Raw genomic sequence first — 72,089 nt, forward strand, 5'->3', positions numbered from 1 at the left:
GGCCAGAGATCGAACCTTTGTCCTCATGGGTACTAGTCAGATTCGTTTCTGCTGAACCACAAAGGGAACTCCCTTATCATTATTATTTTTTTTTTTTTTTTTTTGTCTTTTTGCTATTTCTTGGGCCGCTCCAGTGGCATATGGAGGTTCCCAGGCTAGGGGTCGAATCGGAGCTGTAGCCACCGGCCTACGCCAGAGCCACAGCAACTCGGGATCCGAGCCGCGTCTGCAACCTACACCACAGCTCATGGCAACGCCGGATCGTTAACCCACTGAGCAAGGGCAGGGACCGAACCCGCAACCTCATGGTTCCTAGTCAGATTCGTTAACCACTGCGCCACGACGGGAACTCCCTATTATTATTTTTTTAATGGCGATAACTGAAACCTATGGAAGTTCCCAGGCCAAAGATATTGACTCTCAGTTGCAGCTGCCACCTATGCTGCAGCTATGGCAGTGCCAGATCCTTTAACCCACTTCGCCAGGCCAGGGATAAAACCTGCGCCTCGGCAGTGACATGAGCCACTGCAATTGGATTCTTAACCCATGCACCACAGCAGGAACTCTTGTTTTCTATCACAAAATATTTGAAACATACAGAAAATTATGGAAAATATAAACAAATTCCTATGTACCTAATATTAACTTATTTTCTTCAGAACGTTTAGTTTTTAAGAAATGTAATGTTACAGGTATAGTATAAGCTTTACTCTCTTACCTTTTCTTTCCTACTTGTACTCAAAAAAATCAGTATGTTGAAGGAACTATAAATCATCCCTATGCATGTCTTTATTATCTTTACTATATGCATGCCTCCAAAAATGATTTTGTCTTAAAATTAAAAATTACAATACCGAACTGTTTTGAGAGTCTCTTACAACTTGCTTTTTAAATCTTGTGATTTTTTTTAACGTAACCATATTTTTATATGTGGATTCACTGATTTCATTACTTCATTGATTTCAACTGCTGATTAATACAGCATTAAATCACTAAACCACAGTTTTTCTACCTCTTACTGAAAGACATGTAGGTTCTTTGCAATTTATCTGCTATTTCTAACAGTAACTCATGAACTTCCTTATAAAGGGGATTTCCTTGTGTATTTGTGGGAGAGTCTGATTTCTAGGGCAGCCCTTCTCAAACTTTGACCTCAGGACTCCTTTATATGCTTAATATGTATTGAGGACCCTAAGAACTTTTTTTTTCTTTATGGCCGCACCTGCAGCATATGGAAGTTCCCAGGCCAGGGACTGAATCCAAGCCACAGCTGCAACCTGTGCCACAGCTGCAGCAATACTCGATCCTTTCACCCACTGCACTGGGCTGGGGATCAAACCCGCGCCTCCACAGCAACCTGAGCCACTGCAGTCAGATTCTCAACCCACTGCACCACGGCAGGAACTCCAGGAGCTTTTGTTTAAGGGGGTAATTTCACAGCTACCAGTTTAGAAATTAAAACTGAGAATTAAAAAACATGTGTCCTCATTAATTACTTTTAAAAATAAACATATAAGTAACATTTTTATGCAGATGTTTTTCAAAATAAATATAGTAAGATGAATAGCATTGGTTTGAGTGGGTTTTTCTGGTCACACCCATGGCACACAGAATTTTCCAAGCCAGGGATCAAACACTTGCCACAGCAGCAACTGGAGCCAGGACAATGAAAACACTGGATCCTGAATCCACTGAGCCAACAGAGAACTCCAGCTTTCACTTCTCACAAATCTAACATCTATTGTATTATATGGTTTTAGTTTTGGTTGAAGTCTATAAAGAAAATTGCTTTTTAGGGCCACACCTGCAGCATATGGAGGTTCCCGGGCTAGGGGTCCAGTTGGAGCTACAGCTGCTAACCCTACGCCACAGCCACAGCAATACAGGATCCAGCCTGGGTCTGTGACCTACACCACAGCTCACGGTAACTCCAGATCCTTAACCCACTGAGTGAGGCCAGAGATCGAACCCACAACCTCATGGTTCCTAGTCGGATTTGTTTCCGCTGCACCACGATGGGAACTCCCGTCCCTCTTATACTTTGAATAGATATCTTACTCGTGATTTTTGTAACATCACACATTGATCATTTGGAAAATACTCGTTCACCAAGTCCTGCATGCAGATCTTCCAGATGTTGGCATACTTCATCATACACGAGCAAAAATTTGTTTTATTAACATCGCCTCTGATCTTTTCAAAAAAATCTTTAGGTGTGAGAAGCTGCCATGCTTATGGTGGCAGAAATAAGTTCCCTAAAATTTGAAGGTTCAAATTTTATCCTTGGCAACAAATATTATCAGTTGTTTTCCTTATTTCACTTCATTTTTGAGAAAATATCTGCCAAACAGCCAAACCTGAATAACCATAGTTTATAAGTTGTTCTCTCAAGGAAAAATACTGTTCCATGAAAAAACTGGCTAGCTCATCTTTCAATGCAAGAAAGTCGCACATAGGCTTTTTCCTCCAGACAGTAGTACTAGGGTACTCAGCAGATGGCTTTATGTGCAATTCCCATGTCATTACACAGAGTTTTAAAAAGACAAGGACTCTGGAGTCAAAATTTTTAAAAATTAAAAATTTTACTGTTCCAGGTAGAACATTCTTTAGTAATATTGTTTTCCCCCTACACAACGCATGGCAATGCAGAATGCAGTGATGGCTGGTACCATCTGGGGCACTGGTTCATGCTAAGGTACCAGCGATCGTCTCCACTGTGGCTTTTTACACCGTCTGCACAAATGTTAACACAGCAAAAGAGACAAATAAGATCTTAATGTTATTCCTAAAATAGTTTTGACTTTGCAGGTGCTGTGGAAGCAGCTCAAAGATCCCTGGAGGTATGGGATTACACTTTGAGAACTGCTGCTCTCGGGTATCTAAACAGAAGCCGAACTGCTAGGTGGTTAAATGTGCACATCCCACTTTTACTTGTCATTCCCAGATCACTCTTCAAGGTGGGTTTATTAACTTTACTCCCACCAGCAATACGGGCTATCCCATACCCTCAAATCCTGCTCATTGCTTGATTTAATCCAATTTATATTTTGCCAATCCAATGGGTATGAAGTAGTGTCTCATTTTTACATTAACCACATCATAGCATTTCAAAGATATTTAGAATGTTCTTTCAAAGCAGTTTTTTAATCACTTATAGTTAGATGGTATTTACTGCACTAATAATTGAGGTAATAGACAAGGATATAAATATAAAATATAAAATCTCTTTCAAAATACGTGTAAGAGGGTTTTCCCTGGCTTTCATGTGGGCAAAATATTTTCCACTTTGCTTCAATTTCCTTTTGCAATTTTCCAAATGAGAGAGCTTCTGGGGAATGCTGGTCTAGAGTTTTTAATCATTTATTTCCTGTAAACATTGCCAGGCCACATGTGATTTGGTTTCAGAATTGCGGTTGATTACACTGCAGATTTGAGCCTACAGATCTCAGGGATGTGGTGCTCCTACGTTAGTTCCTTTCACCCTATGTGTCTAAGTTGTTGAAAAGCTCCCATGGATCTGTAGACGGTGATAACTAGCTGTGCTGACTTAGTGAGAAGGAGTAGATCAATCTCCAACATGACACCTCTCAGGGAACTTTCCAGGATAAGTTTGACAGTGTGTGATTTTTGCCTTACATGTTGACTTCACAGGCAACGCCCATGTAAGAAGCAAGGCCATTCTAAATAAGCAGTCCTATGTGGGAGTCTGAATTAACAGTCATCAAATTTCTCATTTATTTCAGCAACATTTATCGCTTTGGGTTCTCAGCATCTGTTCATCTAGACTAGAGGCTGGTAAACGTCTCTGTAAAAACCCAGATGGTAAATATTTCAGGCTGTGTGAGCCACAGCGTATCTGTTGCAACTGCCCCACTCTGTGGAGTAGGGCAAAAGCAGCCATAGAGGACAGGTAACCCTATGGTGTGGTCGTGTTTCAATAAAACTTTATTTACAAAAACAGGATAAGGCTATAGTTGGCTGACTCCTGGTCTAGATTGCCTCTTCATCTGTTTCTCTGGGCAAAGCCTTTGCTCGTCCTTTAATGTATATGCTTCCAGTATGATGGTTTGTAGTTTACAATTCATATAAGTGCACATGTGTGTTGTTGAATCTTTAATGAAAAAAAAGTAAATACAAGAAGTTGGAAATGAAACTAATGTGGATAATCAATAAGATTATTATTACTATGTTATTAAATCACAAATACTCTGAGAGAGCATTAAAAAAAAAACATGCTGGAGTTTCCTTCGTGGCTCAGTGGTTAACAAATCTGACTAGGAACCATGATGTTGCAGGTTGGACCCCTGGCCTTGCTCAGTGGGTTAAGGATCCAGCTGGACCCCTGGCCTTGCTCAGTGGGTTAAGGATCCAGCGTTGCTGTGAGCTGTAGGTTGCAGATGCAACTCGGATCTGGTGTTGCTGTGGCTCTAGCGTAGGCTGGCGGCTACAGCTCTGATTAGACCCCTAGTCTGGGAACCTCCACATGCCACAGGTGCAGCCCTAAAACAAAACAAAACAAACAAACAAAAAAACCACACCTGCCAATTAGATCACCATGAAAATGACATTTGCATGGCAGCTGTGCTTTTGAGGCCCTCCACTGCTCTCCAGATAAAGTGAACTCAAATTGAGCCTGGAAGTCTCCCTGGAGAAGGAGCTGATTCCAGGTCTGGGACAAGGAAAATGCAAGAGGAGCCTGAGGGAGTTTCTGTTCTGGCTCAGCGGGTTAAGAACCCAATAGAGTGTGTAAGGATCTGGCATTGCCGAAAGTTGCAGCGTAGGATACAGATGCAGCTTGGATATTGCATTGCTGTGGCTGTGGCATGGGCTGGCAGCTATAGCTCCAATTTGACCCCTAGCCAGGAAACTTCTATATGCCACAGATGAAGCTGAGAAAGAAAAGAAAGAAAGAGAGAGAGAGAGAGAGAGAGAGAGAGAGAGAAAGGAAGGAAGGAAGAAAGAAAAAGAGGCACCTAAACATTTGGTTATGGTCAGCTCAAAGAATAACAGAGACACAGAAATGGACTCGAAGGAATCCTTGGCGCCAAATCTGGGACAATTTAAGGATTTAAATAAATAATAATGATAATGAATTATAACGCACTGAACAAATTATAACTCATTGAATAACATAAGAACCCTCAAATCCACACTGATTTAAATAAACAGATAAATGCATAAATGATGGAGAAGAGAAAATTCTTCCTACTAATACAATGCCTAGTAATAAATATAGAAGGGAGGATGAGGTAGAAAATCACCAACAGATGCTAAAACTAGTGGGTGAAAGTTTGATCAGGAGCACAGTATTTTCATGGCCTCAAAGTATCTTCCCACAAATTACTTATTTATTCCAGAGGAAATTGTAGTAACTCTACGATGGAGAAACTTGGCAGAAATCACCTTACCAAATGATGAAAGATAATATCACTAATACTGGGGGCAAATGAACAGCAGGTGACTCCCGCTGTGACACACTGAAAAGAACACAACATCACTTCTGTGAAATTCCTGTCCGAAAGCATTAGTTGAATCTAATCATGGAAAAGCATCAGACAAACCCAAATTGAGGAACATATTACAAAATAACTAGGCTGCTTTCTTAAAAAACACTGTGAAAGTCAACCAGAGAAGCAAGGAAAAGAGAGGCCATCAGGAAGTATGGGTGGGAACTTGTGGCCATGGGCTAAGGGTGCTGTGCACAGGCAGAATTTTTCTTCTCTAGGGAAATTTCAGCTCTGTTTTTATGACTTTTCAACTGACCGAATCAGGCCCATCCAAATTTTCAAGGCTAATCTCTCTTAAATTCAACTGATTACAGCATTGAATCACATCCACAAAATATGGTCACGGCAATGCCTAGATTAATGTTTGATTGAATAACTGGGAACTCTAGCCTAGCCAAGTTGATACATCAGAAAAAAAATATCATTGGAATTCTCTTGGGGCACAGCGGGTTAAGGATCCGGTATTGTCACTGCAATGGCCTTGGTTGCTGCTGTGGCGTGGGTTCAGTTCTTGGCCTAGGAACTTCCATGTGCTGCAGGCAAGGCCAAAAAAAAAAACGAGAGACAGAAAGAAAAGAAAAAAAAATCGCAAATACTAAACCCCAAGGCTGCCCATGGAGCTGGAAGTTATTTGTTTCAAACCAGGTGGCCATGGGCCTCTCTCTGTGCACAGAAGTAGCGAAGATTATCCCAAGCTTGGTAACTTAAGCTCAGACGGGCTACACAGACAACTTCGCTTATAGATAAATGCATAGTGAGTTGGCTCTCAAGAAACCTTGGAGGCCATAGGGTCCTTGAAGAGGGCAGGTGCCCCACCCACTAGGACAAGCTTCTGGGTATCCCTGAGGCGCTGCTTTGAATTTACCAGTGCTTTCCAAACTGTGGGTTACAACCCACATGTGGACAACAAAAATCAATTCAGGAGGCGATTGAGTCACACTTTTTTTTTTTTTTTCTTTTTTTTCATTTTGGCTGTGCCAGTGGCATGTATAAGTTCCCAGGCCAGGGATCAAAGCCAAGCCACAGCAGCAACCCAGGCCACTTCAGTGACAACGTCAGATCCTTAACCTGCTGCACCACAAGAGAACTCCATACCTTTTTTTTTCTTTTAATAAAAGAGAATGAAATAGAAAATGGCAGAGTGCATCACACACAATAAAGATGTGTTTCAGGAGTGTGTGTGTGTGTGTGTGTGTGTGTCTTTCCTCATAACTCTCGGCAGATTTCCTTTAACTCAGAGGTGTTAACACCCTATGTCAAAAAGTGAGGCACGGGAGGGGAGGTGGAGGGTAGGAAGGAATCTGAAATTTGAGAGGAAAGCATTGAAGAAGGGAAGGTGCAGAGGGCTGGAGGGGGCGTGGTTCTGCTGGAGTCTTGTCTTGTCTCCTGTACTCTAGGTACCCACTCTGATGAGAGGGGAAAGGAGGGAAGATGAAGCAGGCACAGTGCTTGCTTTTATCTTGTTGGTTTGCAGATCTCCAAGCAAAGTCAGAAGAAAGTAGCCTCTATTTGCCTCATGTGCAGACAAACAAACTGAGGCACAGGAAAGGCAGGTCACGTGGGAACTCTAGTGGTCAAGTGCATTCCAAGGAAAAATGAGGAGTTCCTCTCGTGACTCAGTGGTAATGAACCCAACTAGTATCCCTGAGGACGTAGGTTTGATCCCTGGTCTCACTCAGTGGGTTAAGGATCCGGTGTTGCCATGAGCTGTGGTGTAGGTCGTAGACACAGATCCAGGGTTGCTGTGGCTGTGGTGTAGGCCAGCAGCTATAGCTCCAATTAGACCCCTAGCCTGGGAACTTTCATATGCCATGGGAGCAACCCTAAAAAAAAAAAAAAAAAAAAAAAAGCCAAGGAAGAATGAGCCCAAGACAGGCTGTTGGAGGCATCTCCTCTCTCACCATCCCCTGGTCCACCTCATTGCTCTCCATCGGAGCGCCTCTGCCTCCTGGACAGAGACGTCGCCACCCTCATGACTTCCCCAGCCATGGCCCAGCCCCAGAGCCTCCAGCACATGAGTTTACTCTGAACAAGGGGCCTGCTGAAAGGGTGCATCTTCCCAGAGGAAAAGCAGTCATGTCCTTGATGGCTTCTTTTTTTCTGACCTTTCCCATCATGGGGCCATTCAAAGTTCAGTTTTGGGGTATTTGACCAGCCCACAAGCAACCTCTCTTTTTCCTAAGAATTACCCACCCTATCTGTGGTGGGCTCCAGGCAGCCATGGCTCTGCACTCCTGGACACGTGGTTGACCAGAGCTACTTACTGGACCCAAGAGAACTCACCAGGTTCTTATCTCCACCAGCAGGAGGGGAGCCCACATTGTGAGTCTGCAGACAGCTCAACTCAGAGCACACAAACTTGGGCTCTTGGGGACCAATGCAATGCGGCACCAGAGGAAAGGAGAGGCAAGAAGCAGCTCCTGGTCCGGGTTCCAGACCAGCTAATCTCAGGCTGCAGTCGTGTCCTGGGGGCCCACAAGATGCCCACTATCTTGTAATCAACTCCTCATTCATTATTTTTTGTTTGTTTAAACTAGCACTAGTTACTTGTAAGAATCTTTTCAGCTATATAAGGGATGAAACGCTGACACAGGCTACACATTGGATGAGGCTTGAGAACATTATTCTAAGTGAAAGACCCGACATAAAAGCCACGTATTGTGTGGTTCCTTTCATATGAAATATCCAGAACAGGCAAATCCATGGAATCAGAAAGTAGATCCGTGGCTGCCAGGGGCTGGGGGAAAGGGAGAATGGGGAGTGATTACTTAAAGGATATGAGATGCCCTTCCGGGGTGGTGAAAACATTTGGTAACTGGATTGAGGTGGTGGTTGCACAACACTGTGAATGCACAACACGCCACTGGATCATACGTTTTGAAATTATCAATTGTGAGACTTCCTATCATGGCTCAGCGGTTAATGAACCCGACTGGTATCCATGAGGACACAGGTTCAATCCCTGGCCTTGCTCAGTGGGTTAAGAATCCCTCATTGCTGTGGTTGTGCCATAGGCCAGCAGCTGTGGCTTCGATTCGACCCCTAGTCTGGGAACTTCCATGTGCTGCAGGTGCGGCTCTAAAAAGACATAAAATAAAATTAAAATAAAATAAAATAGTCAATTGTACGTTACATGAATGTCATCTCAATTTAAAATAAAGAAAGAGAAGTTCCCATCGGGGTGCAGCAAAAACAAATCTGACTAACAACCATGAGGTTGCGGGTTTGATCCCTAGCCTCGCTCAGTGGGTTAAGGATCCGGCATTGCCATGAGCTGTGGTATAGGTAGCAGTCGTGGCTTGGATCTGGCATTGCTGTGGCTGTGGCATAGACCAGGGGCAACAGCTCTGATTAGACCCCTAGCCTGGAAACTTCCATATGCCGTGGGTGTGGCCCTAAAAATAGACAAAATAAATAAATAAAAAGAAAAGAAAAGAAAGAAAGAATCCTGATACTTGGAGAGAGGGGGTTTCTGTCCTTCCCACGTGCCCTATAGCTTCCCCATCTGACAGGCAAAGACTCCATCCTTGAAGAGACTGACCCTACTCCAGCCAAAACGAGCCAAGAGAAGGTCCTGTCTGCAGAGAAAGAACAAGACCTTACCTCTCTCTCACAGCTCCTGCCACCTGGGTGCCAGCCAGGGCCCTCCCCTAGAGGCAGGTGTACAGCCCTAGAGTGGCTGACAGGCTGCATGGTCCTGAGCTCAGTGAGGGTCCCAACGTTCCTCTGATCCCCTTCCCAGCTCAGGCCCACAGGTGGCCAGTGGTCCCAGCTCCTCTAATCAGGGTCTTTGGCTTTGAGTCCGTGGCTAACATGGTGATTCTAACTGCCGTGTACTACAAATTAATTCATTCCTTTAGGCCTTGCTGTTCTGTAACTGGCTGTCACAGTGATCGCCCCGGGAGCTAATTGAGAGTTGCGATCCGTGGCAGTATTTCCATTAGCAGCATAATGACAGCAGCCATCTCGAACACACAAATACACATGGAAGCAAAAAACACAGGTGCACACACACACACGCACACACACACCCCTGCACATACAGAGCTGATTAGCCCCAGTTTGTTAGCACAGAGACCACTGAGAGATTATGCTGCCAGGGCTGCCTCTATCAGCAGATCTTCTGGGTAAGGATGGAGCCCCCTGCGAACACGGCATACTGGGGGTGGGCCCAAAGCCACTGCCAAGAACACAAGGGCCCTGCTCCATGGCACCTACCGCTGCCACTGGGCCTGGGGCCAAGGTGCCCCCTTGGGCCATGGGACCTGAGCTCCTCCATTGGCTTCCTTTGACCAAGAAGAGGACTGGTGGGGACCATGGCAGAGACTCAGTATGTGTGCACAGGCATGTGGCTGGGGTGGATGAGGGATGGAAGTTCAACTGAATATTCCAACCAAAGTCACCAGCTGCCTCTTCATGGCAGGGAGCGCAGATGCTTGAATTCATGGATTCTTTTCAAAAGCCATTGTTTGGCTGTGGGCCAGGCACCGCCCTGGGCACTCCAGAGTTGTCTGAGCCTGGATCCCCATCCACTCCCCAAGCAGAGCCTGAAATAGGATGTGAACAAGGGGGTTGTTGGGTCACCATCCCAGGAAGCCCCACTGGGGGTGGGGAGTAATGAAACTGGGAAGGGAAGGGAGGGGATTCAGGAGTGACAATGAGCAAGTCACCATTGGGTGACTGGAACCAGAGAGTGCACAGAGTTCAGCACGTGCAGTGAGTACCTGTAGGAGGGGTGCATGCAGCAGGAGTTGGCGGGGGGGGGGGGGCTGCAGGGAGGGGGTGAGTACAGAGGGGAGGTGGGCCACACCAGCAGTCTTTCTCCTCAGTGGTGCACAAGGAAGACTCAGTCCTTTTCTCAAAGAAGCTTATTTCAGATGAATAGATCAAGGAGTCAAGTTCAGGTGTTAGAACTCAGTGGCTCAAAGCTGGGCTCTGTCCAGTGGAACAGGGTAGAGGATGCTGTGGCTGTGAGGTCCTTCTCCTGCAGGAGTTCCTCAAGGCTCCATCCAGGGCCATTATTTTTTATTTTTATTTTTTTTTTTAGGGCTGCACTCACGGCATATTGAAGCTCCCAGGCTGGGGGTCTAATCAGACCTGCAGCTGCCGGCCTACACCACAGCCACAGCAACGCCAGATCCAAGCTGCATCTGCAACCTATACTTCAACTCACAGCAATACCGGATCCTTAACCCACCAGGCAGGCCAGGGATCAAACCTGCATCCTCATGGTCACTAGTCAGGTTCCTTACCCCTGAGCCACAATAGGAACTCTAGGGCCTCTATTTCTCACTCCTATATCAACTCCTTCAGCAAATCCCCTGCATCATAGCTTCAGCTGTCTCTGCAGGCAAGTGACTCCCACTCAGATTAACTCTAGCCTGGCCTTTCCTCAAGGCCCAGTGCTGTGTGTCCAGCTCCCTAGCTGACATCCTCACTTGGAAGTTGTGAGGCCAGAGACACTAAACTAGATCAAAATCAAACTCATCATCTCCCCTCCTCCACAGACACCTGGTGGCTAAACACATCTCAGAGTGTGGCAATCATTCAATTTCTCAAGGTGGAAGCCTAGGATCCAGTCTGGGCACCTCCCTTTCCCCCATGATTGATGGCCAATCAACACCAAGTTCTATGGACTTTACCTCCCATTGCCACATATTCCATCTCCACTGCTACCACCCTAATCTAAGCCATTCTCCAAGTGAATATCAGATAGGCACTCAGAAACTCTCTGCTGAGAGAGGCATGACCGAGACAGGCTTGCACTCCTGTGAAGGCTCTGGAGACTATCTACTCTTCCAGGGTGCTAGAATGACACTCCAAGGGCATGCCATCCACTTCTTAATCTTCACGGCTTTAAAGATAAATGAAAGAAATATATTCCAACTAGATAAATTATAAAACCCAGACAAGGAGTCTGGTAGATCCATTGTAAATGAATTGCAATTAATATCCTTTCTTTATAGGTAATAGAAATTATGACTCAAACTCATTACCTAAGGAAAAGAAGAGGCGGTGGTGGTGGATGTAATGGCCCAGATAACTAAAAAGGCCAGTAATAGAGCTTCAGGCATAGCTTGATCTAGGGGCTATTGATACTATCAGAACCTAATTTCTCTCTGTTCATCCCTTGACTCCACTTTTCCTGTATTAGTTCCATTCTTGGAGAAGTTCTGACCTCACGAGGGCAAAATGGTTGCCAGAGATCCAGTCCATAGCCTTGCAGGTTCAAAACCAGTTGAAAGAATTCTCTCTTCCTGTACAAGTTCTGGGAATCACTCTAATTATAGTAATTTGGAACATGTGCCCATCCTGAACCAATCTTTTGGACCAGGGGTATTAAATATGCTGATTAACCAGGGTCTGAAGCTCTGAACAGGGCCCTGGATAGCTTGAGAGTAAAGGAGATTGGGTCCCCAAGGGTGAATCTGAGTACTATTTACTCAAAGAAGGAGAATGGAAGCCAAGGACAGTGGCCACAAACAACAAATCCTCATTATTATTACATACCCAGAACAAAAGGAGGCTTCACCAAGGTCCAGCAGGACCCTTGGATGGAAGTTCGTGGAGGTCAATTACCTGTAAATGGGTGCAGCAGCCATTTGAACAGAGCTCTGGCCCTGCCTTGCTTGTTCCAGAGTCCAACATACAGGTTCAAAGCCATATCCTACACTCATGTAATGCAGGGGTTGGGATGGGAGAGGAAGAGATCTGGGTCCATCCACTTTCCCCATGATTTTGTTTATGGATCATATCACCCCTCACTTGATGTACCATGTTGAACAATGTCTCCCCAAATTCATGCCCTCCTGGAGCCCTGGAAGGTGATCCTTTTTGGAAATAGGGTCTTTCCAGATACAATGAGTTAAAAGGAGGTCATACTGGATTAGGGACTATTCTATATCCAATATGACTGGTATCCTTAGGAGAAGAGGAGAGGGACACACAGACACACAGAAAAGAAAGCCATATGACAGCAGAGGCAGACCAGAGTGATGCTGCTACCAGCCAAGGAACACCCAGGGTTGCCAACAGCCACCAGAAGCAAGGAAGAAGTGAGGAAAGATTCTCCCCTAGAGCCTTTGGAAAGAGTGTGACCCTGATGACCCCTTGATTTCAGACTTCTAGCCTCCCAAACTGTGAGAGAGTACATTTCCATTGTTCTAAGCCCCCTGGTTTATGGCATTTTGTCATAGTAACCTTTGGAATCTAACACACATGGGCTGACCTTGTTCCATATAACCCCATTCCTTAAGATCCACCTCTCAAGAAACAGACAAAAACCAGCAGGACACAAAGCATTTGTGTGCATAGCAAACATTAAAGTTCAGAGGATTTTTATTTGGTCACATCAGAAACCCGTGACCTTAAGACACTGGGATGTCCTCTTCCCCAGTGTCTTTTCTCCACCTTCTCCCAGAAACTCAACTTCCTCAATTTATTATGCAGAAGAACCTAGGCTCTGCATTGTCCTCTGCTCTGGGCTCACCTGACTCTCCAAAGCTCACTGCCCTGATCTGCAAAGACCATTTACCATAGGACTTGTCTTCAGCAATAGAAAACATGGCAGGTCTTTGGACCTGTCTGTCCTTTCCCTTTCTTCCTCACATACATGTCAGTGAGAGAAGATATCAGTAGAGAAATGTATTTCTGTATTCATTTGAATTATCCTTTCCTTCTTGGGAAGCAGAGACAGTACTCTTTTTTGGATTTAAGTAACATGTTTCAATCACCAAGCCTGTTAGGTCTTCATCTTCTGCCTGTTGTGTACAGGCCACAACTGACCTTTAGTTAGCTTTGGTGACTCTTTATCCAGGTGGACCTACCACCTTGACTCAAATTCCTGCACGGTTCCCAACTGCCAAAGAAAGATGGGCCATCTTCCCAGCTCCTTCTGGAGGTTCTCCCTCTCCCATTCCTGGGAGTTTTGATGGTCAGAGCGGATCAACACGTTGAGGCACCTCAGAATCCACTGAGGAAACAGAAGCCCAAAGAGGAGAGGGACCTGCCTGGGTTACCCAGCAGGTGGTGAGGCAGCTGAGACTGGAACTAGCTCTCTTGCCTCTTCCAGCCCTTCTGTAGTGGCTGAGGTGGGCGGTGAGGCAGACCCTGCTTACTGGACACAACGTGCTGCCCAGCTGTTAAAAAGCAATTTTGTCATTTCTTTGCTAAGGCTTTCTCCAAATTCCCATTTAACCTTGGTCTCAGATTATCTGCCTAGGGCACACACATCTCCAAAGTAGCATATTGGCAGCAATTGACAGTAAAATAATAAAATAATAATAATTACCAGAAGATATCCTATGTGGTACATATACACAATGGAATACTATTTAGCCATAAAAAATGAAATAATGCCATTTGCAGCAACATGGTTAGACCTAGAGATTATCACATTAAGCGAAGTAAGTCAGACAGAGAAAGACAAATATCATATGATACCACTTATATGTGGATCTAAAAAAAATGATACAAATGAACTTATTTACAAAACAGACTCACATAGAGAACAAACTTATGGTTACCAAAGTAAGAACAGGAGAAATAAATTAGGAGTTTGTGATTAACAGACACCCGCTACTATATATAAAACAGAAAAACAACAAGGACCTACCATATAGCACAGGGAGCTGTATTCAATATGTTGAAATAACCTATAATAATAATGGGAAAGAATCTGAAAAAGAATATATATGTATATATAGGCATAGGTATAACTGAATCACTTTGCTGTGCACTTGAAACTAACACTGTAAATTAACTATACTCAATTAAAAAAATAAAGTGTGCCCTAAAAAAAAAAAGTTAACTTTTACCAGGAAAAAAAAAAAAAAAAAAGATATCTTACACATTTAGGCTTGTAGAGAGCTTTTCCATATATATCAACCAGGGACAATTTTGTCTCCAGAGGACATGTGGCAATGTCTGGAAACATTTTCAGTTTCACAATAGGGAGTTGCTACCAGCATCTAGTGGGTAGAAGCCTAAGGTGCTGCTAACCATGCTACAAAGCACAAGACAATACCCACAACAAAGTAAGATACACACCTGCCTTCAGGGAGCGTGTCTCTAGTCTGGGAATCGCATTGGTGCTGCTGACAAGAGTATAAACACACCGACAGCTGAACAAGGCTTTTTGGTCTTCAGGGCTCCTTCAATAACCAATGCAGCAGGTGCCCCACCCCTGGGGAGGATGCCGAGGGCCAGGCAGAAGTCACCAATGTCCTCACTGGACCCCACGGGTCAGGTCCCCCTCTAGAGGGACACACCTTCTATCCAATCAACAGAGGATTTCCACACATAAAGCCTCCCTGAAAATGAATTCACACTCCAAAATTATAAAGCACATGAGGAAATAATCCACTACAACTGAAGGTCGGCAGACATAAGAGATGATAAGATCAGACCCTCAAGAAATTCGGATAAAAAGACTATAGGCACAACTCTGGGAATATACTAATACCACCAACACTGAATTGTACTCTTTTTTTATTTGCTTTTTTTTAGGGCCTCACCTGTGGCGTATGGAGGCTCCCAGGCTAAGGGGTTGAATCAGAGCCGCAGCTACCAGCCTACGCCACAGCAATGCAGGATTCGAGCCACATCTGTGACCTACACCACAGATTACGGCAACCCCGGATCCTTAACCCACTGAGCAAGGCCAGGGATCGAACCCACAACCTCATGGATGCTAGTCAAATTCGTTAACCACTGAGTCACAATGGGAACTCCCTGAATTGTTCTCTTTAAAAGGGTGAATTTTGTGGCATGTGAATTATATCTCAATGAAGCTGTTATTAAAGAAAAAGACCACAGGATAGAGATCATAAAATACATATGTTTATAAAATGATTAAAGTTACATTATCTTTTGGGGGGATAGTTTAAGAATTAGAGAATTATAGCTGGCATAAAATAGTAAGTAATATTAATTACAGTTACTCAACAATTGCTATTTATCCTCATTTCCACATTTTTAAGCTCCTTATCATTTATCAAAATGTACCTGTGCTGTGTCCCATTCTATCAGAGCCTTAATACCATATTCCCTCAATTCTAAGATGCCATCCATTGCAACACACACCATCAATTCAATAAAAGTTTTTTAAAATAAAACTATCAAATATACTTATCTACTGTAAGTTGCATTCTGATTTTGGAAATATTACAAAGTGGAAGACATTTAAATTTATGTTTCCTGATAAAATTATTTGTGGTAGGGTGATAATGGATGCTACTGAGTAGCTGACTTCATGTTTTATGACTCTAAATCTTAGATTATCTGAAGGCTGGAAGCTAGAGACTGGCAATGTTAGAAGTTGGAGCATGACACTGTATCACAGCTGAGCATGTTTGCCCCCAAAGCAGTGGAGCCCACAAGTCTGAAGCAGAAAGGGAGGGACAACACACACACTCCACAAGGGAGATTTTTTCCACAGCACTGTCTGGTCCAGTGCAGCATCTTCCTATCAAGGACCATATAATGCTCTGTGTTGAGTGTCATCAGCCTTCCTGGGCTTCTTATCCTTCCCGGACCCATTCCCTAACTGTAAAATGGAAATGAACCACATTTTTCCAGTGGAACACCAGTTAAGGCTTATTTGGTTCAAAGTGTGGCAGGATGGAGTTCTCTTTCTTCTTCACCCCCTCTGTTTCTTCCCACGAGAGGGGAACAACTTGTCAGGAGAGAGCACTGTGGCTAAGGGCAGTGCCCATCATGAAGACGTCAAGGATCCACTAGTGGCCAGAACTTGGAGGGTGGGACCTGTAGGGAGGGCAGAGGGAGTTAAACGCAAGGGGCAGGGAGACAACAGGAGAAGGGATTGGCAGGTGTCCATCCACAGCCGATGTGGACCGCCCTGAAAGACCATCTAACGGTGGGTGACTGAACAGTGGGATTTACCGACGCAGGGCATAGAGCACTGTCATAGAAGCGAGTGTGAAGTTCAACCCCGTTCACCCAAGATGATGAAGCAGGAAAGCCTAGGCTTTCGGGGCAAGGGTCTTAGTATACGCCAACGTCTCTCAAACTTCAGCAAGCACATAAATCATCTGAGGAACATGTTAAAATGCAGATTCTAATTCAGCAGATCAGCTGCGGTGTCTGAAATTCTGCATTTCTAACAAGCTCGCGGGAGACGCTGATGCCGCTGGGGATCCAGGAACCACGCTTTAGTAACAATGACATAGGAGATACTGGACCAATATCCACTCACTCACTCATTCATTAAGCAGCCAAGTATTTATTGAGCACTTACTATATACCAGACAATGTCTTAAGTGCCAGGGATACCAAGTAGGAAAAGAAAAAAAAAAAGAACATAGAGCTTAGATTCTAAATATATAATTGAATCAATTAGTGGTGGAAGTTTATGGTTTCATGCAAAACAGTAATGAAGATGCAACAAAACAAAGTTTCTCCCGTCACGATTCCTCTTGCAAACTCAGGCTCTACTATGTGTTCATTAAAGAAGAGGGTGGAGGAAGGGATGGGAGAGGAGGAGAAAACCTGGGCCACTCACCAGCAGTGCGATCTTGACTTCTCTGTTCCTTAACCTCTGGCCTGCAGGTTCTTTTAAAGGAAGAGCCTATTCTAACTTTATGTGATTATTGCGAGAATTAAATTAGGAAATGGACCCCAATCACCTGGTCCGAATGCCTGGCAGATAGTAGGCACTTGATGTACAGTGGCGGCTATCGTTGTATTATTACCGACCAAAGGGTACCAGTGCAGCTGCCTGGGCCTGCGTCCCTCCCCCCAACCCCCCACCTGGACTTCTCCATCCCCCATCACCCTTGCCTCTGGAGCCACAAGGCTACCCTGATGAGCTGTGCAGCTTACTGTGAAATGCGCTGCATTTTCTCCCCAGCTGCCTCCTGATTGCAGTATTTACTTTTAATCTCCTGTGCCTCAATGCCCGATAAAAACTTTGTCACATTAGATGGTGACAGATGGGGGAGAGTAGGGGGGGAGCCCTGCGAGGGAGCAACCAGGCCGCTCGACAATCCTTCACCAGGCCAATTACGTCCTTCGGTGCTTCCCGGCGTGGGCACCCATGTCAGCACAGAGGGAAATGGAAAAGCATAAATAAAGACAAAACCAGGCTCGGCGAGGCTTTAATCTGCAGAATAACATTTCTCATTTGTGTGAAATATCACTAGATTCTCTCCCTATGCTCCAGAGGCACACATGAGTGCACTCACACAAACCAGGAGGGACACAGGGGTTCGAAGCACCCCCCCACCCCTGCAGCAGTAAGTTAACTGCATGCAGCGCCTCCTCTGAGCCCGGTTAACCCACCCGGGTCCTAACTGGGCTGTCAGGGACAATCTGATTGCTAAGTTTGCAGCGTGTAAAGTGGAAGAAGGGAAACAGGAACTGACAGAAAGGGGACCATAAGTGGTTAAGAAATTTTTCAGGTGAGTGTGCAGGGGAGAAGGGCCTGGCCATCAGAACAATAGTGGAACAATTATCTCCTAATAATCTATGTGATGGGTGCTTCATGCTTTCCAAACCTCTTTCTTTCAGGTAAACTTCCTGATGCTCAACAACTCTGTGAAGCAGACAGAAAAAAAAAGAAAAATCTGTGAAGCAATTACAAATCCTCACATATGTGGAGTGCTTTGCCAAATATGTCTGTCATCGCTCTCTTCACGGGGGTGTATCAGGGACGCGTTTGTGTACCAGAGCTGCTGTGACAAAGTACCACAAGCGAGGTGGCTTAAAACAAAGGAAACGTCTTCTCTCTCGGTTCAGGAGGCCAGACGGCTACAAGCAAGATGTTGGCAGGGCCCAGCTCCGTCTGAAGGCCCTTGGGAGGATCCTTCCTCGCTTCTCCCAGCTTCTGGAAGCCCCAGACCGTCCTTGGCTTGGCCTGGCATAACTCCCATTTCTGCCACCCTCTTCGCATGACTTGCTCTCCGTGTCTGTGTCCAAACTTCCATCTTTTTTTTTATTATGTATGTATGTATGTATGCATGTATTTTGTATTTTCTAGGGCCGCACCTGAGGCATATGGAGGTTCCCAGGCTAGGGGTCTAATCAGAGCTGTAGCCGCCGGGTGCGCCAGAGCCACAGCAACGGGGGATCCGAGCCGCATTTGCGACCTACACCACAGCTCATGGCAAGACTGGATCCTTAACCCACTGAGCAAGGCCAGGGATCAAACCTGCAACCTCAGGGTTCCTAGTCGGATTCGTTAGCCACTGAGCCATGACAGGAACTCCCAAGCTTCCGTCTTTTATAAGCACACCAGCCCACCTTTATGGCCTCATCTTAACTGATTACATCACAAAAGAAAGATCACATGCACAGGTGCAGGGTTTAGGACTCAAATGCATCTCTTTAGGGAACACAATTCGACCGGTAAGAGATGTACAGTGATGGGAACGCATGTGTTTTGAAATCAGAGAGGCTTGTGATTACCCTCAGCCCTAGGGACAGCTGCTGTGTGAAGGGTGACTCCTTGAAGCTACGCTCTTCCACCCAATGCAGCAGGATCCTCTAAAGTCCCTCCAAACCATACCCGGAAGGCTCTGAGGAGATGCTCGTGCGCATGCTCTGGAGCCCCACCTGCCTACGCCTCTCGCACACTTTTGCCGCTTACATCTGCAGCATCCGATGGCAAGGGGAGGGGCCTGAGCGAGAGGGAAGGAGTTGACAGAGTTCTGAGACAAAGGCAGAGGCTGTGCCTGAGAGACACATGATGGGAGTTGCAAAGGCAGGGGCTGAGGGCCTTTTGAGGATAGACATGAGTCTCTAGGGCCTGAAATGACCCACTGAACCAGGACCTGGTGAGCTGCTGCAGCCGAAGCCTGCACTTGAAGCAGACTGGGATGACAGTCAGATACCAGGAAATCAAATACAATTCTAGCCACTCCTGGCTATAGATGTCACCAAACCCTAGCTGGACAGAATTAGTGGTTAACCCTGAACCTCCTGGCTTCAGACTCAACTGCAGCAGACGGACACTGACTGGAGGAGAAGGAAAGGGGGGCGCTGAAGCTTAGCCACTGAAAGGGCAGGAGTGGGCAGCAAGGAATAGGGAGTTACAGACTGCCTGGTGGACAGAGTACTAAGAGAGAAAGCCCGGGAAGCAGAAATCTAGCACCTTAAGGGGAGAAGTGGCGGGGAAAGTCACATGAGGGTGCAGGTGGAGTTATCCCCAAACTGTACAAGTCTTTGAGAGGGTGACAGTCCTCACAGGGCATCGTGACAAGAGGAATATCTCATACAATATAATTATTCTTTAAAATTGAGGTGATATATACATAACATAAAGCTAACTGTTTGAACATACACACTTCAATTGCAATTGCAATTTGTGCATTTCCAGTGCTGGGTGACCACCCCCTCTCTCCATCCAAATCTTTTCATTATCCACAAAGGACACGACGCACCCATTAATAAGTTGCTCACTGGAGTTCCCGTGGTGGTTCAGTGGTTAGCGAACCCGACTAGCATCCATGAGGACACGTGTTCGATCTCTGGCCTCGATCAGTGGGTTAGGGTTAGGCATTGCTGTGAGCTTCGGTGTAGGTTGCAGACACGGCTCAGATCCTGCATTGCTGTGGCTGTGGCTGTGGCGTAGGCCAGCAGGTACAGTTCTGATTGGACCCTTAGCCTGGGAACACCCATATGCTGTGTCTGCAGCCCTAAAAAGACAAAAAGACCAAAAAGAAAAAGAAAAAAGAAGTTGCTCACCATTGCTCCCCCTCCTTCCCCCGCAGCGACCGATCTGCTTTCTCTCTCCATAGATTTGCCTATTCTGAGTATTTCATATAAATGGAACTTTATAGGAGTTCCCCTTGTGGCACAGCGGAAATGAATCCGACTAGGAACCATGAGGTCGTGGGTTCGATCCCTGGCCTCACTCAGTGGCTTAAGGATCTGGCATTGCCATGAGCTGTGGTGTAGGTCCCAGGTGAGACTGGGATCTTTCGTTACTGTGGCTCTGACGTAGGCCAGCAGCTACTGCTCCGATTCGACCCCTAGCCTGGAAACCTTCACATGCCGCTCGTGCGGCCCTAGAAAAGACAAAAAGACAAAATAAATAAATAAATAAATAAATAAATGGAACTTTACAATGGGTGACCTTTGTGTCAGGCTTGTTTCATTTAGCATCTTAAGGTCTATCCTTACCTACACATGACATGTATTAGTACTTCATTCCTTTTAATGGCTAAATCATATTCCATTGTGTGGATATACCACATTTTGTTTATCCATCATTCATTGATGGGCAATTGAGTTGTTTTCATCTCTTAGTTACCGCGCATGCAATGTAATTTTGATAGGAAGTTTGCTAAAGTAGCTGTCGATTCCAGCCAAGTGGGCATTGAGAGAGCAGTTAATATGGTATTTATGCTTGTATTCCAAGTGGGCATTTACCATGGTTATTGCATGGAATAAAATGGAATAAGAGACTTCTAGAGAAGTCTCCCTTCCTCTCTCCTTCTCTCTTCCTCATCCCCAAAGGTAGGGAAGGAAGCAATGAGAAAGACCTCTCTCTCAATCATTCTTACCCTCTTCTCCTCTTTCCTTCTGTTTCTCCTCCCTCTCTATTCTCAGCCATTTATTTACTCAACAAATATTTCTTTTTTTTTTCTTTTTGCTTTTCAGGGCCATACCCGCGGCATATGGAGGTTCCCAGGCTAGGGTTCGAATTGGAGCTTCAGCTGCCAGCCTACACCACAGCCACAGCAACACAGGATCTGAGCCACATCTGCAACCTACACTACAGCTCATGGGAACACCAGGTCCTTAACACATTGAGTGAGGCCAGGGATCAAACCCGTAACCTCATGGTTCCTAGTCAGATTCGTTTCCACTGCACCACAAGAGGAACTCCACTCAACAAATATTTCTGAGGACCCTCTGTGTGGGTGTCCTAGGCAGCATTGCTAACTCTCAGCTCCAGGACCCAGGAGATCATGACATAGCCCCAAATCACAGATGCCACTCAAGCCTCTGGTGGCAACTTCCCATTTGTCCTTCAGAGCAGAGATAGAATGGCTGGCACCTGGACTGAGCTTCTATCCAAAGGGCAGAGAGGACCCAGACCAAAAGGCAAAAAAACCTAGGAAACTTCCAAAGGCCCAACCGCTAACACCCAAATATCCTCAGTGAGGACAGAGTGCTTGTCCCCTGGACATGCTTCCAAGAGCACTTGGGCTCTGATCATCCATGCGAGCAATGAGGCCTTCACTTGTTCTGAGCTGAAGGGCTGGGGCAGGGAGAGCACAGAGGTTCCCTGGACTGGGCCCCTCTTTGTTCTCCATAACTTGGGTGTCTGCATGAGAAGCTGAGAGACAGATATGGACAGAGACAGAGACAGAGAAAAGGCTTGACTATGGCAAGTTGACAAGATCTCCAATGAAAGTATAAACCAGAAAAAGGGTGTCTCCATAATATTGGTTTTAGTTAACTGTATATATTTATCTTTAACAAAACTCCCCATGATTTATTCTTACATAGATTAAAATCTTCTGAAACAGTCCTTCCAGCAGCTTCATAAGAGTCTTCATTAAAAGTCACCTTCAAGATTGATGTTTGAGCCCATATGTGTGGGGTCCAGATTGAGATTCCAAATAAACTACACCCAGGCAGTGTTTCTCCAAAATTGAGCAGGGGAACATGCAATACATGGTGTACTTGTGTAAATTTTGGATGCCTGGTTCTCCCATGAGAAGAGTGCCTATTTCTTTCTTTTTTCTTTTCTTTTTTCTTTTTTTTTTTTTGTCTTTTTGTCTCTTTATGGCCACACCCATGGCATATGGAGTTTCCCAGGCTAGGGGTCCAATCGGCACTGTAGCCGCCAACCTACACCATAGCTAGCCACAACAACACCAGATCTGAGCCACGTCTGAGATCTACACCACAGCTTATGGCAATGCCAGAGCCTTAACCCACTGAGCGAGGCCAAGGATCGAACCCGTGTCCTCATGGATGCTAGTCAGTTTTGTTAACTGCTGAGCCATGACGGGAACTCCTTTTGTTTAATTATTATTATTTTCTCTATTGGCTGCACTCATGGCATATGGAAGTTCCTGGGCCAGGGACTGAATCAGAGCCATAACTGACCCACACCACAGCTATGGAAATGCCAGGGCCAGGGATCGAACCTGCACCTCCACAGTGATTGGAACCACTACGGTCAGATTCTTGAACCGCTGCAGTCAGATTCTTAACCCACTGCGCCACGGCAGGAACCCCAAGGACCATTCCTTGATGTGCAGTCCCCTTCCTCCTCCTGTGAAGCCAGCAGTGGTGGATCGAGTCCTTCTCCCATCACATCGCTCTGACCTCCTGTTCTGCCTCCCTCGTCCACATTTAAGGATCCTTGTGATTATATTGGGCCTTCCTGATACTCCAGGACAATCCTCCTATTTTAAGATCGGTTAGCAACTCCATTCCATCTACCACCTTCCTTCCCTTTTGCCATGTAATGCAACACAGTCCCAGGTTCATGCGATCAGGACATGGACATCTTTGGGGGCCATTTTTCTGCTCTCCATAGGACCTCCTTGTCCCTTCCCAGCCAGAGACAGTGGTCCTATAACTGACTGAATCATTATCTCAAACAATTGACAATATTGAATCATTATCGTTGGTCTTCTCCAGCAGGGCAGAGACTCGGGCACAACTGTAACACTCTTCAGATCCCCCTACGAGCACATCACATGTTGATTGTTTGCTTTGAAACCAGAAGGCAGGTTATACAGTAATTCGCTCTTTGTCTATTGGCAGCAATTACACTATAGTCAGGAGGAGGTCTAGAATGACTGTGGACTCAAACTTTTTCACAAAAAATTCTATTAAGTGTCTGTGTGCCTATAGAGTCATTACAGAGCACTTGAAATTATAGTGTTGACGGCCTTAGAAAAGTCCCTGCTATCTTCCAGAGACGGGAGACAGGATGGACCAGCAGGTGGACAGTGGGGACAGAGTCCTCTCCCCCTGAACTCTCATGGCTCCATGAAAGTAGGAGTGTCCTGGGCCTTAGCAGTACCCAAGGTGGTGATATATCATAAGAATGGCTCTGCAATGCTACTTCCTGGGTGACAGGCATGGAGCTGGGGCTTTACACACTGCAGAGCCAAGTTCCTCAGGGCCTTCCCAGGTGGGGAGGAACAAGCCGAAAACATGTTTCAAGGACAGAGGGGCTGAAGCCTCCAGGGATGGGACTAAGAAAGGCATCCAGACCTCAGCCTGCCAGAACCATCCCAAGCCAACCTGTGTCCTTGGCAAAGGCATGGAGTGAGAACCAGCACAGAGTGAGGGCAATGCAACAAAGAAACTTATTTTGTAAGGCATCCCGTTTGGAGCTAAGGCTGGCTGGTGGAGTGAGGCTGGCTGGTGGGCTGAAACCAGGTTACAGAGGGTCTTGTCTTCCAAGTTAAAGTGTGTACTCTGTCCATCGGGAATCATGGAAAAGGTGGGTAGGGACATGGTTGTGCCCTTTAGACAGATCTTTTGGTCGACTGTATAGACCCAGGGTCAGCAAACGTATTCAGTAGAGGACCAGATAATAAATATTTTAGGCTTTGCAGACCATCTGCTCTCTGTCACAGCTCCTCAACTCTACTGTTGTAGTGCCAAAACAAGCCAAGACAGCATATAACCAAATTACAGTGGCTCTGTTCCAATAAAACTTTAATTACAAAAGCAGCCTGTGGGCCGGATTTTCCCATGGGCTATAATTTGTCAACCCCTGCTCTAGATGATGGATTTGAAGAGTATGTGTAATCTATGTTCCTGTAATTCAGGATTCACACCCACTGCTTTTTCATTCATTGGCATATTTAAATCGATCATTGGACTGGCTCAAATTAACGCTTACTGATAGCAATATATCATATGGTTATAACTTTTCATAGTTTACAGAGCTCTCTCACATAAACTATTTCACATGATCCTTACATAAGATGAGGATGTAATGACTCAGAGAGGTTAAGTGGCTTGATCAGATTTGCACAGCTCATCAGCATTTTTTATTCTGTTTTGAAATCAGTTTTGCCAAGAGTCACATTTCTTCCCCAGTTCCATATTTCCCCTTTATTAGTAAGAAAGTGTGAGGGCTGACTGAGTAATTCATTCTTTGAGTATTCGAATGGCAGGAACTCCTACTCAGATTTCAAATTCCGGAAAGCTATCTGAAGCACAGTATGTGGTGTAGGTCCCAGGCTCAAGCACGGGGCTGGGCTACATGATGGGAAGGTCTTTGGGACTGTAGCTAGGTCTCATCTCTCCCTTGGCACCAAGCCGAGAGGATGATTCCTCTCTTAGGAGGAAGCAGCTGTATCCAGGAATTCAGCTCCTGGCACCTGGCTTCTGGAGGCTCATTCATAAGGATGATGTTGACATAGTCCAGGTTAAAGGAATACAGAGTTGAGGAAAGATATACAGGGAGAGGGGATGTGAGCCATTTCTTGGAGTGGTAGGGACAATGGAGGCTTGGTACTTCAGTCCCAAATTTGAGACAGTAACCCCTACCCAGAGGTGAGGAACTCAGTTCATGATAAAATGGCTCTTAGTGTGTGAGGAGGAGGGGTTAGCTAGTCCAAGGATTGGGCTTCCCACCTGCCATTTAGTCCTGGCATCCAAAAACAACAGGACAGTACCGCACAACAAAGATCGTCTCCTGTCCCACATGCATTTCAGAAATTCCACCAGATATGTATGTAAGTGAAAAACTGATTTGAGTGATCTGTCTGGACCTAACACTTTTTACCAGCAAACAGAGCAATATTTTGTGAAGTTGTTTTTTTTGTTTGTTTGTTTGTTTGTTTTTTAATGGCCGCACCCACAGCATATGTAAGTTCCTGGGCCAGGGATTGAATCCAAGCCACAGCTGCAAGCCAAGCTACAATCACAGCAATGCCAGATCCTTTGACCCTCTGTGCCAGGCCAGGGAAAGGCAACACCGCAGAGTCAAGCCAGATCAAACCAAAGCACCATGGGAACTTCATGAAGTTTTAACACTGCCAAACTTCCCAGCAACTCAACTCTTGTAAATCAAGGTAAAACTGGACTTTGTTTTGTTCAGGACTTGCCATAAATTGTTTACTGTTGCAGAAAATGAAATCACAAAGTGGGGACACCACTCACAGTATTTCACTCCTTTGGCGGTATATATCAGTCTATACTTAGAGCTGTCGAATTTACAGTGAATCTACAAATAGGTGCAAGCTTCCAACTCCTTGTAAAAGTCTACACTGTATTTTCAAATGATTATAGACTCAGAAGAAGCTGCAAAAATAGTGCAGAGAGGTGTCCTGTACCCGTCACTCAGTTTCCCCCCAATGGAAGCATTTTACCTAACTACAGTTCATGAGTAAAATCAGGAAATTGATTGGCACAATGCAATTAACTAGACTAAAGCCTACTCAGATTTCTCCAACTGACTCCTCTTTTGTGTCATGTAGTATCTTTGTGCCTGATCACTAAAGATTAAAATACAAATAGTTCTGTTAGAAATTATTCATATTTTATTTTTCTATGTGTTATGCTTAATAAAGTCACATCATTTTTAAAAATTACTTTGATTTCTTCCCTGTACTACACTTTAAGTTTATAGTAATGTTTTTAAATTATGCATTTAGATAGGTTATATTATCAGTAGATTGCTTTTTTAGTTTTGTTTTGTTTTTAGGATGGCACCTGTCCGAGCCGCATCTTTGATCTACACCACAGCCACAGCAACACCAGATCCAAGCCACATCTGTGACCTACACTTCGGCCCAGGGCAACACCAGATCCTTAACCCACTGAGCAAGACCAGGGATTGAACCTGAATCCTCATGGATGGTAGTCAGGTTCATTACCACTGAGCCCCAAGAGGGACTCCTGGATTGCATTTTAGAGTGGAAAAAGAGGCACTAAAACATTTGGTAGAAGAGAGGGGTGAGGTTGAAGAACTGATAGGGTTAATGCCATCCATAGCTCCCCAACCATCTGTGTCCCCCTGCACTGCTGGGTACCTCATTACTGTTCCTGCCTGGATGTTAGCCATTTTGTGCAAGAGTACTCGAGCCCTTTCCGCACATAACTCTATGTCACATTGTCCCTCACAGGGAGCCCTGTTCTAAGTGCTTTGCTTGAAAGAACTCCTGTCATCCCCACACAGTTTTAGGACATAATGACTGTTATTGAACCCATTCTACAGAGATGGCAACTGAGGCAAAGAGAGAATAAGCAAACAGGGTATGGGGAGATAATGTGTAAAGTGTAGGCTTTACACATTACATGTTGTAAATTACATGTTGTAATTACATGTTGGCCTACTGTTTCCAGGACTCAGAGATGTATCCAGGGGGCGCTCTCTGAGGTCCGGGACCTCCACTGTGCCACACACAGCTGAAATAAGGCCAAGCACGGTTAGAACCTCAGAGCAACTTGAAGCACCATCAAGTTTTATTTACTGACAATTTTCAGATTCCAAACAGGTTTTTTTTTTTTTCAGCATCTCTAGAGTCCAAGTGCCTTTGTTTGAATCCTAGTTCTGTTGTTTAGTCTTAGTCATGCACAAGAAGTATGACCTTCTTGAAATTACATTTCCACATCAATTATGAAGGTAAAATAATGCAAGCTGCTCCAAGTGTGGTACTTGGACCAGCCACATCAGCATGACCTGAAAGCAGGATAGAGATGAAGAATCTCAGACTCCAACTCAGATCTGCTGAGTCAGAAAGTCATCTGAGCAAGGTGTGTGCATTGCCACACCTACCCCATAGCACTGTGAGGAGGAGGATGATAACAATGAATCCCAAATATCTCGATGGGGTAATAAATATTTAACAGATAACAGCTGCTAAGTTTGTCAAAGTGCTCACCATATGCCAAACCCTTAACACACATCGTTCCACTTAAGTTGCATAATGACCTATGAGGTGGTTTTCATAATCTGTTTTGCAAAAGAGGAAACCAAGGCACAGAAGGATTACATGATTTCTCCACAATCCCATGGTAAGTGAAAAAGGCAGATGCCTCCAGAGTCTGCAATATCTACCACAAGGATGGATATTTCCAAATCACTGTCATTAGATCTCCTAATAATGCTGCCATTAATACAATAATAATCACATCCACGAATTGAATCCCTACTATGCATCAGAGTGGAGTCTGTGCATTACTCACATTATCTAACTCTCAACAGTCTTATTAGCAAGTAATTTCCTTTCCCATCCTAAACCCAAAACATGGAGACCAGAGAAGTTAAATAACTTGCCCACAGTTGCACAGCCAGAAAGAGGCAATGTCAGGATTCTAACCAGGCAGTTCTGCTCCAAAACCCAGATCCTTCACCGCATACCATGCTGCCTCCTTGGCATCATCTTGTCTTCCTCTGGCTTCAAATTTTATTTCCACCATAACCTCATGAGTCTGTCCTTATACCCAGGCAATGGGGTTCCTGTTCCCCCACCGTCACTCTTCTCTGGCTGTGCTCCTCGCCATGGGACAAGGAGTCCCAGAGCCAAGCCCATGCCCCTTTGTAGACCATATTCTGCATATTCCCTGTCCAGTTGGCCCTAAATGGCTTTCAGCATCTATGTGGGCCTCTTTCCTAAGTTCACCCTTGAGAGGAGGGTCAAGCCTCCAGTGTACTCACCCCAGGCCTGATGGATGATCAAGAGCCAGCTGTGTGGCCGAGGGTCAAAGCTTGAGTGAGGGTTGGGGTGTCCTAGGGGAAGAGAAATGGGAGAGCCACATGTTGCAGGCTGTACACTCTTGTTCCAGCCCTCACAGGCGAGGGGTGGGCCTGGTCTCTGGCCCTGCCCTCCAGGTCTACCCTGCATGTAGGTCCCAGCTCCACACTTTGGTCTTAAGTTCCTGGCTGAGACACACTTTGACTTAAACTCCTCTAGGCCACCAGCACCCAGGACCTGAGCAGGGTGCTATGCCCTCCCAAAATGCACTGCACCAACATGAAGCCAAGGGGTCTTGTTGATTTAGCCTCAGCTTCAATCCTGGTCATCAACAGGGTAGGAGACCACAGACCCCTGACTGGCTACAGGCCCCGAGCCCCAGCAGATGGATCAGTGGGCAGAGACCCCTAGGCCTGTCCTCGGCCCTCCCAGCCCCGCCTGGACAGGAGAGGAGGCGGGCAAGGGTGCAGCTTGTCAGGATGTGTGAACAATGCAGGGTGGGCATGGGGGGGGGGGAACGCTCAGAAAGATTATCTCACAGTTCAAACTCGTTAATGAAAGAAATAAATTAACCAAGCTCATTTTTCAGGGAATTCTTGTGTAAACTGGAAATTTTCCAGTCTGTGAGCCCTGTGCCAGGCCCTCCCATAAATCACAGTGAGTAGGCTGTCGGCTTGGCAGGGGGAAAGGGGCGAGGGGGAGAGCAGCCAAGCAGAGGGAAGCCAGCCGCTGGCTGGGCGGCCGCGCCCATGGACTGGGTTCTCCTGGCACCTTCTCCCTCCATGAAGCGCTGGGAAAAGAAAAAGGAAAAGAAAGAGCAATGGCGAGCACAGGCTCTGCTAGCCTGTCTGCAGACACCCCTGCCCCCTGACGCCCCCAGCCTGAGAGAGGCTCCCCGAAACAGGTCATTTTTTAATTGAATACGATATTAATTACCGCGTGCGCCATTAACGGTTTGTGGGATTTGACTAATTAATGTAATAGTTTTTGAGTCACGCTCATTAAATATGAAAATTACGCTGGTGAAAGGTATTGGTTTCATTATCAATCTTGTATGGACAGGGTGGGGGCAGGGAGCAGCAGACAGGACGGACCCCCGCCTGCCTCCTCTGGCCGTGAAGAGCTGTATTGGGGTTCCACAATCGAGGGGAGACTGCAAGGGGGCCAAGTGGAGGAGGGAGGGATGATAGGCCTGGAAAGTTGGGAGCAAACTCAACAGGCGTGACCCTTGATGTAGTGATCACAGAGGGTTCTGAAAACCAGATCCCTGCCTTCCTTTCTAGCACACATTTGTCCAGGTGACAATCATCTCTTGGATTCATTCTTTCATTTATTCATTCATGCATTGAGGCATGGTGCAGTGGACACTGGGGGCTCACTATCTAATACAATATCCATCTCAGCCCCCTCCCTTCCAGCCTGCATCCACCTCTGACTGAAAAAGGGAAATGCTTAGATTCCCAGGCTCCTTTGCAGGTAAGAATGATCATGTGACCCCATGTGGCCAATACAACTTAAGGAGGAGAGCAAGCTGGAAAGGACAGCTATTGCTGGTATCACTGATCCTTGTCTTCCCTTTGGAGCTGTGGCAGCTGTTTTTTGAATAGGAGGGAAAAGCCAACAGACATGCAAAGATTCTGGTCCTGATGCTGTTGAGCCACTGAACCACCCCCAGAGTCGTCTACTCTCAGACTCCTTGTTTTGGGGGGAAATACACTTCTATTTGTTGAAAACACCAATAGTGGCTTTTGCTGTTATTTGCACCTAAGTATTCCTAATAGATACACAGGATAAAAACACTAGGCCAAGTGCTGTGAGAAACTCAAAGAAGCTTACAACTTAGTCACTATAAAGAGAAAAAGATGAAAAATGTAAAGTTATCTATCATTCAGGGCAGCCAAGGCCAAGTGCCAGTTGAGTGGCTTCCAAGGCCTGCTCTTTGGCTGGGGAGCCCCCTTAAAACCACTTACAGCTGGGGCACATCCTGACCCTCCATGCCCATGACCTGCTGGTTCTCAAATATTTATTTATTTGTTTTGTTTGTTTGTTTTTGCATTTTACGCCCCCCCCCCATGGCATATGGAAGTTCCCAGGCTAGGGGTTGAATTGGAACTGCAGCTGCTGGATCCAAGCCACATCTGTGACCTACACCACAGCTCATGGCAATGCTGGAGCCCCGACCCACTGATCGAGGCCAGGGATCAAACCCACAGCCTCATGGATACTATTGGATTCGTTTCCACTGCGCCACAATGGGAACTTCTGGTTCTGAAATACTTAGATCATCACCTGTGGATTCAGCAGCCTGGGTTGCTCCAGGGGAGCTGGGTGGGTTCATCCAGGAAGCCTTTGTGGTCAGGGTAGGAGGCACCTTGGGCTTTAAAGGACAAATGGGATTGCCAAAGGCAGAAATGGGAGAAGGGGGAGTTCCCGTCGTGGCGCAGTGGTTAACGAATCCGACTAGGAACCATGAGGTTGCGGGTTCGATCCCTGCCCTCGCTCAGTGGGTTAACGATCCGGCGTTGCCGTGAGCTGTGGTGTAGGTTGCAGACGCGGCTCGGATCCCGCGTTGCTGTGGCTCTGGCGTAGGCCGGTGGCTACAGCTCCGATTCAACCCCTAGCCTGGGAACCTCCATATGCCACTGGATCGGCCCAAGAAATAGCAACAACAACAACAACAAAAAAAAAAAAAAAAAAAAAAAGAAATGGGAGAAGGAAGGAGGAGAGGGGAGGAAACAGCAGCAAGAAAGGCCCAGAGGTAGGGAAGGAAAATCCATCTCAAGAGATGAAAAATAGCCCCACGGGTTTCAATGGAGGGAAGAGAATATGGGATCCCTGCTGTCTGCCCTGCTGCACCCCATTCCTGCCCCTGTGGACAGCTGCCCCACTGCAATTAATGTAAAGAAACAGCAAATGGTTGAAGAGGGCCTTGAGTACAGTGTGACAGATAAACTATGTTCTTCCTCCTTAGTACAGGACTTGACACATTCACAGTTGGCACACAATAACTGTGAATGGAATAAACAGACATACGTCAGGGTAGTAGAAATAATAACCATTTATCACTTAGTGAGAACCTGGTATGTTCTAGGCCTGTTCCAGGCACTTCACATGTGTTACTTCCTTTGATTTAACTGGGCCAGTTTGAGTTCCAAATTTAAGTATTTCCTCCAAGCTCTGTATCCTCAAGCAAGTTCACTGACATCTTTGAACATGAGTTTCCTCAACAGCAAAATGGTTGAAAGTAACCTCTGGTTGATATATTTATTCTGGTCAATAAAATAATACCACCAATAATCGTCGATATTTATTGAGGGCACTCTGTCGTTAGATCCTGGGCTAAATGAGTACGGATTATTACCTCGTTTATTCTCATAATAAGCCAATAAGGTAGGTACTTTTATTATCTGCTTGTTATAGATAAATAGCTTGAGGCTCAGAGAAGTAAAGCAACTTGTCCTAGGCCAAAGGGCCGGTAATGGAAGGCGTTAGAAAAGCTGGATCATGCTGGGAGTGCTGTGGATAGATATAAGGAAAGAGACAGGACTCCTTTCCTTGGAGAGCTCAGCACGTGGCTGGGGAACCTCAAAGGCAAGAGCCAGCACACAGGGCCAACATCCTGGAGTGTTGGTTGCATAATCCCACAGAGGAGGAACCTAGAAAGGGAATGGCAGGCCACCCCTGAGAGGAGCAGGCTTAGAACTCAAGACAGGCAGGACTGGCACAGGCCCAGAGCCCTCCTATCTGCAAAATCCCCTCCACTCCCACCCTTGCCAAAGAGGGACTGCAAATCCAAAGGGGTAAAGTGACAGTCCCAAGTGAGTGTCAGATGTGTATGTCCGGCTGCAAGAACTCGGAAAAAAAAAAAAAAACCCTGAACTAATAGTGTCTGTGCTCATTTCCTATTATTGCTCTAATAAACTACACAAGCTAAGTGGCTTAAAACAACACATTTATCATCTTACAGTTCTGGAGGTCAGAAGACCCAAAGGGGTCTTATCAGATTAAAAATCAAAATATCAACAAGGCTATGTTCTAGAGGAAAACCCCTTTTATTGACATTGTCAGCTTCTAGAGGCTGCCCACGCTCCTTGGCACATTCTTTAGGAGAATTCATGGCTCCCTTCCAACTTCAAAGCCAGCAATGACCAGTCAAGTCTTTATCCCATGGAATCACTCGTACATTCGCTTCTCTGCTTCTGTCTCCCATAATTTAAGGAACTACATGATCACTGCGACGGTTAATTTTAAGTGTCAGCTTGGCCAGCCAATAGTGTCCATTTCTTTGGTCAGACACCAGTGTAGATGTTGCTATAAAGATACTGTTTTGTTTTTTTACAGCTCTGTCTATAGCATATGGAAGTTCCTGGGCAAGGGATCTAATTGGAGCTGCAGCTTCAGCCTATACCATAGCCATAGCAACACCAGATCCAAGCCACATCTGCAACCTATGCTGATGGCAATGCCAGATCCTTAACCCACTGAGGGAGACCAGGGATCGAACCAGTATCCTCAGAGAGACAACATCAAGCCCTTAGCCAACCAAGCCACAATGGGAACCCCTGAAAATACTTTTTATCTTTCATTTATTTTTATTTTTTGGTTTTTTAAAAATATTATAGTTGATTTACAATATTGTGCCAATTCCTGCTGTATAGAAAAGTGACTTAGTCACACATATGTATCCACTTCTTTTTTCTTTTTAGGGGCACACTTGCAACATATGGGAGTTCCCAGGCTAGGGGTCTGGAAGCTGCAGCTGCAGCTGCAGGCCTATGCCACAGCCACAGCAATGCCAGATCTGAGCTGCATCTGTGACTTACACTGGAGCTTGCAGCAATGCCAGATCCTTAACCCACTGAGCAAGGCCAGGGATTGAACCTGCATCCTCATGGATACTAGTCAGGTTCTTAACCCACCGTGCTACAGTGGGAACTCTCACATATACTTTTAAAAATTTTTTTAAATGATTTTTATTTTTTCCATTATAGTTGGTTTACAGTGTTCTGTCAATTTTCTACTGTACAGCAAAGTGACCCAGTCACACATACATATGTGCATTCTTTTTCTCACATTATCCTTCATCATGCTCCATCACAAGTGACTAGATGTAGTTCCCAGTGCTGTACAGCAGGATCTCATTGCTTATCCATTTAAAGTTTATCTTCCCATTATGGTCTGTCCTAGGAGATTGGATATGTTTCCCTATGATCTTGTTGTTTATCCCTTCTAAATCTAATAGTTTGCCTCTATTAACCCCAAATTCCCAATCCATCCCACTCCCATCCCCCTCCCTCCTGGAGACCACAAGTCTATCCTACATGTCTGAGTCTGTCTGTTTCTGTTTGGTAGATAGGTTCATTTGTGCCATACTTTAGATCACACATATAAGTGATATTATATGGTGGGTTTTTCTCTTTTTGACTTAACTTCACTTAGTATGATCATCTCTATTTGCATCTATATTGCTGCAAATGGCATTATTTAATTCTTTTTTATGGCTGAGAACTATTCCATTGTATATATGTACCACATCTTCTTAATCTATTTATCTGTTGATGGACATTTAGGTTGTTTCCACGTCTTGGCTACTGTGAGTGCCAAGCTGCATGTATCTTTTCAAATTATAGTTTTGTCCAGATATATGCCTAGGAGTGGGATTGCTGCGTCATATGGTAGTTCTACATTTAGTTTTCTGAGGAACTGCCATACTGTTTTCCATAGTGGTTGTACCAATTTATATTCCCACCAACAGTATAGGAGGATTCCCTTTATCCACACCCTCTCCAGCATTTGCTATTTATAGATTTATTGATGGCTGTTCTGACCAGTGTGACATGTTACCTCAATGTAGTTTGATTTGTATTTCTCTAATAATTAGCAATGTTGAGTATCTTTTCATAGGCGTACTGGCCATTCATACGTCTTCTTCGGAGAAATGGCTATGTAGTAGGTCTTCCGCCCATTTTTCAATTGGGTTGTTCATTGTTAAGTTTGAAAATAATGTTTTTACATATTAAAAAATGCTCAACATCGCTGATTATAAGAGAAATGCAGATCAAAACTACCATGAGATATCACCTCACACCAGTCAGAATGGCCATCATTAATAAGTCCATAAATAACAAGTGCTGGAGGGGCTGTGGAGAAAAGGGAACCCTCCTGCACTGCTGGTGGGAATGGAAACTGGTACAGCCACTACGGAGAACAGTTTGGAGATACCTTAGAAATCTATACATAGAACTTCCATATGACCCCACGATCCCACTCTTGGGCATATATCCGGACAAAACTCTACTTAAAAGAGACACGTGCACCCGCATGTTCATTGCAGCACTATTCACAATAGCCAGGACATGGAAACAACCCAAATGTCCATCCACAGATGATTGGATTCAGAAGATGTGGTATATATACACAATGGAATACTACTCAGCCATAAAAAAGAATGACATCATGCCATTTGCAGCAACATGGATGGAACTAGAGAATCTCATCCTGAGTGAAATGAGCCAGAAAGACAAAGACAAATACCATATGATATCACTTATAACTGGAATCTAATATCCAGCACAAATGAACATCTCCACAGAAAAGAAAATCATGGACTTGGAGAAGAGACTTGTGGCTGCCGGATGGGAGAGGGAGGGAGTGGGAGGGATCGGGAGCTTGGGTTTATCAGATACAATTTAGAATAGATTTACAAGGAGATCCTGCTGAGTAGCATTGAGAACTATGTCTAGATACTCATATTGCAACAGAACAAAGGGTGGGGAAAAAAAATGTATACATGTAAGGATAACTTGATCCCCTTGCTATACAGTGGGAAAAAATAAAGAAAGAAAAAGAAAAGAATGTTCTTAGATGTGATTAACATTTAAATCAGTAGACTCTGAGTAGAGCAAATTAATGTGGATGGGCCTAATCCAATCTGCTGAAGGCCTTAAGAGCAGAGACAGAAAAAGAAGCAATTCTGCCTCAAATCTGCAACATGGAATCCTGCCTAGGTTTCCAGCCTGCAGATTTCTGACTCAAGATCTACCCTTCCCTGAATTTCCAGCCTGCTGGCTTGCTCTATATATTTCAACCTTTCCCACCCCCACAACCCCATGAACCAATTATATGTATATAAATTCTGTTTCTCTGAAGAATCCTGACTAATTCAGATAATCCAGGACAATCTTCCTAATTGGAAATCAACCGATTAGCAATTTTAACTCCATCTGCTGCCTTTATGTCCTGTGTATAACCTATTTTCACAGGTTCTGGTGATTAAGATATGAACATCTTTGGGGGTGGAGGACTTAATTCTGCCCATAGTAAAAAAAAAAAAAAAAAAAAAAGTAAACAAATAGAGGTTTATTTTCGTCCCCTAATAATGTCTGGAGGTGGAAGTTGGGGCTTGGGGGTAGTGCACCCTGACTCAGGCTCTTTATAGGCTTCCACTTGTTAGCTTTGGTTCTCAAGCTTACTACCTCATGCTCACCAAACAGCTGCCTCAGCTCCCAACATTATATCTTCATACCATTATCCCAAGCAGGAAGGAAGAGAATAGGCAAAAAGCCCTCTCCTTACATCCAAGGCAACAAAATTCCCCTGGAGATTTCTACAAGCTTCTTTTTGCATGTTCTGGTGGAACCTGAGTCACATGACCATCTCTAGCTGCAAAAGACACTGAAAAGGTGAGTATGTGACTGCATCCTGTACAGAGGGGCAGGTGAAACTGAGGGGGCTCTGGAATGGCTTTGGGTAGCCATGCTGTGATGCCTGCCACACTAGTTCTCACAGCTTTGCCTGGCAGACTTGGGACTGAGCAAGGCCCTGCGGGGGGCTGATAGCCACTACTCTTGTCCCTGGTTCTGTTAAAACAAGTGGATTGTCTGCACAAATCCAGGCAGACTTGTGGTAGGAGTGTGTGTGACTCTCACTGCTATTTGAACTTGGGCACTGCCTCATCAGTGAAGTGGGGGTGCAGTGGGGGTGCTCCAAGGATGAATGAGATAAGCTGTGTAGATTTGTTTGATAGCAGAGCAAGTTACTTTTACCCAGAAATCACAGCCTGGAGGCTGGAGGAGATGGCAGGGATAGACAGAGGATCCACCCCTGGGGCTCCAGCCCTCCCATAGCGTAATGTGCAGCCCTCCATCCTAAAAGGCTGTCTCCACCTGCCAAGCCAGCCTTGCAGTTCTTTATTGGTCCTATCGACTCTTCTTGTTAATTAATTAGTGTTTGCTGAGTGAAGGAGAGAGACCCAAAACCCTTTCAAGCTGCCATGGGGCCAGAGCAGGGTAGGAGAGACTGCAGCAGAAACAAGGAAGGAAAGGCCCTCAGAGGAAAATCAAAGTCCTCTACGCTCAGGACTCTCTCCTCCCAAGCACCAGGAAGAGAGCTGGGGACACCGGGCCTGTTAGCGACAGTGAGTAGCTGCCCTGGGGAGGGGGCCGTGCCAGCTGCATCATGTTCATAGCCCTGGCAGCAGAGCTCCCAGGTGAGCTGGGGGTGGGGGGTGGCTGTGCGCCAGGTCAGGGGGCCGGGGGAGGAATGGGATGTAGGGAGAGAAGGAGGGAGGAGGAAGGAGGGAAGGACGGGAGCAAGAAGATGAGTATATAAAAACTAAGCCCTGGTTGAAAGATTGTTTCTTCTATTTTAAAGAAAGAAATAAGGGATGTTGCTTGAGAAAAATGGAGAGGAAGAACTGAAGAAGAGGGGAAGACAGAACAACAGACAGAGGACAGCTAAGGACAGGCAGGGACAGGATAGGGGACCAGGAATTAACAAGGCTGGGCACTGAATAAGGGGGGCTGCACCTCAGAGGTAGGGGAACTTGCTCAGGTCTCAAAGAACAGCTTTGAACTTGGCCTCTCTGACCCCAAAGGCCACGCTCTTCACCAGGCCACAAGCCGTGACTAAGAAATTATGGAGAAGAGGGTGGAGAGGGGGGCCCTGACCGGCTGAGGGCAAAGGGATGGAAATCACCTGAGTGAGGGAGCCTTGGTGGCCCACAGCACTCGGACTGGCCCTGACCAATGTCCTCAGCTGGATCCCTGCCATCAGTGGTAGCAACTGCCATCCCTGGTGAAACGGGGCTGCCTCCTCTACCTCCTTCAAGTGTGGCATTGCCTGCAGCTTAAGGGCTCTGGCTCTAGAGCTAGACCGCCTGCATCCCAGTCCTGGCTCTGCCCTTTGAAAAAATCGTGGAAATTGTTATGCCTCAGTTACCTCTTATGAAGAATAAAGCTAATAATTGTTTCCAGCTGTTATGGGTGTTCAATGACATGATGTATGTGAAGTGCTCAGAAGCAGCACTGAATAAGTACTCAATAAGGGTTGGGCGTTGTTAGGTAATTTTTTACTAATAAAATGTTATTTAATGTAATTTAATTATTTCTTTTTGGCCGCACCAGTGGCATGTGGAAGACTCAGGGCCAGGGATCAAATCCACTCCATAGCAACAACCTGAGCCACAGCAGCGACAACACTAGATCTGAAACCAGCTGTACCACCAGGAAACTCCTACAAAAATCTTCATACTGTTGAGGTTGGCAATGTGTCCAGCTAAAAAACTACATTTCCCAGTTTTCCTTGCAGTCGGGACCCCATGAGATGTTAGAGGAGGTCATTGTGTGGGGCTTTCAGGAAATCTCTTTGAAAGGGGCTGACTCTCTAGCAAGCTCACCTTTTTCTTCTTTCTTCATGCCAGGAAGGTGGGTATGATGACCTGAGCTGCAACATCCATTCTTCAGCTTTGAGGTCCCCTGGAGCTAGAAGCCATGCACTAAGGGTGGTGACACAGAAAGTTAAAGGAACCGGGGATACTGACCACATTGAGGGACTGAACCTCTTCTCTCCATGAGCCTTTTGCCTCAGAGAAAAACCTCTAACTTGTTTAAACTACTGTAGCTTCAAATTTCTGTTAATTGCCCAAATAATCCTAGCTGACACAGATTGAAAATTTTAACAAGATTCTAGCAGAGTTAGAGAAATTTTTTTTTTCTTTTTCTTTTTTTGTCTTTTTGCTGTTTCTTGGGCCGCTCCCGCGGCATATGGAGGTTCCCAGGCTAGGGGTCGAATCGGAGCTGTAGCCACCAGCCTACGACAGAGCCACAGCAATGCGGGATCCGAGCCACGTCTGCAACCTACACTACAGCTCACGGCAACGCCGGATCGTTAACCCACTGAGCAAGGGCAGGGACCGAACCCACAACCTCATGGTTCCTAGTCGAATTCGTTAACCACTGCGCCACGACAGGAACTCCATAGAGTTAGAAAAATTTAAACGGATCGCTCCAACATGGATGATTCGTGGAAGGTGGCTGTGGTTGGGAGCATGTTTGGGAGATGTCAAGTAACCTCCAAAGTCCCATGACCTGGACTTGCATATCTGTAAGTCCAAGCCAGGGAGAGGTTCTCTTATTGTCCTCATCAAAGCAATGAGAACAAAGGCTTTCTGGAAATCAGTGCAGGGCACAAGCTCCTAGACATCAACATCCCATTGTCAGGAAGGGAGGGAAGCACCAGAAGACCCTCAGAAACAGGAGTGTTTAGCGACATGAAGTCATATGGGCAGACACTGACGTTACCCATCTGCATGGCTCGTTTCATGTTTCTGGGGATGGCACACACTGCAGCCCTCCAGAAAGCCTCAAAAGGCCACTGCAGGGTTGGGATGGGGCTGAAGGAAGGCCCTGGGATGACTCTCATCGGTAACCTCCACAGTCTCCTCTGAGTCTGTGTCCAGCAGGTGCTTCTTGGCCTTAATGTCTCACAGTCCTTCAGATGCAGATGTTACTGGTGCACCCAGGGTGACATTGTGGTGGCTGCGGGGGGGGGGGGTGGTCCTTGGCTCCTCATGTCCTGGTTCTTGAGTTGGATAGTGGCCCCTTCCTGCGGGAAATAAGGAAGTGCTATAACTTCCCAGGGGAGTAGAGGTGGGTTGCTTCCTGCACCACTTTTCCAATCTCAGCTCTTTGAAATGAATGGGAAGAGAAGGCCAATGGGCCAAGAGAGGCCAGCACTGGGTGGAGGGCAGCAGTGAAGGCCTCCAGAAGCTGGGTTAGGGAGGCTCTGGGCTCCCTGTGAGTGTACTCAGAGACTGTGGGTCCCAGGCTTTCATGTGGCGTTCTAGAGGTCTCTGTACATGAGTGGGCTTTCTCATCAGTGAATTTCTTGGTTAACATTATGCATGTTTGCAGATTTGGGAAAAGCATCTGATTGCCTAGTGGGATCTTTGCTGAGGGGTTGGGGTCTGGGGAGTGGCGGCAGGGGGGGTGTCAATACCCAGAAAAGCCCGTGTGAGGCTATTTTCGCACAGGAGAGCATTCTGGGTACTGCAGTACTAGGTGGTTCGAGTCATATCCAGCCCATCAAGGTTTGTCTCCTCATCAAGAGAGGCTCCCTGAGTCTCATTCATTGGTTTACCATTCACGTATTCTGTCCACAGTACCTCTGCGGTTTTGTGCACATAATAGACATCTCACTCTAAGTCATATCTCTCACTTCCTCTGGTGCTCGATTCTAAATTCACTGCCTCCCTCTTTTTGCTGGGGGTCCCTTATCCAGTTTGCTCTTCTGCTTGTTGATCTGCATCCAGGAGGCTCAAGGGCAGCACAGAGCCAACTAGAGTCAGCCGCTTTGCCTTGCTTCACAGTCACAGATGCCATCCAATCCTGGCTCCTAAATTATTGCATTAGAGGTCCATTTCTGCCATGGTGGCTCAGGGACCCAGAATTTCTGCAATGCTATTAGGATCTGCTTAAGTGTCTGAAGTTGATCCAATGTTGTTGAGAGCCTTCACTCATTTAACACATATTTTTAAAGTGCTTCTCACATAACAAGTATTTTACCACAGGCATATCTTGGAAGTACTAAGGGTTCAGTTCCAGGCAGCCGTAATTAAGCAAACATAGCAATAAAGCAAGCATAGCAATAAAGTGAGTCAGATCCTTTTTTTTTGTTTGTTTCATAGTGCATACAGAAGTTATGTTTGCATTGTCTTGTTCCATTAAGCATGTGATAACAGCATTATGTCTAAAAAACAATGTTCATACCTTAATTTAAAAATACTTTATTGCTGCAGTTCCCTGGTGACTTAGTAGTTAAGGATCCAGCATTGTCACTGCTGTGGCTTGGCTCACTATTCTGGTGCAGGTTCAACGTGCCATGGGTATGGCCAAAAAAACCCTTTATGGCTAAAAAAAATGCTAGCCATCATTTGAGCCTCCAGTGAGTCATAATTTATATTTTGCAGTAATAACATCAACGACCACTGATTCCAGATCACCATAACAAGTACAATAATAATGAGACAATTTGAAATACTGTGAAAATCACCAAAATCACACAGAAAAAGGAAGTGAGAAAATGTTGTTAGAAAGATGGCGCCACAAGACTTGCTATACACAGGGTTGTTACAAACCTTCAATTAAAAAAAAAAAAAACAAACAAAAAAAAAAAACAAAAAACACCCCACGGTATCTGTATATAAAGCACAAGAAAGCGAGGTATGGCTGTACATGTAGCTTTTCTTGCCGAGACTTAAGCATCAGAAAATCCACAAGAATGGCTGTATTTCTGAGATATATACACAGACAAGATCTTCTGAAATAAAAACAGAACAACGGCACCAGTGTCAGCATAGTTTTGAATTTCCGTGAACTTCCCAGGGAAACAGATGGAGGAACCAGTTTGGAAAAACAAAAAGTCCATAGGCAACATCGATAGCAAACTGATGAAGAAAAATCCCACGAACCCCCAGATATGAGTGGGGAGGACAAGCCCCCCTAGTAGCCCTAGTACTGTGGTGTCAGCAACTGTGCCAAAGGGAGCAGAAACAAAACCAAGTTGCTTCTGATGCTGGAGTTCCCTGGTGGCCTAGCGGTTAAGGATCCAGCATTGTCACTAGGTGCAGAAACAAGGTGCCGGCCTGAAAGAGAGACAGGCCAGTGTGGAAGAGCAGTGAGACCCAAGGGGTCTTGGCAGGCCCTGAGTCACAGGTGAGGGTGCCCAGGAGCAGTCTAGACTTGATAACTGTTGCAACTCACAAATGAGGGCTCCCTTTCAGGACAGAACTCCACACAGAGGAGGGACTACTGGTTGGAGCCTTCAAACTGAGGAGACAGAGCAAAGGAGAGAGAAAATCTAAAATTCTGCACCATTCAATATGGAAATCACTAGTCCTATATGGCTTTTGAGAATTAAACTAACTAAAGTTAAATTTTAACATTTCTTTTTCTTTTCTTTTCTTTCTTTCTTTTTTTTTTTTTTTTTGTCTTTTTAGGGCTGCACATGCATCATGTGGAGGTTCCCAGGCCAGGGGTAGAATCAGAACTGTAGCCACCAGCCTACACCACAGTCACTGCAACTCGAGATCCGAGCAGCGTCTTCGACCTATACCACAGCTCATGGCAACTCTAGATCCTTAACCCACTGAGCAAGGCCAGAGATCAAACACACATCCTCATGGATACTAGTCAGATTCTTAACCCACTGAGCCACAACGGGAACTCCTGTTTGCTTCTTTTTTGTAATATTCACTAATTTGGTGTATTTTTTAGATTATACATGTCATATGATACAATATTTATCTTTCTCTCCCTGATTTACTTCATTTAGCATAATACCCTACAAGTCTAACAATGTTACTATAAATGGCATAATTTTGTTCTTTTAATGGCTAAGTAGTATTCCATTGTGTGTGTGTATAACTACCACATCTTCTTTATCTATTCATTAGTTGATGAACCCTTAGGTTGTTTCCACATCTTGGCAATTATAAATAATGCTGCTATGAACACTGGGGTGCATGTATTTTTTGAATTGGTGTTGGGGGTGGGGGTTGGATATATACCCAGAAGTGGACGTGCTGGGTCATACAGTAATTCTATTTTTAGTTTTCTGAAAAACACCCATACTGCTTTTCATAGCGGTTGCACCAGTTTACATTTCTACCCATAGTGTACAAGGGTTCCATCGTGTTTCACATTTCCTATAACCACCTGCAACTGGTGACTTCCCTTGTGTGGCTACTGTAGAGGACGAAGCAGACACAGAGTGTTTCCATCATCACAGAGAGTTCTACTGCATGGCACTGAAGATAAAAGTCAGGGGAGCAGAGGTCTCAGAAACAGGTCATCTTTATTTTATTTTATTTATTTATTTATTTGCTTTTTTTTTAGGGCCACACCTGCAGCATATGGAGCTTCTGAGGCTAGTGGTTGAATCGGAGCTGCAGCTGCTGGCCTACGCCACAGCCACAGCAACACAGGATCCGAGCCACATCTGCGACCTACACCATAGCTCACGGCAACACCAGATCCTTTAACCCACTGAGGGAGGCCAGGGATCCAACCTGTGTCCTTATGAATGTTAGATTCGTTAACCGCTGACCCATTTTTTTTAAAGCTTCTTCCCACTCTCCACATCCCCATATCAATTTCACAGTCTTAATATACACACTGGCATTATGCTATTGGGGATTATTGAGTCTTTTCATTTATTCATTCATTCATTCATTCATTCATTTACGGCTATGCCCACACCATGCAGAAGTTCCCAGGTCAGGGATTGAACCTGAGCCACAGCAGTGACGTCACTCAATCCTTAACTGCTAGGCCACCAGGGAAGTCCAGAGGTCATATTTTTAATCACTTCAAGAAAACAACCAAAGAGCAATATCTTGAGCAGAAAGCTAGAAAAGCTATCTTTCCTGTATCCCTTTTCTAACAGTCCAAGAACACACAACTCCCTTAGACAAGGGCAAGGGAAAAGCACTGCAGTCAAAGTCCCAAAAAAGCCAAGTCACTTATGGGGGGGGGGATCCAAACTGTCCTTGGACTTGTCAAGAGCAATATTTTGTGCCAACATTTTCTTAAAAATAGATCAATATATTAAAGCTATGCCAGGAAAGTAAAAGCAAACAAAGGATGTTCTATCTATACAAACCGATAGTCAGATATAAAGGCTGCAGACAAACTTCTGCCGTCCAAGGAATCCCCATGAACTCCTCCTCAGGGTTCTACGAAAAGTGAACCAAGACAATCAGAATGACTGGAATCACCCTGACTGAGGCTGGAGGTGAGCATTAAAAATGTAAATACAGTTAAAATATAGAAACATATGCTTCATATACAAATGTAATTTTATATTTGCATGTGTATAAATACAGTCAAATTCTCCAAAAAGAGGGAAGAATGTCAAGAGTATTTGAAAACTGAAAGAGGATCTCCGATTGCCTTAAAGGTATTCATCAGAAGTCAAAGGCCCTTGCAAAGAAGGAATAGTGGGTCACTCTGCCCACCCTAATATGTCACCCTGGCCATGTAACTTCTCTAATGTTCAGTTACCCTAGGTGGAACATGAGGAGAAATAAAACCTTCCTTGCCTAACCTGTAGGGTATGAAAAAGTGGCTGGCACTCTATAAACATCAAATTCTACTATCCTAGAACTTGGGGGGAAAACCCACTGCATTTTAGAGCTGGAGAGACTGGAGGTTTTAGCCAAGGTATGTGAGTGGGAGGAGATGAGGGTGCAGCCGGGCTACTCAGGCCTTTACTTTTCCCTGGAAGATATAAGCACTGGGGCTGGGAAGCAGGAGGTAACCGGGCTGCACCGGAAACGTGGGGCCACACGTTCGGGACGTGAGCCCTCCAGGTCCCTTCGAGGAAGCATGCTACTCTGGAAGGACAGGAAACAAGGCAAGCTGGGGGGCAGGATGGGGTGGAAAAGAAAGGCTAAGTCAGAAGGTTAGAGACCCAGCTGGCAGGCTTCATGCCAGAGGCTGGAAAAGCTTGGCTGGAAGGGGAAAAATCAAATGGGGGGAGTCCTTTGTTGGGGAGCATGCACAGGAGTCACAAGGTCAAGCCGCTCCCACAGACACAGAGGAGGCAGATCTAGCTTTGTGCTGATCTCGAAGACACACCCCTCCCCACCCCCAGAAGGTGGGCCGATGACCGCCATATGCACCAGCCAAGGCACATCCACCAAATGCATACCTAAAATGTCCAGAGAAGGTTTGGGTCCCTACCCTGAGGGACCTAGTAACTCTAGGAGTCTCTGGGGCTGAGCTAGTCTCTGACACTTGGTCAAATAAAGTTTGCCCACAGTCCCATCACTGCAGCTGTGTCCCTGACTCCCTCTCCAAGGAACCCTGCTCTCCATTTGTCAATTTTAAGTGATAATTTCTATTCAATCTGATACATAGTATAAGAATATAAACAAATGCCTCTCCCCCTATCGGCGCCATAATCACTTTCTTTTATAGCTATCATTTATTACAGGATGACAGATGGCCAGTTCACAGAATTCCAAAGAGCCTGCCCGCCGGCCAGTCACCTGGGAACACGGGCACATTTACATTTCTCCAAAACAGATGGGGAAGGGAGGAGGGAAGGAGGCAGATTCCTGTCAAAACTTTGGCACTTTCCAAAATATGTTTCTTTGGCTTCTCTCTCCTTCCCTCTGCCTTTCTTGCAGATGGTACATATATCCCCTCACCCCTTCCAAACCTCTTCACACCCGCCCACTCATCCAATTCCCATCAGCAGCCAGTGAAACCACCAATATGGCAGCCTCGATGGGTAGAGATACAGGTGGGATCTTGGCAGACCACCTCCTGAGGACTTTCAAGACCTGCAGTGCAGTATTCCAGCATTCTCTCTTGGCTTGTTGTTTGGGATTCTGGCTGAGATAAGGGGCCAGAAGAGGGTGAGAAGAGGGTCTGTTTCACAGACCTATCCTCTAACCTAGAGAGCAGTGGTTCTCAGCCCTGACAGCACATAAGAGCACCTGAAGAGATTTTTAAAAACATTAATGCCAGGTCCCCACCCAGAACGATTAAATCAGAAAGCCTGGGGTAGGGCTTTGGCAAGGTGTGGGGGTATGGTTGAGAACCAGTGCTGCAGAGGCAAAGACAAAAGAGGTTGTAAGATGGCAAGAAATGAAGATGCCATAGAGAAGAGAGACAACTGTGTGCCAGGCATTGTAAGAGCTGCAAAATTGGAACTCGGTGATCGAAGTTCTCTGTTTCTGGCCTACGAGGGGAATGCAATTCAACTGCTCACTGCAGTAGAGGAGGGGAAGAGCTACGAAGGCAGTGTGTTCAGCACGAGATGGGAGAGCATCCACCGGTAGGAGTCTCAGGATGTCTTCCTACAGGAAGAAAATAGAGGAAGTAAGAGAATAGCTTCATGCCCCCCCCCACATGGATGGAATGATTCTTTAAGACACAGGAATGAAACTCATAAAGGAAATGACTGTTATATGTGCCCACATTAAAATCAAGATCTTTGTTCATTGAAAGACATCATAATGAGAGTGAAAAGACAAGCCACCAACTAGAAGATATTTGTGACACAGGTAACTAATAGAGGATTAGTATCTAGGAAATATAAAGAAGGCATAAGAAGGAATAGGAAACAACAACTCAATAAACAATCAGGCAAAGCATATGATTTGCAATCCCACTTCTGGGCATATATCCAGAGAAATCTCCACCTCAGAAAGATATACGTGGACTTCCCACTGTGGTGCAGTGGGTTGAGCATCCTAGCTTGGGTTGCAGCTGCAGCTTGGATTCAATGCCTGGCCTGGAACTTCCACATACCATGGTTGCAGCCATAAAAAGTAAGAAAGAAAGAAAGAGAAAAAGAGAGAGAAGAAGAAAAGAAAGAAGAGAAAGAAAAGAAAAATGCATGCACCCTAATGTTTACAGCAGCACTATTTAGCCAATACATAGAACCAAATGTCTATGGACTAGATGGACAAATAAAGAAGATATGGTGTGCGCGCACACACACACACACACACACACAGTGGAATACTGTATACACAATGTACACACACAATGGAATATTACTCAGCTATAAAAACAATAAAATAATGCCATTTGCAGCAATACGGATGGACCTAGGCATTATCATATTAAGTGAAATAAGTCAGAAAGACAAACATCTATCATATGATATCACTTACATATGGAAACTAAAATATGATACAAATGAACTTTTTTTTCTGTTTACAAAACAGAAACAAACTCACAGACATAGAAAATAAACTTATGGTTACCAAAGAGTGAGGGGGTGAAAGAGGGGTAAATTAGGAGTCTGAGATTGGCAGATACAAACTACTTTACACAAAAGAGATGAACAAGAAAGGCCCCTCTGGCATTCCCGTTGTGGTTCAGCAGGTTAAGAACCCAACTAGTACCCAGGAGGATGTGGGTTCGATCCCTGGGATTGCTCAGTGGGTTAAGGATCTGGCATTGCTGCAAGCTGTGCCGAAGGTCTTGGATGCAGCTCAGACCTGGTGTTGCTATGGCTGTGGTGTAGACCAGCAGCTGCAGCTCCGATTCAACCCTTAGCTGGGAACTTCCATATACTGAAGGTGTGGCAAGAAAGAAAGGAAGGAAGAAAAAAGGAGGGAGGGAGGGAGGAAGGGAAGAAAGAAAGAAAGGAAAAGAAAGATCCTTTTGTATCGCACAGAGAACTAATTCAATATCTTGTAATAAACCATAATGGAAAAGAATATGAAAAAGAATATATATACATACATACACACATATATACACACATTATACACACACACATATATATATACACACATACATATATATATATATATATATATATATATATAACTAAATCACTTTGCTGTATACCAGAAAAAAACACAACATTGTAAATCAACTATACTTTAATTTTTAAAAATCAGGCAAAGGATATTAAAAGGAAACACATGTTAAAGAAAACAAGAAATGGTCTGTAAGCATAAGAGAACAAAATCAGTCAAAAACAGAAAATTCAAATTACCACCACAACAAGATATCATTTTACAACCACTAATTTGGCCAAAACTTAAGTCTGACAGCAAAGGTTTTGAGGGTGTCGATGGTACTAGATGCATAAATTCCAATCACTTTGGAAAAGCCATTCAGTGATATCTGCTAAGGCTGAACTCTACCACCAAGCATTCTACTCTCAGTACATACGGTAAAGAAACTCTCAGATATGCTCCAGAGATGCCCCAGAATAAGACTTTTTGCAGCAACATTGATAATAACAGCAAAAATTAGAAACAATCCACATGTCCATTACAGCACATGGATAAATACATGTTAGTAAATTCATAAAATGGAAAACTACACAACTGTGAAACCAAACAATAGGCCATAGTAATGAAGACAAATGGAAAATCACACAAAAAACTCACATTACAGTTATCCCTCGGTATCCACAGGGGACTGGTTCCAGGACAGCCTCTGGATACCAAACCCTAGAATGCTCAAGTCCCTTATGTAAAATGATGAAGGACTGGCAGCTCTCCACACCCACGGGACCCCAGATCCTCGACTGCATAAATGTTATTCCTTATCCCAAAGTTTATCTAATCAAGTGGCCCAATTTGACCCTTTTTCTTCCACAGGAAACATTCCCTTTCCTTAGCTTATTGAAATAGTTTAATGGACCCATATCAAACACGGAGTGGACATAGTGGCCAATTTCCAGCTGAGAGACACGGGCATGGGTTTGAAAGTGGCCTGTGCTCTGCAGGCCTTTTTTAGACCATCTCTGCATCGGTCAGACGTTCCATAAGAACCTATCCTCCGAAAACCTCTGGACTAGGTTCTCCAGGGGAGTCAATGGCCAACCCCCACCCCAGTGCATATCATCATCTAACGATGAGGCAGGACAAGTGACCGATCAAAATAGCCATTAGAGTAAACACCAAGGAATGACACAGTGCCTGCTTGTACTATGTGGGAGTGGGGTGGAGGGTATTGGTGTGTACCTGTGCTGACGGTCTGGAAGTCAGAAATTCTAAGTCCTAGGATGATGACTGTGGACAATACAGACAATATTCTTATTCTCTAGGCCTCAATTTCTTCATGTGTCAAGTGAACAGAGTGGACAGGGCTACCATTAATGTCCCTTCCAACTCTAGACCCTATATATCCGGGGCTAAATACCCCCAATCTGTATTTACCAAATCATTTGTTTACACCTAGTCTCATAGTTTGATTCTCAAGCGAATTGCATGTCTATTTACAAGACTTTGAATACATAGAAATGTAAGGAGAGAGTCAACATGCCCTCATGTTTGCCCCCGAGATGGATACTGACCAAGACTAGAACCCTGGCCTTGACACCAGCACCTGGGCCCAGAAGACATTATTGAGTGGCAGTATAGAGCAATGAAGCCCTCAGGAAACACTGGTGAAGCACCATAGATGTAGGAAATCCACAGGAAAAGTGGGTCGTGGCCTCCTTGCTGCCATTAGAGTATGAAGAAGGTGTGCCTAGGTGGGGATGGTGTGGTGTTCTTTAAATAAGAATCTCCCTGACTGAGGGCCTCTCACAGTCCTGAGCAGGTCTATGATCCACTAGTCACCAAAGGAGTATTTCAAAAGAGGGGGGCAGGTCTTGAGGAAGATGCTTCCTGCTGTTGTACAGAGGATAGAGCTGAAGAGGAGGGTGGAAGCATGGAAGCCGCAACAGGGGCAGGCAGGGGCAGCTGGCATGGCGGGATGCGGGAAAGAGGCCGATCTGAGAGCCACCAAACAGGACCCTCCAGGGTAGAGCCTGAATATGTTCACCCCATTCACACGACCTGAAGCCTCACAGGTGGTCTGCACTCAGCAAAGAGGTCTTAAAGGAATGAAGTCACAACAACGGCCAACGTATGCTGAGAGTTGACTCTTTGACGCTGGGCTGAGCCCTTTGCACACATTGCCCGGAAATGGCCAGAGAGAGTTCAGTGCTGTTCTGATAAAACCATTTCACAGAGGAAGCTACTGAAGCACACAGTGTGGCTGGAGGTAGAGCCGGCTGTGATCTTTTGGCCTGATTCCAGAACCTGGTGGCTCACCCCTCTCTATACTTGTTGGAATCTTCTGAGACTATATTCTAATTACTGTTGGATAGATGTGAAGCTGAGTGCCTGGGTTATGACCACACAGCTACTTAGTGACAGAGGGAAGAAACACCCATGGATTTTTGACTCCACTTTTCCTATTCTGCTGGGTTGGGGTACACAGAGTGGACTCAGACATCTGGCTAGCAGGTCTGGAGATGCCTTTTACAAGGTCACTACCCTGACGGCATCTATATCGAAAGAGGGGATGTCACTGAGCCAGCCCTGCAGCTCCTGCTCCTTGCTCGAGGTGGGTCAGGCCCTGTACCTCTTGTTTAAAACCTTGAGTAGCTCCAGAACCATGAATTCTCAACTCTTTTCACAAAGGAAGAGCCTGAGACAAGGAGCGGCTTGAAGCTGTTTTGGACACTGGCAACTCTGTCTGACTTTGTAGCCCACATTCTCTGTGGCACAGGGCTCCCTGTGCAGTGGGAGGCAGCGCTGGGGGAGTGGTCAGCCTGCAGACCTCTTTTGTAGACCTGCAACATCCATTTGTTTTCCTTGTTTCACATAGTTCACTTAATTGTTTTTTCTTTTTACGGCTGCACCGGTGGCATATGGAAGTTCCCAGGCTATGGGTCGAATTGGAGCTATAGCAGCCAGCCTACGCCACAGCCACAGCCACACTAGATCAGAGCCACATCTGCAACCTATGCCACAGCTTGCCCACTGAGTGAGGCCAGGGATCAGACACACATCCTCATGGATCCTAGTCAGGTTCTCAACCCACTGAGCCACAACAGGAACTCCAATGTACTTAATTTTAGACAAGTGTGGTTTGGTGAGGAGGGGCGAGTAGGAGGGAGGCAGAATGTCTGGGTACAAGTGACCCAGTCCAGTGGTGTAGACTTGAGAAAAACCTGGTACTGTACCGTCTGTGTTACAATCCCTCCAGACAGTGCCTAGAGGGTGGGAGGTAAGTGATGAAAACTGCTCTGTGTGCCACCTGACTCGGGGAACAGAGATGGGGAAGTAGCACTGCTTTGGAAAATAGTGACTTCCTTGGATATTTTCCTCCCATTTTTCTAAGCCCATTCTCTTCCTCTGGTTTCATCCCTCTCAGCCTGTCCTTCAGGACTGGGTGTCCTGTCCTTCGAGTAAAACAACCTCAAGTTTGTCTTACTTGAACCATCCAATGTCCACTTTGGCCCTGACTGGCTGCATGGCCCAGGATAATTTACTTGAAGCCTCAAACTCGGTGATGTCATGGGTTTGGTATTTGACCACCCCAATAAAGTGAATATTGCAATAAAGTGAGTCCCATGAATTTTTTGGCTTCCCAGTGCATGTATATAAAAGTCATGTTTACACTACACTGTCATCTCTTAAGTGTGAGATAGAATCATGTCTAAAAACAATGTATGTACCTTAATTAAGAAATACTTTATTGGGAGTTCCCGTCGTGGCACAGCGGTTAACGAATCCGACTAGGAACCATGAGGTTGAGGGTTCGGTCCCTGCCCTTGCTCAGTGGGTTAACAATCCGGCATTGCTGTGAGCTGTGGTGTAGGTGGCAGACGCGGCTCGGATCCCGCGTTGCTGTGGCTCTGTCGTAGGCTGGTGGCTACAGCTCCGATTCGACCCCTAGCCTGGGAACCTCCATATGCCGCGGGAGCAGCCCAAGAAATAGCTAAAAAGACAAAAAAAAAAAAAAAGAAAGAAAAAAAGAAATACTTTATTACTAAAAAATGCTAACCATCATCTGAGCCTTCAGGAGATCATGGAAATAACATCAAAGATCACTGATCCCAGGTCACCATAACAAATATAATAATGATAAAACTATTTGAAATATTGTGAGAATTACCAAAATGTGACACAGTGACAGGAAGTGAGCAAATGCTATTGGGAAAATGGTGCTAATAGATTTGCTTGACACAGGGCTGCCACAAACGTTCCATTTGTGAAAACACAGTATCTGTGAAGTGCAATAACATGAAGAGCAATAAAGAGAGGTGTGCCTGCAGCAATAGCACTTTCCTCCCTGAATGAGAGTGAATGACAGAGAGTATCACCTGCATGCCCAGGATGGCAGAGCCTGTGTTCTCTGAATGCTGGCTAGTGCTGGAAAGAATCCTTGAGCTAAGAGGTGAAACCTAAAGAGGGACTTCTTCCAGAGCTATTCAGACCAAAAAGAAGAAATCTCTAACTGCAGAATTTCATGCATCAGTAAGTAGGCAAGTAAGAGGCAAGGAGAGCTTTTTGTGACATTCAACTCAGCTATTTAGCAGCCTTGGCCTGGAGACTGGTAACTATGCATCATAACAATGGTTAGCACTGAGAAGCACTTCCGATATCCTGGCACTGTTCAAAGTCAAGGCTGGGCAAACCTCAGCCCCTGGGCAAATGGGGCCCACCTCAAGCTTAACCAGAACACAGCCACACTTATGTGTCCACGTATTGTTTACAGCTGCTTTCCCACTACATTGGCACAGTCGAGTAACTGAGCTGGAGATCATCTGAGCTACAAAGCCTACGATATTTGCTATCTAGCCCTTCCCAGAAAAAAACTGTTTACCCCTATTCTAAGGACTTGGCACACTTAATTTAATTGAATCCTTATCGCATACCTTGAAAAAGGTGATTGCTGTCCCCATTTAATAGATGCAAAAACTGAGGTCAGAGAAACAAAGTAACTAGCAATTCAATTCTGAATGTAGGCTATGCAGTGAGAGAATCTGGGATCACAACACCTATATGGGGGTGGGGTTTCTCTCCCTGATAGGATTGCCAAACTTATTAATAAATAAAAATGCAGGATACCAGTTAAATTTGAATTTCAGATAAACAACAAATATGTTTTTAAGTACAGCTTATGAGATATTTGGGATATACCTATATTAAAAAAAACTATTCATGGTGTTCCCACTGTGGCCCTGTGGGTTAAGAAACTGACTGCAGCAGCTTGGGTTGCTTCGGAAACATGGGTTTGATCCCTGGCCCAGCAGAGTGGGTTAAAGGATCCAACATTGGTTACAGCTGTGGCTTGGATTCATTCCCTGGCTTGGGAACTTCCATATGCCACAAATTTTTAAAAAATTTTTTAAAAAAAGCAAAAACAAACAAACAAAACTATTCCTTGTTTACTTGCTATCCACGTTTAATTGGACATCCTATATTTCAACTGGCAAGCCCACCGAGGACCCTGGGAGGAAGGAGCGCTTAGCATACAAGCAGTCACAGCAGGCCTAGGAAGAAGCCAGTGTCCCTGGGGCCTATTCCCGGGCAGGTCTCTTCCCACAGCAGATCTCTGCCTGGAAGGCTCAGGATGGGTCCCTCTATGCATCTCAATCCCTTTCTCCCACACAGGTTACTTTCACAAGGTTCTCTGGGTATCTTGAGGGCCATTGCCATGTTGCTTCAGACCCAAGCAGCCAAAAGCAGAGAGAAAAGCTCAGAGGTGGGAAGGGGGAAGCATGAAGCCCCCCTTTCCAGTTCAGGGCTGTGCATCACCTCCCTTCCCTTGAAAGCCCTAGAATCCTTCTCTTCTACTTGTCTCTTGTCCTTCTGGCCAAAGGCCCTGCCAAGCCTTCTCTCCCTTTGAGATTGCATAGGAGTTTAAGAAAGAGGGAAAAAATACGGCAAGCCAGAGTGACAGCAATCCAAGGCCGGGGGGCGGGCGGGGGGGCAGAAAGAGAGAGATGTGAGGTGGGGGATGGGAGAGGACCGTCTAATTTTTAATAGACTGAGACATAAATGCAACATGATTCACTCTGAACAGGCCACCTGGATTAGATGGAAGTTAATTAAAACAATCCCTCATTTCTCAGCGCTTAAAACTTCTTAAGTCTCACTTGGGGAAGGGTGCGGCAGGACTTTTTATTACTCTTAGATGGTGTTCAGAAGGCCCATAAATACATCTCCTCTTCCTGTGATCCCATTAATCTTGCCGCCTCTCCTGCTCCTCTCTGCCAACAATCAGATCCCAGTAAACAACCTCAAGTGAAATTTGCAACTGTCAGATAAACATTAAAAATGCTTCTCTTGTCCTTTCCCATTGATAGTCCCATTAATATTGTAATGGAACAAAAAGTTATGAAAATGAATGCATGCTGGTTTTGGAAATGAATGATGCCGACCACGGCTGGGATACAGACACACATGCATATGGATGGGCTCGGGAGATAGCGGATGCTGCCCACATCCAGAGCAGGGCTGCGTGCTGATGGACCTGGAAACTCGCACACCAGGGACCAAGGACAACCGTGCACACTGCTGGGTACACGCATGTCCACACATGTCAGGGCGGGGAGGGCATCTAAATGGAATAAAGGAATTCTGCCCAGAAACTACTGTAGACACATAACTCACCCCCTGGCCTTATGCAGAGTAAAATATTACAACGATTTCTCTTTTATCATTGCTTCTCTCCTCCCTTATCTGTTTGCAGTCAGGGGTTGGGATTCTCTCCAAAGATACTAAGATACCCCAATTGATAAGGCTCTCTTGACGTTTCTTCTTCATCTATTTTCCATGCAGTGGCCTCTTTAATACACATGCAGGCTCTCTCGTATGTGTGTTTATCTATCTGACGAATGAGGCCTTAAAATCTGGAGGTATGATACATGGAAACTTTATAAGAAGAAACTTAAGGAGTATTTAGGTCAAAGAATTATATTTGAGGTGGGAGAGGAGTTCAAGTTTTATGTTCACTTGGAGAGTACACAATAAAAAACAAAACAAACAAAAAACCCTTGTAGCGAAATCTTTTGCAGAGGGATTTTAATAACCATCTCCTTGAGGCCTTGTCATGGGCTCTCGGTGGATAAGGACCACTTGTGTTTTTGCTCATTATGGTAACTCGGCCCCTAGCACAGTGCCTGGCACTTAGCAGAAGCTCAAGAAAGGTGATGCCAAAGAGAGGGTAAGCAGAAAGAAAGGAAGGAAGGAAGGAAGGAAGAAACATTCATGTGCCTATTCCTCTGTAGGGAAGTCTCTCTCCACCTGCCAACCAGAGGCAGGAGGTGGCATTTTAGCATCTGGAAAGGTCGACCGCAGGCAGCAGGACGTAGCCTGTCTTAGCAGGGGAATAAGCACATTAAAAAGGATTTACCATTTGATTAGCTTCTCTCTGAGTCTTGGGTTTTCATACTTTTTCTTCTAATCTTTCCTTTGCATGATCTTAACTGTCATATCAATTTATTTCCTAAAAACTTGGAAAGTGTCATGGAGGCCTCACCCAACCCCACTGCAGCCATGCTTTTGACCACACATCTCAGCCTAGTAAATCATTATTCTCCTTCAGGCCCACTTACAAAAGTGCTCTTGGCCCCTTTAAGTGGGTTAAGTCTCCTCCCTATGTCTCCCCAACGTGTCTTCCCCTAGCTCTTTGCCATTCCAGGCTATGAGTTTCACCGTGGCAGGAGTCTGGCTCATAGCACAAGATCAGTAAATATTTGTTGACTGACCAATGGAGTAGTTATTTTATTTTATTTTATTTTTTGTCTTTTTGCCTTTTCTAGGGCCACTCCCACGGCATATGGAAGTTCCCAGGCTAGGGGTCTAATCAGAGCTGTAGCCGCCGGCCTACACAACAGCCACAGCAACATGGGATCTAAGCCGCATCTGCGAGCTACACCACAGTTCACGGCAATGCCGGATCCTTAACCCACTGAGCAAGGCCAGGGATCGAACCTGTAACCTCGTGGTTCCTAGTCGGATTCGTTAACCACTGTGCCATGACAGGAACTCCCTGTGGAATAGTTATTTTAAAAGGAGTTATGGGAGTTCCCGTTGTGGCACGGCAGAAACGAATCCGACTAGTAACCATAAGGTGGAGGGTTCAATCCCTGGCCTTGCTCAGTGGGTCGAGGATCCAGCATTGCCATGAGTTGTGGTTTAGGTTGCAGAAGAGGCTCAGATCCTGTGCTGCTGTGGCTGTGGTGTAGGCCAGCAGCTGTAGCTCCAATTCGACACCTAGCCTGGGAACTTCCATACGCTGCAGGTGCAGCCCTAAAAAGCAAAAAAAAAAAAAAAAAAAAAAAAAAAAAAAAAAAAAAGAATTATGTAAACTCTCTACCCTGATTTGTAAATGCCTAACTTACATCATTTGCAATGCAATAATAGAGAGACCACTGACATCTCAGTCCAGAGACCAAATCTTGGTCATAGTGAGACCCAGAAGAAGTCAGTTAAGGTTTCTGTTTCCTCATCCGTGCCAGTAAAATGGCATCACATAATGTAACTGCAAAGCAGATGAAACCAAAAGATAATCAAAATACTCAGCATTTGCTAGCCTATTATATTAGGACACACAAGTTGTTATATACATGAAAGAGAAGGATGATATAAAAAGAATGCAGAATTTCATTAAGTTCTTACCTAGAAGACATATACAAAATTAAGAGACAAAGGAAAAAAAAAAAAAAAAAGGGAGACACACTTCTCTACCACCTAATCATGAGTTGTTGGCTTTTGGGAATGCATGTAATGTGGATACACGGGTAGCAGACTTCACCACAACCCCTTTGAGTTGTGGAGGCATTGACATTATGGGCACCATAATGACGATTTAGTGCATCCCCGAAGGGGCATGGATCAGAACCCAGGCAGAATCCCAGGGAAATCTCAATCATCAATAAGCTCAGCTAAAAGAACACCGTTGCTTTCCAAGGGATACACCTCATTCAACTCCAGGAAAATGTATAATTAACTAGAGAAACATTTCAGAAGATCAAAATTATATTTTAATATTTTTAGCATTAGAAAATCTTAAAAAATTTGATATCCTATATATTTGCAAAGTTTAAGGGATTTTTGCCTGTGGAGTAAAAACTTTCTATACCAATTCAAACTGTGTAATTACATAATCCATGTAAGACTTGGGTTTTACATTGTGAAAAATGTAACCCTTTACATTATTAACCACTGGAACATTTATGAGGGACTACGCTCATTTTATTAATTTAATTCCATGCAGTTTTGAGAAGTATTTGATACTTGGGAAGGTTTTGTTTATTAAGTGAGGAAATGGCAGTACTTAAGAAGAAAATAAAATGTATTACATTTACAAATGCAGTTTTAAATATTTGAAAGTATTTAGTGAACTAGATTGTAAAATGGGGCAAAATAAAATTCAAGGGTCCCTTAAAATGACTGCTAAAATAAGAATAACAAGATTTGTAAACAGACTTATAAATAGCATAAAAAAATGTGTAAGCTGATCTTAAAAGCCCACAGCAAAAAAATCCTGTCATATGCTACAAGATGGATGAAACCTGAAGACATTTTGGTAAGTGAAATACGTCACAGAAAGACAAAAATTGTGTGATTCTTCTTAGATGAGGTACCTACAACAGTCAAATTTATAGAAGCAGAAAATAAATGGGTGGTTACCTGGGCCTGGGAGGAGTAGGGAAAGGGGAGTTGTTCAATGGGCACAAACTTGCAGATTTGCAAGATGAAAAAAGTCTGGAGGTCTGTTTTACAACAATGTGAAGATACTTAATAAACTGCACACTTCAAAATGTTTCAGAGGGTAAATTTTGTGTTATATGTGTTTTTTTTAATCACAATAAAAAAATGGGAAAAAAACCTATGGAAGAATTGGGGCTTTTGACATATAATTTTAGTTTATGGCACAGTAATGTTTAAAACCCAAAATGACTATTTCTTTCATACAAAAGCCACCCTGAAAGGCATAAAAACCTCACACTAACAATCTATATAATGGGGATAATCACGCACAACAAAATCAGTGGAGATAACATTCAAAACACAAGACAAGAAGTTTCTTTTTTTTTTTTTTTTTTTAAAGTGATTGCTACAGGAGTTTCCATCGTGGCTCAGTGGTTAACAAATCCGACTAGGAACCATGAGGTTGCAGGTTGGATCCCTGGCCTTGCTCAGTGGGTTAAGGATCTAGCATTGCCATGAGCTGTGGTGTAGGTTGCAGACGCGGCTCAGATCCCACGTTGCTGTGGCTCTGGCGTAGGCCGGTGGCTACAGCTCCAACTGGATCCCTAACCCTGGGACCCTCCATATGCCGTAGGAGCGGCCCTAGAAAAAGGCAAAACAACAGAAAAAAAAAAAAAAAGTGATGGCTACAAACCAAATCAAACAAACAAAAATGAATCTTTTGGATAAACTTGAGCCACATGCCCATCCCTGGGCTAGTCACTGTGGTTGGTAAGTCAGCTGGTGACCAATGGTGATTCATTCTCATCACCTTCCACTGGAGTTGGGGGTGAGGAGGGATGGTTTCCCAGCAGAAAAACAGGGAGCTGATACTGAAGAATGGAGGACGTCTGCAGGGAAGGCAAAGGCAACTGATGCCAATGGCCTTCTCTACCCCTCTAGTCCTCATCCTATAAATGCAGAGTTCATCAGAGCTCCTGGAGCATCTCCTTCGTATCTTTTAAGTAATTCCTGCTTTTCTTCCCCCCTGGACCACTCTCCAGCTTCAGATACATGAAAAAGAAAGGGAAAAGGTACATTTGTTGGGGAGTGAAAACCTGCAAAACACCTCCAGGATTGGCAGTCCCACGCCCCAGCTTGCAGGCTATTAATTGACCACCTTCATTATCGAGGCAAAAATATTCTGAGTGTATGTGACCTTCCAAGGCCAACTGAGCAAATATTTCCATAACCATAAATGTTTGTTTACAAATATATATTTATTGCCTATTTGAACAATTGGGCAAATAAAAGGTTGCAGCCCAGAGAAAGGAACTGCTCTGTATCTGAGCCTCCTGGAGCATGGAGGGAGGAAGATGTACCCCGGCAATTCTAGCAGGAATCAGGGAAATTAGGACTGACTGGTTAACACTTGCAATGCACCAGTTATTATTCTAAGTGCTTTACATGGAGGAATCCACTTAATCCTCTTGACCACTCTTTGAGTTTTATTATTCCCATTTCACAGATCAAAAGACCTAGTCTCACAGTGGTTGAGGGATGTGATCAGTTATGTGATTTGTTGGTGGTAAAACAACCTGGCTCCAGGACCAAACACACTCTCATCTACTGGGCCAGACAACTGCAATGCTCCTCTTTGACACGAAAAGTACAGCTTAGAGAGATTAAGTGACTGACTTGAGCAGGCTACTTAGCTGACAAATGAAAAAGCTGAGACTTCAAACCTGGAGCCCTCATGTTAAGCTGTTGGCAAGAATGAAAACCCATTGTATATATGTACCACATCTTCATCCAATCTTCTGTTGCTGGACATTTTGGTTGCTTCCATGTGTCTTGGCTATTATAAATAGCACTGCAGTGAACACTGGGTGTATGTATCTTTTCAAATTATGATTTTCTCTAGATAGGTGCCCAGGAGTGGGATTGCTGGATCATATGATAGAAGTTACCTTTTTAGTTTTTTTTAAGGAACCTCCATACTGTTCTCTAGAGTGGTTACATTTCCACAAACAGTGTAGGAGGGTTCCCTTTTCTTTACATCCTCTCCAGCATTTGTTTGTAGACTTTGTGATGATGGCCATTCTGATTCTGATTGGTGTGAGGTGATACTCCATTGTAGTTTTGGTTTGTTTTTTTTTCCTTTTTTGGCCATACCCGAGGCACATGGAGGTTCCTGGGCCAGGAACTGAACATGAGCTGCTCTGCAAACTACATCACAATTGCGGCAATGCCTGATCCCTTACACACCGCACCACAGTGGGAACTCCTCAATGTAGTTTGGGGGTTTTTTTATTATTATTTTTGCTTTTTAGGGCCAAACTCACAGCATATGGAGGTTCCCAGGCTAGGGGTCAAATTGGAGCTACAGCTGCCAGTCTATACCATAGCCATAGCAATGCCAGATCCAAGTCATGTCTGCGAACTACACCACAGCTCATGGTAACACTGGATCCTTAACCCATTGAACAAGGCAAGGGATCAAACCAGCACCCTCATGGATCCTAGTCAGGATCATTAACTGCGGAGCCAGGAAAGGAACTCCTCCTCACTTAGTTTTGATTTGCATTTCTCTAATAATTAAATGATCTTGGGTATGTGGGTATGTTTTCATGTGTCTTTTGGCCATCTGTCTGTCTTCTTTGGAGAATACAATGGAATATTACTCAGCCATAAAAAAGCATGAAATAATGCCATTTGCAGCAACATGGATGGACCTAGAAATTATCATACTAAGTGAAGTAAGACAGAGAAAGACAAACATCATATGAGATCACTAATATGTGGAATATAATAGAAATGATACAATGGAACTTACAAAACAGACTCAAAGATTTTGAAACCAAATCTATGTTTACCAAAGGGGAACTGGGGGAGGGATAAATTATCAGTTTGGGATTGATATACACACTACTATATAGAGAATAGAAAGGTAATGGAGACCTAATAAATACACAGGGAAATTTACTTAGTACTATGTGATAACATATGGGAAAAGAATCTGAAAAGGAATGGATATATGTATATGTATAACTGATTTACTTTGCTGTATGTCTGAAATTGACAGAACTTTGTAAGTCAATTATACTCCAATAAAAATTAAAAAAAAAAAACTTGGGAAGAAAGATCATACACAGAATGCTTCATTTCTGTTGTTGGGGAAAGAGTGAGTTTTGTGTGGCCCCTTATGGAAGGAAAGAGCATAAAGACATCTGCACATGAATACCTTCAGAACCTTCCTGGACCTTTTTCCTTTAAGACCTACTGTGTATTCTTAACTATTTTGCTGTAATAAATCTTAGCCATGAGCACGTGCACGCGCGCGCGCACACACACACACACACAAAACTAAAAAAAAAAAAAGGAAAAAAAAAGGCAATCCCAAGAGTATTAGGTTCTTCAGGGAGGACCAACCATAAATCTGGCTTCCTTTTGCTCATTCTTGATTTGCAAGTCACTCTGCTCCACTTATGAACTCCCATTTTGTCACTTGGTTCAGCTGTGGTTGATTTTCAGAACCCACAGTGACAAAAAGACAGTATTACAATTTAGTGCGGTGGTTCTTAGCAAAGGCTACACTTAAGATTCACCTAGGGTGCTTCATAAACTATTGATACTGCAATATTAGATCAGAATATCTGGGGCAGGGAGTGGGGGCATCAGTATTTCATAAAAGCTATGCAAGTGAATTTTATGCATGGTCAAGGCTAAGAACCACCAATTTAACCAACCCCAAACACAGGGGGCCCAGAGGATGCTGCAAAACATGACTTTGCTTTCTCCCTTAGCTTGCCTTTCCTCCCATGCAAACTCTGCCTAGAGAGATGCCTTGGAGTCTCTTATTCCTAGCTTGTGTCATTATTCTCCCCTCTTGCCCACTTCACCTCATCACTTCCTGAGTTCCTGGCCTCATCCTTGGAGGCTAAAGTGGATCCACACAGAAGGAGATGAATTCACCTTTCAGAGTCTTCAGTCTACAGTGAAGTGGCTGTAAAGTAGCTCTGATTTGACCCCTAGCCTGGAAACTTTCACATGCCACAGGTGCGGCCTTAAAAAAAAATAAAAACTAAAAAAATCCAGTCAGACAGAATGATCTATTACACAGAAGTGTATAGAAATAACAATGACTGTAGACTTTTTGTTAGAAAAATCTAAAAGTCAGAAGGCAATAATGTGAATATTTAAAATGATGAAAGAAAAACGCTGCCAATCCAGAATTTGAATTCTGTATCTAGTAAAAACATCCTTCAAAAATGAAGGAAAAAATACTTTTTCATACAAATAAAAGGTGATCTATAATGTAAGAAAAGTCAAAGGAATTTGACAGGCCAAAGGAAAATGATATCAGACATAAGCTGAAAACTCAGAACTACCTAGAAAAAAAAGTTCACTGGAGATGGCCAATATTAAGATAAATATAGAACTCTGTTTTATCTGGTTTTATTTATTTAAAAGGTAACTGATTACTTACAGAAAGAATAATCTGTAAATTATTGGGAAGTAAAGAAAATAGGAAAGATTGTAAGTACAAATAATTTAATTATCTCTTATTCTTGTCACATTACCTTCTGCTTACCATAGTCTACTAGGTAGTACCCTTCTTTATCCCTACCCATCTAGCATGGATGTGGCCAACATATTATCTTCCTAAAGCCCAGCCCTTAGCATGATACTTCAACCTCGAGAACTATTCAGTCTTTAGTACCTCCTCGTTAGAAATGTGACAAAGTCTACAGTGCTTAACCTAGCATTCAAGGCCTTCTGTAATCCTTTTTTATTTTTTATTTTTTTTTTCAGGGCCAAACCTGCAGCATATGGAGGTTCCCAGGCTAGGGGTCTAATCAGAGCTGTAGCCACTGGCCTATGCCATAGCCACAGCAATGCCAGATTCAAGCCGCATCTTCGACTATACCACAGCTCACAGCAATGCCAGATCCTTAAACCACTGCATGAGGCCAGGGATCGAACCCACAAACTCATGGTTCCTAGTCAGATTCATTTCTGCTGCACCACATTGGGAACTCCTATAATTTTAACTAAAACTGCCTGTTCTTACCTACTGCATCTACCCTACACAAATAAAGTGACTCTTCTTACCTCCCACTCACCAGATACACCTCCCAGATTCTCATCTCTAAGCCTCTACTTACTTTCTTTTATCCCTGGCATGTTTCCTGCATGACCTTAATCCCACATAATTTTCTCTAACCTATTCATCCTTCAAGACCAAGCTTAAGTCTGGCAACCCTTCTCACCTTGCCTCTCCGCTACAGTAGCTCCCTGGAAGTGACCTCTCTCTTTCCCAAGGTTTTCTATACAAAGATCTTGGGCTTTGGAGTTATATTAATCTGAGTTCCAATCCCAACTCCTCCACTAAATGGATGAGAGACCTTGAGAATTGACTTAATTTTAATTTTCCCATCTGTAAAATTATGTAATTGCCTCAGATTAATGAGTTGTGGTCAGGATTAAAATGAAATAATGGATGTCAAGTGCCAAACACGTGTAGTAGATACCTAATTGTTAACTCAGACTATTCCTTCTCTTTTAAAATGTGGGATTCAGAAGTAAATATGGCATTCTAGGAATAGTCAGAATGGCACAGTAGATCAAATGACCCTCATTTCCCTTATCGTGGATGCTATTTCTATTACCACAGGTTAAGAATCCAATGGCTTCATACTGAGCTGACAACTTCCTAAATCTTTTTCACATATGCTGCTGCTAAATCACTATCTCTCCAGTTCTACTTGCTCAAGTTGATTTTTTGAAGCTAAGAACTAATTGGTGCCCAAATACACATCATAAATGGACTTCCCTCATGTGCCTATCCCTTGTCTCTGAACACAGATAAGGGATGCCTGCTGACTTGGGTGGGGGTGGGAGGGTGCTAATTTCCAGGTAGTGAAGGCACTATCTTGTCTGGATGCAATCAGAGGTCTTTACCAAAGATTTCAGCCCTTCCCAGATGCGGCACCCCTCCCCCCCACCGCCACTGCCCAAATGACTATCTGCTTTCAGTTCTAACCACTGGAGATTTGGGTATTAGTGGAGACAGTAGGGCTTCAGTCTGATTTTCAGATACAGAGTTTTGAATTTAGAGATGGAAAGAGGGGTTCCCGTCGTGGCTCAGTGGTTAACAAATCCGACTAGGAACCATGAGGTTGCAGGTTCGATCCCTGGCCTTGCTCAGTGGGTTAAGGATCCAGCATTGCCGTGAGCTGTGGTGTAGGTTGCAGACTCGGCTCAGATCCCGCATTGCTGTGGCTCTGGCATAGGCCAGCAGCCGTAGCTCTGATTAGACCCCTAGCCTGGGAACCTCCATATGCCACGAGAGCAGTCCTAGAAATAGCAAAAAGACAAAAAAATATATATATATACATATAGAGAGAGATGGAAAGAAACACCTAAGTAGTCTAGCTCAACCTTCTCATTTTACACATAAGGAAACTGACACCAGTCAAGTGCATGATCCAACCAGTAGGATTTCTGATTCCAAGTGATTGGTCTTCTCACTTGGTCAGGGAAGACACAAAAGTTTATTCCAGAGTATAGAACCATCTATATTGTTCACCAGAGTATATCCAATGCCTGGAACCAGGTTTAGCCCTAATAGGCACTCTGTAAACTTTTACTGGATGAATAAAAGAATATTGCCAACTCTGATCAATCAGACTGCCAGTTTCTGAGGCCACTTTCAGGCTTAGCAGAATTGTGTGTTGTGACCTCTTAGTGATGTCTGTCATTGTGCAGCAGGGAGAAAGGGTGAAAATCCATATACCAGACTCTGCAGTATCTCATATGTAGTGGGAAACTCAGGAAGCCACTGACATCATAGTGAGAATTAGTTTACAAGCCATGAAGAGTTCAACTACCTCCCAAGAGTCTGAGAGAAAAGCACACAATCTAGGTACCCTGAAATTTGGGGCCTAGGCTAAGACTCAGGTTGGGAACCAGATGTTCCAGCAGTCATGGTGAGGGCTGCCCCACATAAATTTGGACCAAAATTACACTCAGCATCAGTTGCCTTTGCCCTCTGTGACCCCCACCCCCGCCACAAAGTGCCACACATCACCCTCCTTATGATCACCTGCAAAGGTCAATTGGTGGCCTAAGGAGCATTGTTCGCATTTTAACAGGTGTCAAAATCTTAAGCTAAAGAAACATCAGCCAGCAAATAAGAGGTTCAAGTCCAGTCAAGCTTTTGCAGATGTGTTAGTTTCTGAGAGCTGCCATAAATAACAACCACAAATCAACTGGCTCAAAACACCACAAATTTCCTCTCTCAGAGTTCTACAGTCTAGAAGCCCCAAATCAAGGTATCAGCAGGGCCAGGCTTCCTCTGAAACCTGCAGGGAGTCTCCTTCCTTGTCCCTTCCAGCTTCTCGTAGCCCCAGACATTCCTTGCCTATGGCAGCATGATTCCAGTTTCAGCCTCTGCTTCACCTAGACTTCTTCCCTGTGTGTCTGTGTCCCTTCTTCTCTTCTTATAAGGACACCAGTCACACTGGATTAGAGCTCATCCTAATTCAATACGACCTCAACTTGATAACATCTGCAAAGATCCCATCTCCAAATGAAGTCACATTTACAGGTTCTGGGACTTTTAACATATCTTTCTGGGGGAAACTTCAATCCATAATAGCAGCCCTTCTTGTCCCCAAGAAAACTTGGAAGGCAGAGAGGGAAGTACTTGCCAGCTGAGGTAAAGCCCTGCACCTGCCTCTACCCTCTTCCATGTTTTTCACTTAAGGTCCTTTCCAACAGGGCCCATGATGGGATGTCACAGCTCCTCCCTAGACCTGAAGTCATTGCAACCAGGCAGAGGTGGCCCCTGACTCCAAAACTTTCACCCAGACTCTCAAACTCTAATCTTGGTTGAGTGACACAGCATCTCTGACTCAGCTTCCTCCTCTGTAAAAGGGGACCTCTGTGTGTTATTACGGAAGTCAATAAAAAGATGCATTTAAGCTGCTCAGCACGGAGTCTGGAACAAAGTAGGTATGTCTATTGCTCCTAATAGAATCAAGTTGAGGCCCTGGGCCCACCTGTCTGCTTCTTCAGCACCGAATAAAGCACCCAGAGATGGAAAAGACCTCTGAGGTGATGCACCCAATTTCATCCCCACCACTAGGGGGAAAAAGGAAGACAAATAAAATGGCCATTTTAACTTATATCCTCTGCATTAATTTTCACAGTTAACTGCTGAACTGACTAAATTCTTTTCTTTTCTTAAGGACCTTTATAAATCCCATCATTAATAAAATCAGACATTCAATTAACAGGAAACTCCAATTGGTAACTGATCGTTTCCTCGATACCTTTCTCTCTCCTCTCGCTTTGCAGGCTCCCTGACTTGTCCAGGGCTTCGTCCTGCTGATGTGCCATTTCCCATTTTTCTGTCTTCTTCCCCCCATGCCTGTCAGTGCCCCCAACAAAAGCCAGAGAAGAACACGGGCTGGTTCCATTAACCTCTGTCATTGCTTAAATCTCTCTCTTAATTAACATGAGTTAATATGATTAATCAAAATAATGAGACAAACCTATTAAATTAGGGGGCTTTAAATGACAGAACTTGGCAGGAGAAGTAAAAGCAAGAGGAGGCATCAGAACAGCCGAGTGGGGGGTGGGAAGTCCAGAGGTGAGGCAGGCGGAGAGCTGGTGGTGGTCCAGTCCAGCCCAGTCCAGCCCAGTCCAGCCACAGGCTTGGGGGGAGGGGAAGGTGGAAGACGTGAGAGGAGGCTTGGAGAAATTGCTTTGGGAGACATATCAGTGTTTGCGTCCATTTTTAGATAATTATAACCAGTGTTCATCTTTTTCTGGGGCTTATCCAGCTCCTTCTTAGCTACCCCCAGCTTCTGAATTCTTGGTATCCCTTCCTGGTGTTAACTTTCTCTGATACCTCTCTCCTCTCTTTCCTGAGGCCAGGCTTGTAGGCAGAATTTCCAAAAGCCCAGCTCAGCCCCTCACACGGTATGAGACTTGCGGAGAGTTATCTGACATTTCTGAGGCCCAGTGAACCCATCTACTGGGACAAGAATAATATTACTGAGCCAGGATAGCTGCTATCAGGATTCAGAGAGAGGCTATGTAAAAATGCCTGGCATGGTGCCAGGCGCCCAGCAGACCCTTAGGAAAAGTTCTTTCCTTCCCTCTTCCCCTCGTATGGTTATGAAAATACCTTAAGATTCTATAATGCTTTTTAATTCTAGACCATGGATACCATTTTACCAAAAATCTAGGCGATGAACAGGACAGCTATGAGTCTACAAATCGGTGAGGTTGTGCCAGCATTCCTGAGCACCGCTGGAGTGTCAGCCTCCACACCAGGTCACTCAAATCCAACAAGGTAAAGGGCCTCTTCTGGGACTTCTTCTAGAACCGGGTCTCCTAACTCTCAGGCCAATGGGATTTCCATTGTTCTAAATGCTAGGAGCCAGGGTACCCAGTGCCCCCAGGAGCTCCTTTTTCTCCTGGCCACCCCCATGCTGCAGCAGAGCCCACCACAGGCTCTGTGACTCCATGGCCTCCAGCAGGCTCTCCAGCACAGGGCATCTGATGTCTGACAGATGACTTGGGCTCATCATAGGTATTTCTTATTCCAATAAACCTGGGCCCCTGGAGCCTCTTCTGGGCTCCTTCACTGGCCATGCAAGCAGCAGAGGTGGCCCACAGCCACAGCCCTCCATAGACACATCACTCAGAGAACAAAACCCTTAGGACAAGCCCTGAGAAACTTATTCTGGGCCTGAGACCTCCTGAGAGCCATACAAGGGCACGGCAAGAAGGCAGCTATCTATGAGCCAGGAAGACAGGCCCCACCAGAAACAATCCTGTTGGTGCCTTGATCTTGGACTCTAACCTCCAGAACCGTAATAACTTTCTGTTGTCCAAGCCACCCCCAAACCAGTGGTATTTTGTCATGACAGCCTCAGCAGACTAATACAATGGGTGAGACCCTGAACCACCTTCTGTCTCCTGTCTCTGATACCCATTTATCTATGGATAAGAATAATAACAATAATATATTTTAGAATAACAATAACAAAAATATGTCTATGATACCATAGACAACCTTAGCTGTTTTCTTTTTGTCTTTTTTTTTTTTTTTTGTCTTTTTGCCATTTCTTGGGCCGCTCCTGTGGCATATGGAGGTTCCCAGGCTAGGGGTCCAATCGGAGCTGTAGCCACCAGCCTACGCCACAGCCACAGCAACGCAGGGATCCGAGCCGAGTCTGCAACCTGCACCACAGTTCGCAACAACGCTGGATCCCTAACCCACTGAGCAAGGCCAGGGATCGAACCCACACCCTCATGGTTCCTAGTCAGATTCATTAACGACTGAGCCACGATGGGAACTCTGACAATCTTAGTTTTGACAGCCTTAAGACAACTGCAGAGTTTCTGCACTCAGATAAGTGTTCCAGCTTTCCTCGTCCCTCCTCCCAACCTCCCTCTCACAGCTGAGTGTGGGTCTCTTTGTTATACCATTTCCTCACACCCTTTACTTTGTATCCATAGCATTTCTTTGTCTTCTGGCTGACCATTGTATCCCTAGTGTCCAGCACCATGTCTGGCACAAAGGAGACTCAATACATACTGGCTGAATGCATGAAGATGCTGGATGCTGCCTTTCAAATGGGGTCGGTCTTCACAATTCAAAGACAGAAAACTATACATGAGACAAAGAAGTTTCCCATGAAGAATCCAAGCACCCATAAAACCTTGGCCCCACACAGTTATGTGCAAATAAACCCTTAGCTGAGTCCTTCAAAGGCAGAGCTCTGTGTGTGTGTGCATCCATCCTTCCCAGCTCCTTCCACCCCCCAGAGCATCTACTATATATTCTGTCCGCAGTAAATCTTCCAAAACACCAGTACATAGAACTGTGAGTAACTGCCTAGGCTTGGGTCCCCAGGGGCTGCGTATTCCACAGACATACATATAGAGGGCCTCCAAATTTCACTGAGATTGTCTTCATTGGCAATCAATGGCCAAAGTCATTCCATACCTCCCCACAACCCCCTTCCTCCCTGCCACAATAGAGTCTAGAAAGCCAGGCCTTATTTTTCCCAGTTTCTCTGATAACTAGAGGTGGCCATGTGAAGTTTTAGATGTTGAAATGGGTGAACTGCTAGAAGGAGAGAAACTAACTATCTTTCTTTCTTTCTTTTTTTTTTTGTCTTTTGTCTTGTTGTTGTTGTTGTTGTTGTTGTTGTTGTTGCTATTTCTTGGGCCGCTCCCACGGCATATGGAGGTTCCCAGGCTAGGGGTTGAATCAGAGCCACAGCTCACAGCCTATGTCACAGCCACAGCAACGCCAGATCCGAGCCATGTCTGCACTCTACACCACAGCCCACAGCAATGTGAATCCTTAACCCACTGAGTGAGGCCAAAGATCAAATCCACGACCTCATTAGTTCCTAGCTGGATTCATTTCCACTGCACCAAAATGGGAACTCTGAAACGTAATTTCTTTTCTTTTTTTTTTTTTTTTTTTGTCTTTCGTCTTTTGAGGGTCACACCCACAGCACATGGAGGTTCCCAGGTTAGGGGTCTAATCGGAGCTACAGCTGCTGGCCTATGCCAGAGCCACAGCAATGCCAGATCCAAGCCATATCTTCAACCTACACCACAGCTCACAGCAACACAGGATCCTTAACCCACTGAGCAAGGCCAGGGATCGAACCTGCAACCTCATGGCTCCTAGTCAGATTCATTTCCACTGCGCCACAACAGGAACTCTTGAATCTTACTTTCTTAATCAGATAGAGGGAGTTTGAGCTGCCTCTTCCTGATTATTTTTGATGTGAATGACCACACAATGCCTGGAATCATAACATCTATTTTACAGAGCTCGATGCGACACACATCAAGCTAAAAAGCAAACAGAGAGAACGTGGATCATTGGTGTCATTTTGAGATTGCAGACTGATCTGAATCCTGTCTACACTAGCACGTCTTAATAAGTAAGCAATAAATATCCAAGGTTTAAGCCACTTTTGCTGGGTTTTCGATTACCTGTAGCTACAAACATTCCCAACAAATACAAATTCTTAGATTTGTGCTTTAGCTTCAGTGATTGTCTAAAAATTAATGTAAGCATATCCTGGATCACCTGGAAGCCCACCTTATATATCTAAATAGTGTCATGATATTTCAGTACTCATGTTTATGTTAATAATTTTTGGTGCCAAATAGTAATACAGCTATCCTTTACTATTCAAATACTTGCTATTTGAACTCAGGAATTGAATAAAATCCATTTTTTTTAAGTGGGGTTAATATCCCTTTGTCTCTGAACTCTTTTTTTTTTTTTTTTTTTTTTTTTGTCTTTTCTAGGACCGCTCCCACGGCATGTGGAGGTTCCCAGGCTAGGGGTCAAATTGGAGCTGTAGCCACCAGCCTACGCCAGAGCCACAGCAACGAGGGATCTGAGCTGCGTATGCAACCTACACCATGGCTCATGGCAACGCCAGATCCTTAACCCACTGAGCAAGGCCAGGGATCGAACCTGCAACCTCATGGTTCCTAGTCAGATTCGTTAGCCACTGTGCCACAAGGTGAACTCCGTGTCTCTGAACTCTTGATATTTGTTATTTCTAACTCAGAAACCAAATTTAACTTCCCTTATTGAGTAAAGTCTCACTATTTGGATTTTGAAGCTATTCATATTGGATTGTGAGGATTTGTCTCAGTTTGAAGAAAAAAAGAATAATGGCTAATTTAATATGCAAATGAGTAAAAAGATCAAATTAGGTTACTTTTCGTCTGAGTAAAAAGATCAAATTAGGTTAATTTACTGTGCCTGAACAAACATGGCCTTCCTAGGAATTGAGATGGGAAAGGGATGGGACAATTTGTCTTTACAGCACACGTAGAGAAATAGGCACAATGAGTTCAGAGGAACCTATAGAGTAATGGTGTGCTAGAACCAGACTGTTCTGGCTCACGAGAGCCAACTGTTAAATTTTCAGGTATTTTGAGAGCTAGTTGTTAAACATGACAATTATATGGCAGCCATAGTAAGAATATTTACACTAAGGAAATCAGCAAACACCATGAAACAGGCTTTCTTTTCTTCTGGAAGCCACTTTATCAGCACATCACTCTTAGTAGCAAAGTCATATTTGCCTTGTGAGCAGCAATTTGGTTTTGGCACACATCATTATCTAGTCCACTAATTTACTGTGTGATTTTACTGGTTTTATGCCTTTTCATAGTTAATTTGGAAACTGGGTTTAGCTACATGGTTGATATAAAAGATATAAGCATAAGGAGTCTACACCTAGCTTTATGTCTGTATATATTTAGATGCTATAATTTTTAAGTCATAACTAGGTGTTAGCAAGAATTTTTTCCCCAGAAACTTCCTTTTTTCATTTTTTAAAAGTATAGTTGATTTACATGTTGTGATCATTTCTGCTGTACAACAAAGTGATTCTGTTACACATATATACACATCCATTCTCTTTCCAATTATTTTCCCACAAAGACCACCACAGAATACTGGGTAGGGTTCCCTGTGCTGTACAGCAGGTCCCCAATGGCCAGTCATGCCATACATGACACTGTGTGCCAAATCACAAAATCCCAGTTCATCTCTCTCCCAACCCCCTGTCCTCTTTGGTAACCATAAGTTTGTTTTCAAAGTCTGTGAGCCTGTTTCAGTTCTGCAAATAAGTTCATTTGTATCCATTTTTTGTAGATTCCACATATAAATGATGTCATATGATATTTGTCTTTCACTGTCTGACTTCACTTAGTATGATAATGTCTGGGTCCATCTATGTTGCTGCAAATAGCATTATTTCATATTATTTCATTATTTTTTCATGGCTAATATCCTACTGTACACATATGCCACATCTTCTTTATCCATTCCTCTGTCAGTGGACATTTAGGTTGCTTCCATGTCTTGGCTATTGTAAAAAGTGCTGTGATGAACACTGGGGTGCATGTATCTTATTACAGCTTTCTCCAGATACATACCAAGGAGTGGGATTGCTGGATCATATGGTACTTCTATCTTCAGTTTTTTGAGGAACCTCCATACTGTTTCCCATAATGGTTATAGCAATTTATATTCCCACCAACAGCGTAGAAGTGCTCACTTTTCTCCGAACTCTCTCCAGCATTTATCATTTGCACTTTTTGATGATGGCCATTCTGGCTGGTCTAAGGTGACATCTCATAGCGGTTTTGATTTGCATTTCTCTAATAATTAGCAATGTTGACTATCTTCTCATGTGTTTTATGCCCATCCATATGTCTTCTTTGGAGAAATGTCTGTTTAGATCTTCTGCCATTTTTTGATTGGGTTGTTTGTTTTTTAAACATTGAGCTACATGTGTTGTTTGTATATTTTGAAGGTTAACCCTTTGTCAGTCGCTTCATTTGCAAATACTTTCTCCTATACAGTGGGTTGTTTTTTCATTTTGTTTATGGTTTCCTTTGCTGTGCAAAAACTTTTAAGTTTAATTAGGCCCCATTTGTTTATTTTTGCTTTTGTTTTCCTTACACTAGGAGGTGGACCCAAGAAAATATTGCTGTGGTTTATGTCAGAGAGTGTTCTGCCTATGTTTTCCTCTAAGAGTTTTTATAGTATTCAGCCCTATAATTAGGTCTCTAATCCATTTTAAGCTTACTTTTGTGTATGGTGTGTTAGAATGTTCTAATTTCATTCTTTTACATGTAGCTGTCCAGTTTAAGGTAATTATTGATATGCATGTTCTTAATGCCTTTTTTTTTCTTTTTATGGCCGCGCCCACGCATATGGAGGTTCCCAGGCTAGGGGTCGAATCAGAGCTACAACTGCCAGCTTACACCACAGCCACAGCAACCCGGGATATGAGTGGCGTCTGCAACCTATACCACAGCTCACAGCAACACCAGATCCTTAACCTACTGAGAAAGGCCAGGGATCAAACCTGCAACCTCATGGCTCCTAGTTGGATTCGTTTCCACTGCGCCACGACAGGAACTCTGCCACTTTGTTAGTAATTGATATACATGTTCTTATTGCCATTTTGGATTTGGTTTTTTGGCCTTTTTTCTTCCCTTCTTTTGTTGTCTTTTCTTGTGGTTTGATGACTATCTTTTGTGTTGTGTTTGCATTGCCGTTTCTCATTTGTGTGTGCATCTATTGTAGATTTTTGATTTGTGGTTACCATGAGACTTTGACATAGGAGTCTTGATATATACAAGATTGCTTAACGTTGCTGGTTTCTTAATTGAAAATGCATTTCCAGTATCCTGCATTTGTACTCTCCTCTTCTCACGATTGCTGGGTTGTTTTTTGTTTGTTTGTTTGTTTTCAGGGCTGCACCCACAGCATATAGAAGTTCCCAGGCTAGGGGTCGAACTGGAGCTGCAGCTGCCAGCCTAGGCCACAGCCACAGCAATGCAGGATCCAAGCTGCATCCGTGACCTACACCACAGCTCACAGCAATGCCAGATCCTTAACACGCTGAGCAAGGCCAGGGATCAAACCCGCATCCTCACGGATACTAGCCCAGGTCGTTTCCACTATGCCACAATGGGAACTCCCATGATTGCTGGTTTTGATATCATATTTGTGGGTGGATGATTTCCTACCTTTACCATATGTTTGACATTACTGGTGAGCCTTCTCATTTGCAATTTTCTTGTTTCTGATTGTGGCATTTTCTTTTCCAC

Source organism: Sus scrofa, chromosome 7, assembly GCF_054392235.1.
Source record: "Sus scrofa isolate SSC_HxYL_T2T_F1_AM1 chromosome 7, Sscrofa_HxYL_maternal_Yorkshire_Landrace_v2.0, whole genome shotgun sequence".
NCBI lineage: Eukaryota > Metazoa > Chordata > Mammalia > Artiodactyla > Suidae > Sus > Sus scrofa.